The 72089-nt window shown below is 40.7% G+C and overlaps 2 protein-coding genes across 2 annotated transcripts; both read right to left on the bottom strand.

Annotated features, from left to right (window-relative positions):
* Positions 1 to 17187: 17187 nt before the first annotated feature.
* LOC148044152 (uncharacterized) lies at positions 17188 to 20701 on the bottom strand. The gene is made up of 2 exons (XM_087722477.1): positions 19439 to 20701; positions 17188 to 17196 (listed from the first exon to the last, which is right to left on the bottom strand). Exons 1-2 carry the CDS (start codon positions 20699 to 20701, stop codon positions 17188 to 17190), a joined length of 1272 nt encoding a protein of 423 aa, XP_087578603.1.
* Positions 20702 to 40644: 19943 nt separating this feature from the next.
* On the bottom strand, positions 40645 to 70714 carry TES (testin LIM domain protein). Its single transcript, XM_014051641.2, has 7 exons — positions 70317 to 70714; positions 54853 to 54938; positions 53141 to 53393; positions 51684 to 52019; positions 48567 to 48782; positions 45166 to 45324; positions 40645 to 41406 (listed from the first exon to the last, which is right to left on the bottom strand). The coding sequence occupies exons 1-7, from the start codon at positions 70341 to 70343 to the stop codon at positions 41215 to 41217; spliced, it is 1269 nt and encodes a 422-aa protein (XP_013907116.1). The 5' UTR covers positions 70344 to 70714; the 3' UTR covers positions 40645 to 41214.
* Between the last annotated feature and the right edge of the window lie 1375 nt (positions 70715 to 72089).

Below are 72089 nucleotides of genomic sequence, written 5' to 3'. Positions count from 1 at the left end.
TATCTGGACTCCCCCCACTTTGCTAAACCGGATGTGGGCATGGCCAGCGCGTGATGCATTCAGCCCGTGGGCTGGGAGTTTGACAGCCCTGTTCTATCGGGTTAGATAAAATGGCTGCTGTAATTCTGACACTCTTCCATAGCAATTTGTTCTCCTACTCTAGAGTCCAGATTTTTTCCCCCTAGAGATGGAGTTCTGTAAAGGAGAACACTGGTCTTGGCAATAATTCTGTTTGGCATTAAGTTCTTTCTATGACAAGCTCTCAAGATATTCTACTCTCCTTTGTACCCCTTTGGAAGAATCACCATTCTAAGATGTGAGAGGAGCAGCAAACAGGGAGTGCTAAAATTAAAAGCAAGCAAACCAACATGCAGATTCTTTTATGCAATTAATGTGACAAAGACACAGACTTTGTTTTTGCTTAGCGAGGGAACAATTAGATAGTGATTTTATCTTAGTTTCTCAGGCTTGGCTGAAGGGAAGACTGCCAAAGAGAACAGGGGAGGAAGCTGTGTCAGGATTTTTCTAACCTTTTTTCCACCTCGTTACACCTGCATACCCTCCCTGTTCACTCCAAACTTCCGGTTCCTTTCCTTTAGTTGGAGATGTGAAAAGTAGCAAGCAAAATAGGCATTTATACTTTCATCCACTGTTTGAGATTGAAAAGGGCACCACAGCATTGATTCATACATTTCATAATGCCTGGAATGCTGTAGATTTCCTCTAAGATAAATCAAACAGTTGTCCTGGTTCTTAAATTCTTCCACAATACTATGGTTTCCTCCCCCAAATTTCAGATTTTTAGAGGGAGTTGTGAGACTGGGGAGCAACATGGACTTGGCAATAATTCTGGCATAAGATGTTTCCATGGTCTCCAAATCTTTTTTCCCTTGTCTCTTCCATCTCTCCTAAAAATCACTTGTATAGGATGTGATGGGAGCAACATACAGGGAGTTCTAAAATTAAAAGCTAGCAAACAAATAAACATGGAAATTGACTTCATCAGATTAATGCAACAAGGAAACAGTTTTGTTTTCACTTAACAAGGGAACATTTAAATAGTGACTTTATCTTAATTTGTCAGGCCTTGCTAAAGGGAATGAAAACAAAATTCCCAACAACCTCATGTGGCTAAAGGCCAGCAGAATGCCAGAGCACTGAAGTATTAGCACCCTAATAAAATGGAATTCATTTTAATTGATTTTCCATCTGCAAAATAATAAAAGTCAGCATGCCAAGAAATGCAGAACACTCATAAAAAGCCCAGAGCTTATACAATGGAGACTGAGTAATATCTCTGGGCTTCACTTGTGTTCCTTTTAGAGTGAAACTAAGGAAGGTACGTGGATCCTCTGCCCTTCATTTAAAAAAAACCCTCCACTATAGTAGTTCAGCTGGCCTTAAAAGCTAGGCTTCCCACAGTTATACTGCCAAATATACACATTTTTTCCTGGCTAGTATTCAGGAAAGTGCAGCTATGGCTGTAGAATGGAAACTTGAGAGACTTTGCCTGGATTCATAGAAACATAGACAAACACTGTTTGATGTTTAACATTGGTTGACCCTGCTCAGGCTATCCCTTTGATACCCTAAAGGGATAAGGTTGTAAAACTCTGTGTACTAAAATCCTTAAGAGGCTTGTGAGAAACACAGTTTAACTGCTAACAAAAAGCTTTTATTCTAAGATTTAGCAATACCCAGTCGAATTTATAACACACAAGGAGAACTAGTGAAATGAAGAGATAGACTTAATAGTTAAATGGCTCAGAATTGAATCTGCTGAGCATGCAAAACAAATTAGGACAATAAACATAAGCTATCCTGAATGAGGCCTTAAAATGATCTAGGACAGACTTGAGTGTTATGTAAGGTGACCAGATTTTCAGATTGGAAAAGAGGGACGCCCTTGACCGGGGGGGGGGGGGCTTGATTAAAAAAAATTTTTTTTGTCAAAAGGTCACCCCAGGACACTGAAACCAGCATAAATATGAATCTGTTGCCAAACAAAATTTTGATCACGTGACCATGAGGATGCTGCAACGGTCGCTAAGTGTGAAAAATGGTCATCAGTCACTTTTTTCAATGCCATTGTAACTTTGGTCACTAAATGTTTTCCCCCTCCTCCTCGAGACTCCTCACTTCTTCCTTCATTCCTCTTGCTTATCTACCTTCACCTTATCTGTCTTCTGCTCTTTCCCTCTCTTCCTTCCTTTCTCCTTCCATCCTCTCTTCTTTCCTCACTCACTCCCTTCCTCCTTTTTTCTCTTCCTTCCTCCTTCCATTCTTTCAGCTTCATTTCTTTTGCCTATCTACCTTCTCTGTCTTTCTGCTCTTTCCCTGTCGTCCCCTTTCCTCCCTCCCTCCCTTCTTTCCTTTCTAGTTCCATCTTTTCTTCTTTCCTCTCTCCCTCTTTTTCTTTTTTCCTTCCTTCCTCCTTCCTCTTGCCTATCAACTTTTTTTATTTTTTTTTGTTACATAGACGACACATACCCACAACAATAAAAACAAAACAAAAAGAAAAAAACCCATCATCACATATAGCATGTCATTTAGTTACAAGTGTTTTAACATTTATCATTCTTATACATTTATTATTTCATTTAATAGGTTATAATATACAGTTTGGGTTGCTTTGTTTACCATCCCTTCCTCCTGTTATAACACCACCTTATTTTCCCTTTCTTTTCTCCCTTCCTCCCTTCTCTACTTTCTTCCTTCCTGCTCTCCTTTCCCTTCCTTCTTCCCTTACCTTTTTCCTACTCCTGCTCTTCCTCTTCCCCTTTCTACCCTCTCTCCCCCTCTTTCTCTCCTTTCCATCCTCCTCTCCTTACCTCTTTCTTCTTTCCATCTTCCTTTCATTATCTCCTCCTTTCTCCCTTTCTCCCAACTCCCTTTCTGGGAGTTGAAGTCCACACACTTTCAAGTCTGCAAGGTGGAGAAAGACTGATCTATCTAATTAATATAATTATTTCTCCCTCTCTTTTTCACTCTCTCTCCAGCGCACACACGCAAATGCATAGGGCAGCCCACCTCACACACAGGTAACTCCGGGTGGCTTACGGGAAGAGGACAGCCGACCACTCAACCACGCGGGGGGGGGCAGGATTTCGCCAAGAAAAGTTAACTTTCCTGCGAAAGGGGCTGGCAGCCTCTCAGCTGTTCCCGGCCGGGGAGACCTCCCCCCACTTCCACTCCTGCGACCCTCCTCCCGCCTCCTCGGAGCTTCAAGCAAGCTAACTGGGAAGGCCGGGGAAGAAGAAAAAGCGGCAGTGCGGGGGCGTGGCGGAAGCCCGGCTGCCGTTTCTCTTGCTGAGGGCGGAAGGGGAGGAGAAGGAGGAGAAAATTAAAGTGGCGGCCCGATCCCTTCAGCAGCCGAGGCGGGAAACGTGCGTTTTGACAGGGCTTCCACAGCGCTGTGGAAGCCCTGCCAAAGTGTCCGTTCCCCGGGCGGGCTGCCGTTTCTCTTGCTGAGGGCGGAAGGGGAGGAGGAGGAGGAGAAAGTTAAAGTGGCGGCCCGATCCCTTCAGCAACCGAGGCGGGAAACGTGCGTTTTGACAGGGCTTCCACAGCGCTGTGGAAGCCCTGCCAAAGTGTCCGTTCCCCGGGCGGGCTGCTGTTTCTCTTGCTGAGGGCGGAAGGGGTGGAGGAGGAGGAGAAAGTTAAAGTGGCGGCCCGATCCCTTCAGCAGCCGAGGCTAATTCTCTGCACGAACGAGAGCGTGGGGGCAGCGGCAACCGCCCGCACAGAACTTCCACGCGCTTCAGGGGCTTCTGCCAGGCGGCGGGAGCCCCGGAAGCGAGAGGAAGTTCTCTGCGGGCGGCTGCCGCTGCCCCCACGCTCTCAGAGGCGGCAATCCCATTCACGAAGAGGCAGGAGGAGAGGTGGGGCCAGCGGCAGCCGCCCGCACAGAACTTCCACGCGCTTCAGGGGCTTCTGCCGGGCAGCGGGAGCCCCGGAAGCAAGAGGAAGTTCTGTGCGGACGGCTGCCGCTGCCCCCACCCTCTCCTCCTGCCGCGGCGAGCGGAAAATTCTCTGATTAGAATTAGATTAGATTACTCACCAACAAGCGCAGCTGCAACCCCAAAAGACGAAAGGAAAATGGAGACTTGCGCAGGCGTCCTCAGGCTAAGGAGTCTGGCCAATCAGTGAGCTGGTTGGGATGGAAAATTTTCCATCCCAGCCAGCTCACTGATTGGCTGGAGTCCTGGCCAATTAAATCAGTGAGCGGCAGGCTGGGCTGGCTTAAATTTGTAGGTAGCAGATAGAACAGAACGATGAGCCAGCCCAGCAAGCTAGCAGCTGATGGGCGGGAGCTGCGAGCGCCAAAAAAAGCGTGCTTTTTAAAAAAGCGTGCGGGACGTGGGAAAATGCATTAAAAAGCGGGGGTGTCCCACCAAAAGCGGGACGTCTGGTCACCTTAGTGCAGTGATGGCGAACCTATGACACGCGTGTCAGTGCTGACACGCGTAGCCATTTGGGGTGACAGGCACAGGATTTCATGCGATTCATCCTCGGCTCCTGCACTGTCGCCGAGGATGAAAGAATCTGTGTGTTCTCCCCCGCCCACACTCACTTACTGTATCGCCGCCACCCCTTTCTGAGTGCAGGGGATGCTGGTAAGGCGTGCGTGCCGTGCGCACACACGTCATCAGTGCGGCGAGGGAGGACCCGCAGGAGAGGAGCGCGGGAACAGTGCGCACCTCTCTCCAGTCAGGCCGGCACAGAGAGTCTACTCCTGGGACTGTCGGTTACGACCGCACCACACTTATCTCAGTTCACGGCAGGACTGTGGAGTCTGCTGCTTCCAGCTCCACGTCCTCATCAACATGCCGCTCCGGCCCGCCCCCGCTATGAATATTCATATTCTTCGCCCTCGCGTCACTAGGAATATTCATAGCGGGGGCGGGCTGGAGCAGCATGTTGATGAGGACGTGGAGCTGGAAGCAGCCGACTCCACAGCCCTGGTTCACGGCACCCCAAACAAGTTCAATAATATCAAGGGCAACATACGAAATTGACTGATGAACAAAGAAGTTACTAAGCAGGTATGTTAAATAATTTGTTTTTGGTTTATTAAATACAATTATATATTGCAATTATACATTTTTGTAGTTTAAACTATAAATTGCGCAAAATTATGTTTTTGTCGAAGTGACACACAACGCGAGTTATGCTCGATTTTTTGCCGATTTTTGACACACCACGCCAAAAAGGTTGCCCATCACTGCCTTAGTGTTATGAAGCAGTGGAAAATGCACTGTTCAAAAGACTTGACAGATTTCCCAAAATACCTGACAGAGTCTATCAGAAACTTGGGAAACTTAGTGGCTTACTAATGGAACTGCAAGTAGCTAAATCTGAAGTGGTGGGATTCAAATTTTTTTTACTACTGGTTCTATGGGTGTGGTTGATAAGCATGGCATGGCATGGTGGGCATGGCAGGGGAAGGATACTGCAAAATCTCCATTTCCTTCTGATCAGGTGGGACTCAGGAGGCAGAGAATAGATGAGGGCGGGGCCAGTCAGAGGTGGTATTTGCCGGTTCTCTGAACTACTCAAAATTTCTGCTACCAGTTCTCCAGAACTGGTCAGAACCTGCTGAATGCCACCTCTGATGTCAGGGAGGAAGAACACACTGCTACACGCACAACAAAAAATCAATTCAAAATGCGCAGAAGTCTGCAAAGAGACTGTAGGTAGGCAGCAGGTCCTGTTTCAAAATCTGCTTAGTCAAGAGTCTACCCAGCAGGTCAAAGGGACAAAGCCATTAAGCGTTATGCTACTCTAGATCAGTGGTCTCCAACCTTGGCAACTTTAAGACTTGTGGACTTCAACTTCCAGAGTTGCCCAGCCAGCAAAGCTAGCTGAAGAACTCTGGGAGTTGAAGTCCACAGGTTTTAAAGTTGCCAAGCTTGGAGACCACTGCTCTAGATGACCGTAGGTCTTTAGCCAGCTCCGCCTTCCTTGACGCCTTTGGCATTAAAGGTCCCAGCACTCCCTATTTCTTAAAAAACTTGTGCTGAAATAGTGGAGACAGTGAGGAGAAGGACATCTGGTTACCAAGTCGATAGATGGGAAAACATGCCTGACTTTACCAACTCTTATTGAATGCAACCAGATCCCTGACCACAGATCTGACATCCCTGTACCAGATGCAATGATTCATCAGCTACATTTCAACCACATAGTGCGTTTGATAAAGATGCTTGAGCCTCAGGCTCAGATAGTCTTGCTCCTAGGCAGAGATCTCTTACAAGTCCATAGTGAGAGTTTAAATCAGTGGTCCTCACAATGCTCCATACACTCAGAAATTAGACCTGGGATGAGTCATTATAGGAGATGTCTGTCTTGGCAGCTTGCACAAACCAACCTCTATTAACATGTAGGAAGTGATCACCCAGCCCTCTCCCAGAAAAATGAAATATCCTAGGAAATATTGAAAAGGCAGAATATTTCCCTGGATGTGAAAAAGGAAGAAACATGTTTTAAAAGACAGAATAGCTGCCTGCAGCTTCCTGCCCATCCCCACTTTGTCAATGGGCCATTAAGAAGGCCAAGCTAGTCCACTTTACATAATAAAGACTTCTCCACTTCAGCTCCAGGGGGATGGGATTAAAGCATGATAATATTGGCCCCAACTCACCACATGGCATCTGAGAACTCAACCAAACCTGGATTCAAAACGCAGCCTAGAGAGTTGCCCCTGCATGGCTCCATGGGAGTCTGACAACCAATCAGAATACAAGCTCAAGATCAAAGGCCAGAGAGGGCATCAAACCAGGGACTCAGCTTCTCTTCCTCCCTTCCCTTCTCTTCTCCATCAACATTGAAACATGTGATCACTTTTCTGTTCAGGGCTCAAGCCATGTGGTCTGACTATTTGAGAGACCGCCTTCTGCCAATTACCTCCCTGCGTCCCATCAGATCGCATAGAGTAGGCCTCCTCCGAATTCCATCCGCCAGTCAGTGCCGACTGGTGACTACGCGGAGGAGAGCCTTCTCAGTTGCAGCTCCGACGCTTTGGAACGATCTCCCCATGGAGATTCGCACCCTCACCACCGTCCAGACCTTCCGCACAGCCCTCAAGATCTGGCTATCCCGTCAGGCCTGGGGATAAGACCCTAATTTCGCCCCACCCGAATGCTGAATGAATGTTGTGTTTTACTGGTTTATTTTTTATTCACATTTTTCTTTTTTTCTTGTGTTCTGTCTTGCACTCCCTCCCTATTAATTGTAAGCCGCCCTGAGTCCCCTTAGGGAAAAGGGCGGCCTATAAATGTCAAATAAATGACTAAAATAAATGGTCCTGTCCACCATTAAAACCATCTTTCCAAGCAGCCTCCATGTCTCCAGTGTCTTTTTCCCCACTTGGAGCTGAACCCAGAAGGACATTTCTTCCAACAAACAGTATGCTTACAATCACATTAGAGAATGCACATCCTATTTTCCAGCCATGCACAACCAATTCCTCTTTAAGGACTTGACACCCATTACTCATTTGCCTTGCCCCTTCATAGGCTCCAGTAGTGACAACTTCTCCTACAGCCAAGGTCATTTAGGGCAGTGGTCTCCAACCTTGGCAACTTTAAGACTTGTGGATTTCAAAGCTGGCTGAGGAACTCTGGGAGTTGAAGTCCACAGGTCTTAAAGTTGCCAAGGTTGGAGACCACTGATTTAGGGCATACAGTCTTTCAAAAGACAGAAGATGACAATTGGATGGCAATGAGAATAAAATTTAATATTAGATAAAATGTGATATGGCATAATATTTTCTACCTCATAGGACTTGACAGATCTGGCTGACAACAGACAATTACAGAGCTTTTCAAAATGCTATTCTTAGCTTTCTTGATCTTTATTACCCTTGTGATCTATAGTCATTGTCAGAATTTTTCAAGTAGTTGCTTGAGTGAGGAAATGAAGTTCATCCATCTGAAGGCTTTAAAGGCTGGGGTAAGCATGTTTATGCTTTTTTTTAAAATAGTGAAACAGAAAATTACAACACCAACAAGGGGAAAAAAGATAAACAGTGGTCATAGAGTCAAGGAAAAACAATCTCTCTAGAGATTTTATCTAAAGATAAAAAAACTTAACAGAATAACTAATTAACCACACACAAACACAAACACACACATATACACACAAACACAAAGGAAGCAGGGAAAGCCATCTATGATCCATTGGCATCAATATAAAACTAATTTGATTGTAATTGTTTATAGTATATTGTAAAGTTTATTTGAAACAGAAGTGAAAACCATTTGAACTTCTCATTCTAAATTAAAATGACACATTTATCATGTTCATATATTGCTTCAAGCTGTATCTTTCATCTCTTTGCAATTGATTTCACCTAGAAATTTGATATAGTGTCATTAATTTGTATGTTGCTTATCTACTATACATGGAGCAACAGGACAATTATCCCTTTTAAGGAATACATATGAAAGGAGGCAGTATTATTAATATGCACATGAATTATCCTGAGTAATTCAGTAAAACTAAACAGAATTCTGAGACGTAATTAGATCCATATTTCCACCAGAAAATGTTTCTTATTCTTATTATTTAATTCTTATTAAATAAGGTATAATTTAAATTCAGAATTATAATTGCACAAGATTATTTGTGCAGCAAATTACTTCGTGAATAATACTGTTCATTTCATATTAAAATATCTCTCTTCCTCCACCCACACACTACCAACAGTTAGGAGAACTAAAAAAACTGAATACAAACTATAATCTTACTTCTCCCTCTTCAAAATATTACCCTGCACACAATGTAATTCCATTGTAAAATGAAATTCCTGTCATCCACAGCCCTCCCCATATATCTGGAAGGTACCAGATGAGGAAAGCCACAAAATTATGAGACAGATGGTCAATGCTCAGATTCTGAAATATAATTACATGTTACAGGTAGAAGGAAGAATAGGATATTTTGGGCTAAGGGTCCCATTTCCCAGTTTTACTGATATTGGGAAGTATCTCAGCTGCTATGCATATTTATTTTGGATAAATATTTTTATTTAGTTTTTACTGGTTTTATTGCTTTAAAATGTTTTATTGTAGTATATTTTTAATTGTAAGTCATCCAGAGCAGTGGTGGGGTTCAAATTTTTTTTACTAACAGTTCTGTGGGCATGGCTTTGTGGGTGTGGCTTTGTGGGCGTGGCAGGGGAAGGATACTGCAAAATCCTCATTCTTCCCCACCCCACTAACCTGCTTTCCAGCTCCATTCTCCTGTTCAGGGCAACAAAAGAAGATCAGCTGGGAGGCAGCAGGGACGGAGCCAGCCTATTTGCCGGTTCTTTGAACTACTCAAAATTTCTGCTACCAGTTCTCCAGAACCTGTCAGAACTGACTGAATACCACCTCTGATCCAGAGTCATTGATTGAAATGGGTGGCTTTAGAAATTGAATAAATAATTAAATAAATAATTTGAATAGATATTCGTGTTTAAAATCTCTACTTTGAAAACAGTAGTCAGAGCACAAAATACAAGCTGGGTGGACACGATCTTATAGATGACCCCCACTCTGTCAAGGAACTTGGAGTACTCATATCTAATGATCTAAGTTTCAGAGCCTACTGTAATAACATTGCCAAAAAGGCATTAAGAGTTGTTAACATAATCTTGCGTAGCTTCTTCTCTGGTAATATTGTACTGCGAACCAGAGCATACAAAACATTTGCTAAACCAATTCTCTAATACAGCTCATCTGTCTGGAACCCACACTGCATATTGGACATTAATACAATCCAGTGAGTCCAGAGATATTTCACGAGAAGAGTCCTCCACTCCTCTGCTCGCAACAGAATACCTTATGCCACCAGACTTGAAATTTTGGGCTTCGACAACTTAGAACTACGCCGCCTTCGATCTGACCTAAGTATAGTACATAAAATTATCCACTACAATGTCCTATCTGTCAATGACTACTTCAGTTTCAACCACAACAATACATGAGCACACAATAGATACAAACTCAAAGTAAACCGCTCCAAACTCAATTCAAAAACAGAGTGGTTAATGCCTGGAATGTGCTACCTGACTCTTCCCCAAATCCCCAAAATTCAAAAATTACAAGAACCTAGAACATTGAAAAGAGAACAGAGAATACTGAACAAAGAACAGGAAAAACAGATGAAAAAATTGAGAATACCCATCAAACAATGATGAAATATGAGGACAGATTTCAAAAAAATTGAAGAAAAAGATGAACAAAGAGATAAGAAAATTGGAGATATTGACAGTAGATTGAGCGTGGTTGAAAAAGACAAGAGTGGAATATTGGAATGGGCGATCGACAGATCAGAATTTTACCTCAGATTCCAGAATATAGAAGAAGAAAAGGGAGAAAATTTCGCAGAAGTAATGATAGAAATTCTGTCAGAAGCATTGGTGATAACGAAAGGGAAAATGATGGAAGGAACAGACGAGGGGTTTGAGTCTTTACAAGATATGCAGTGAAAAACAAGTTGCCAAGAGAAGTCCATATAAGATCTACCAAGAAAGCAATTAGAACACAAGTACTACAAATGGCAAGAGATAAAAGATTGTACTACTATTGGATGGATACTGGATGATGTAATGAAATGTTTTCATTTTTTTTCATTTTCACTTTATTTGTATGCCGCCCTTTTCCCTGGGGGGACTCAGGGCGGCTCACAGTTCAAAAGGGGGGGGGGAGGACAAAACAATTTACAACATGGAGACACTACATCATTTAAGAACACAACAGTCATACAATTCGAGTGGGGTTAGAATCGTTAACCCCAGGCCAGCCGGGACAGCCAGATTTTAAGGGCGGCGCGGAAGGACTGGAGGGTGGTGAGGGTCCGAATCTCCACGGGGAGTTCGTTCCAGAGGGTTGGAGCAGCCACCGAGAAGGCTCTCCTCCTGGTAGTTGCCAGTCTACACTGGCTGGCTGATGGAATTCGGAGGAGGCCTAATCTATGCGATCTTATCGGTCTAGTGGAGGTAATTGGCAGTAGGCGGTCTCTCAAGTACCCAGATCCAATACCATGAAGGGCTTTGTAGGTGACAAGTAGCACCTTGAATCGCACCCGGAGATCAACAGGTAGCCAGTGCAGCTCGCGGAGGATAGGTGTTACGTGGGTGAAACGTGGCGCACCCACGATCGCTCGCGCGGCCGCATTCTGGACTAGCTGAAGTCGCCGAATACTTTTCAAGGGCAGCCCCATGTAGAGCACATTGCAGTACTCCAGCCTAGAGGTCACAAGGGCACGAGTGACTGTTGTGAGGGCCTCCCGGTTCAGGTAGGGATGCAACTGGTGCACCAGGCGAACCTGGGCAAATGCCCCCCTGGTCACAGCTGACAAATGATGTTCGAAAGTCAGCTGTGGATCCAGGAGGACTCCCAAGTTGCGAACCCTATCTGAGGGACGTACAATTTGACCCCCCAGCCTGAGAGATGGAACACTTGGCCAATTCGTGGGAGGGAAGCACAGCAGCCACTCGGTCTTTTCTGGATTGAGCACAAGCTTGTTAGCCCCCATCCAGTCTCTAACAGCCTCAAGACCCTGGCTCATCACATCCATCGCTTCGTTGAGTTGGCACGGGGCGGACAGATACAACTGTGTATCGTCCGCATACTGGTGGTATTTTATCCCGTGCCGTCGGATGATCTCCCCCAGCGGCTTCATGTAGATATTGAAAAGAAGGGGGGACAGGACCGAACTCTGCGGCACCCCATACGTTAGGGGCCTAGGGGTCAATCTCTGCCCTCCGACTAACACCGACTGCGACCTGTCCGAGAGGTAAGAGGAGAACCACCGTAGGACAGTGCCTCCCACCCCCACCTCCCGCAGTCGTCGCAGAAGGATACCATGGTCGATGGTATCGAAAGCCGCCGAGAGGTCAAGGAGCACCAGGATGGAGGTATGGCCTCCATCCCTGGCTCTCCAGAGATCATCGGTCAACGCGACCAAAGCGGTTTCTGTGCTGTAGCCAGGTCTGAAGCCTGACTGGAATGGATCGAGATAACTGGCTTCCTCCAAGGACCGCTGGAGCTGAAAGGCCACCACATTCTCAACAACCTTCCCCACAAAGGGGAGGTTGGAGACTGGACGATAGTTGTTTAAAACGGCTGGATCCAAAGATGGTTTCTTCAGGAGGGGTCTCACCACCGCCGCCTTTAAAGTGGGGGGAAAGACCCCCTCGTGTCACCTCTCTGCTGTTTACAACCAGCCAGGAGGGGCACGGGTCCAGCACACATGTGGAGGCACCTACAGCTCTCATCGCCTTGTCCACATCCTCGGGGGTAACAGCTTGAAAATCAATCCAGCGATGGCTTACCAGATTATCCCTTAGTGCCTCAGCTGGTTCTGCAGAATTGGAGTCCAGGTCCGCCCGGAACCGAGCAACCTTGTCCGCAAGGAATTGGACGTAATCCTCAGCCCTGCCCTGCAGCGGATCGCCCGTATCCCTCCTGTTTAGGAGGGAACGGGTTATCCTAAACAGGGCGGCTGGGCGCGACTCAGCGGACGCAACCAGAGAGGCAATATGTGTTCTCTTAGACGTCCTGATTGCTCGAATGTACTCTCTGGTGCAGGTTGTTAAAAGTGCTCGGCTCGATTCAGATTTACTGGACCTCCATAAGTGCTCTAGGCGTCTCCTTCGGCGCTTCATCTCCCGGAGTTCCTCAGTAAACCAAGGAGCCCTCCGGGATCCACTGCCTCGGAGCGGCCATAGAGGCGCAATCTGGTTAAGAGACTCCGTCGCTGCCAAGTTCCAGGCAGCAACCAGGGTCTCCACAGGACTGCGGGCGAGAGTATCAGGAATGACCCCAAGCTCCGTCTGGAACCCCAAAGGGTCCATAAGTCGCCTGGGGCGGAACCACCTGGTCGGCTCCTCCTCCCTACAGTGGGGGTTTGGTCTCCGAAAGTCAAGCCTCAATAGGTAGTGGTCTGACCATGACAGGGGCAAGATCTTGCTACCCCTCAGACCAAGATCACAATTCCACTGCTCCGAGAGGAATACGAGGTCAAGCGTGTGACCCGCTGAGTGGGTTGGTCCCCGGATTACTTGGGTCAAGCCCATGGTTGTCATGGAAGCCATGAACTCCTGCGCTCCATCAGAGTGTTCACCGAGTGAAGGCAAATTGAAATCCCCCAGAACCATAAGTCTGGGGAACTCAACTGCCAGCTCGGCTATCGACTCGAGGAGCGAGGGGAGGGCTGTTGCAACGCAGTTGGGAGGCAGGTACGTTAGCAGCAAACCCACTTGACCCTTGAGGTCCAACTTCACCAGCAGGGACTCACACCCGACAAGCTCCGGAGCAGGGATCCTATGAGGTGCTAGAGACTCTCGAATAACAATGGCCAAACCCCCACCCCTTCTCTGAGCTCTCGGCTGATGGAGCACCTGAAAACCCTCTGGGCACATCTCTACGAGGGGGACTCCTCCCTCCGGGCCCAGCCAGGTTTCAGTAATACATGCCAGGTCTGCCCTCTCATCTAAAATTAAGTCCCGAACGAGAGGAGCTTTATGAACTACAGACCTGGCATTTAATGCTATAATAAAAATTAATTTACATTTATTTAAATTTAGAATGTTTCACATAAAATGAAGTAATAATAGTTATAGTCAAATGATTAACAATGATAATAATGTATACATATATACTAGATTGATAATATGAGATTTTATATATATTGTAAGTGAGGACTATGGAGAGGATGCACAAAAGTTTTGTAACCAAAGATAAACAATTTTATACAGAATATAATATAAAGATGTACTACTACTGGATGGTTTTAGGATGATGTAATAAAATCTCATAATATAAATTTATTCCAAATTTAGAATATCTCACATAAAGGGAAGTAATAATAGTTATAGTCAAATAAATGTTTAACAATGATAATAATTGTATACATACTGTATATATCAGATTTATAATGTGAGATTCTATATAAATTGTAAGTGAAGACTATGGTGAGGAAGCACAAAAGTTTTGTAACGAATCAACACACTCTATGTAACTGGGAGATGGTTTTATATTTTATGTTTGTGTTTGTTTGTTTAAAAATAAAAATAAAATTCAAAAAAGAGAGGAAATTTCTCCTTATTTCTTGTTTGGTCTTCTCCTTGATTAGTTCTCATCTATTACTTCTTGCTCTTCTTTGTGGCAGCCCCTTAAGTATTGCACCAGGTCACCTTCTTTTAATTAAAGTAGACATCTACAATTCCTGCAAACAATCTTCATAAATTTTAGCCCACAGCCCCCTCATTAACTTTGTTGATCTTCTCTGTACTCTTCCTAGACCCTCAACCTCATTTTACATCATGGAGATCAAAACTGTACTGAATGCAATATTCCAAGTCTGGTCTTACCAAGGAATTTATAAAGTGGTACTAACACTTTACGTGATTTTGATTCTATCCCTCTGTTAATGCAGCCTAGGACTGCTTAGTTTTTTTGGTGACTGCAGCATACTACTGGATCATATTAAAGTGGCTGTCAGCTAGGACTCTAAGATCCCTCTCACAGTTGCTACTTTTGAGCCAGTACCATCTATTCTATACCTGTACATTTGGTATTTCTTGTCTAAGTGTGGAACCTTATTTTTTTCTCCCCTGAATTTCATTTTGCTAGATAGGGCCCAGTTTATAAGTCTGTCAAGATTATTCTGCATCTTGAGTCTATCTTCTGGTGTGTGGACTATTCCTGCCATTTTGGTGTTGTGGGCATGGCATGATGGCTGAAGGTCAGCAGTCTTGTTTTCAGTCTTTTAAAGGTGGAAAATGCTGGAAATCTGGGAAAAATGATCTTCATATGAATTTAGCAAAGAAAGAAGTTGACCTGGAGGTGCCAACAAATGTGATACAATCACACCCACTGTGTCCCCCATGGACACCTTTCCAACCGAATGAAAGCCCATAGGATTCTGCTGCTTGTGAATCCCTAGAAGTAAGTGTGTAGGCCTGACTCTATGGCTCCCCAAATCCTTCTGAACCAGCTATTGAAAAAAAACAAAACCTGATTGTTCAATTTCTGTTTCTCAATGATGCTACTCAACATATTGAATAGGCTGCCAAAAGTGCCATATTTCATTTCTGCTGTCCTTCACTCTAAAGTTAAAAATTTCAGCATCCGTTCCAATCATTACAAGTATACTTATACTGTTCAGATGTATTTAATGTATTACAGGACTGGAGTAGAATTGTTATTCAGAGTTAATTCTTTACTGGCTCCCTGTATGCACAATTGTAAGAGAGTGAGATCAGAACTATACCCCTTCCATTGTCTTTTTTTTAAAGCAGGGCTGCTCTTAATCATTACCACAGTGATCCACCCATCTGCAGCTGGAAAAAGGGAAACAGAGTTGCCCTTTTTCTTTGAGCTTGACAGCTGGCAAGTAATTGTTTCCCCTCTTTTGAATTGGATTTTTTTTTAAAAAAATATTCAAGTAATCAGTAAGGAACTCTCTGTCTTGTGACCTTTTTGGCTGGTAAAAGGGAACAACTGACTTGGGTTGGCATACAAAAAACAAAAAACAAATGTAAGGATGTAAAGTTGAAGACAAGAGTCCAGGATAATCCATTTGACAACCTGAACTAGACAAATTGCAAACTGTGTATTCCACTGAGTTTGTAAAGATTGTTCTTAGAATAATCGTCTGTTCATGTAGTGGCTTTATCTCAGTTTTCCCAATCTAGTGACTCATAGATATGATGGGTGGGTGACAATACCCAGAATTCCAAACCAGAAAAAACCAAAGCATGAAGGATGGGAATTTTGGAAGCTGGATGGTGCCAGGGAGGTGGTGGTGCTTAGCTGATCTTAGATAGATAGGCTATATTTTTGCTATAGGAAATCTGGATAGACTCTCAACAAATGGGACACTGTTTCCTTCAAGTAACAGCCCCAAAATCCATGTTCAAAAAATGAATAATCAGAGGAATCTATTTAATAGTTTTTACAATCTTTCTCAAGCAATTGGGCTGAGAAATAGAAGGGGAAAGTGATAGGCCTGTTGAAATCATTCAAGGGCACTGACCAACTAGGGCCAAGAAGCAAATGTGAATGACAGAACTAAGAGGACCTCCAAGTACCTCCAGGGATTACAGCCTGATTGCTTAATGAGAAAGCTGCCAAAGGAATTCAGCAGTAACTAAGAATAAACTGTTTAAAAAACTCCTCTGTGCTTTTCAGGGGATGAGAAAAATGAATGGTAGATGCAAATCTCTCTTTAATTAATGTATGAAGTTCAATATGGCATCGTCTTAATTTTTATGAGGTTGTAAAATTAAAGGGATTTTCCAAGGATGCACACATTCAAGAATAAACCTTCCCTCCCATGTTGGTTGATGTTGTTAGGGCAAACAAATCAGTTAGTAAAATAATTTATAAATAGAATCCAAATATATATCTCTCAAAATAATTCAAAGGTTCTACACTTTGGGGTACTCACTACCACACATTCTTTGATCAGAAGGAAATCTTTTAAGTAGATGTCCTGGACATTTTCAATGCAAAATGTCCAGATTAGCTTGTTTGGTTCAGTGAGGCTCCTAAGGATTTTTTTTCTTCTTCATGCCATATGCTAATATTACAAATACAGACTTTCCGCAGCATCAGACTGTATTATCTGTGAATCACTTGCTTGGTATTTAGCAGATGCAGGCTGGGATTGCTCTCAGTGATGGTTCCAACTGTTGCATGGACTAAGCCATACTTTTCCCCAACCGCCAATCTTTCTCACTTTAGATCTTAAACTCTCAAGAATTGGGTTTCTTTAAAACAAGCTAACATTTCCTATAATGGGTCTCTTGTTTAGGGTAATGTAGACAAGTTTGTGAATATAGCTATCGATGAGATGTGTCTGTTTGTAAAATCTCATTAGGCATTGAATGACAGACACATTTTGAATATATTGTAATTCCTTTGAGTTTTGTTGTCTTGGCTTTGCCATTCCGGGCATGCCAGTTCCACTAAGAGATAGTCTACATTAAAAACAAACAAATAAAGGAACTATGTGACTCATTCTTTGTGACTGAGTGTTTTCATACATTTACAGATGTAACTTATTTCTATTTAATCTTACAAACTGAAGATAAAATTCCAGGGCTGGAATTAGATGCCAAATTAGGAGTGGTGGTGGAAAATAAAGGTTTTGTTGTTGAGCCAGCCTAACAAATAAAAAGCCCTATGCTCAATCAGCCTACACAAAAAACAATCCAAAGCAAAACATTGCTCACAAGCATTCTTTTGGAGTGCAATCCCAGGGCAATAACTACATTGAATTCTATGGTATAGTACAATATTGGATTTTTAATTTCAATTATATAGAATGTAAAGAATGTATGTGTGTATTTTTATTTTTATAATTATAATGTACCCTCAAGACAGCATTTTATTTCGTTGTACCATATGCAATGACAATAAACTAAACTAAAACTAAACAAAACAAAGAGGGATTAAATTAAACAGTCTGCCCTCCCCAGTAGTTCACTTGGCAGAAAATCTACAGAGGGTATGTACATGTCCTATTGGAGATATGCTGAATGAGGAAGCAATCATTTGCCAAAAAGGACAAAGGAAGGAAGTAAAAGATGGGGAATCTGTGATGTTGTAGATAGTGCTGAACTACAAGAACCCTTATTTTAATGATTTTTTCCTGAGACGGTGGGAGTTTTAGTCAGCCATGGGTAAGAAGACCACTTCAAAATGGTTCTGAAATAAAGGAAGCCAATCATAGTCAACCATTTTCTAATAGTTCACTGAGCAAAACAAAGAGTTGAGAAGGAAGAATTCAACTTCCACCAGAAACATATTGGGAAAGAGGTACAATATTTCATCAATTTTCTACATTTATATCAATGCTAAACATAAAAGGGAAGAAGTGTTTCAAGTTCAAGTTTCAAGTTTAATTTTATTTATAGGCTGCCCAATCCCAGAGGACTCCGGGCGGCTTACAGAGAGGGGAAAGAAAAGAAAAAAAATAAAATAAAAATAAAATAGACAAGTTAAAAAAACAACAAAGATACATTCATTTCAGTCAGGGCTGGACCTCAAGGATGAAGTCAACAGCCCCAGGCCTGCCAGAATAGCCAGGTCTTGACAGCTTTTCTGAAGGCCATGAGAGTGGGTGAGGTCCGGATTTCTGGGGGTAGTTTGTTCCAAAGAGTCAGAGCAGCCACAGAGAAGGCCCTCCTCTGGGGAGCCGCCAGCCGACATTGTCTGGCTGATGGCATCTGAAGAAGGCCCACCCTGTGGGATCTTACCGGCCACTTGGAGGAATGTGGCAGTAGGCGGTCTCGCAGGTATGCTGGTCCTAAGCCATGCAGGGCTTTAAAGGTAATAACCAACACCTTGAATTGCGTCCAGAGACCAATAGGTAGCCAGTGCAGCTCGCGGAGGTTAGGTGTGACATGGGTGTACCTAGGTACACCCAATATCGCTCACGCAGCTGCATTCTGGACTAGTTGCAGTCTCCAAACGCTTTTCAAGGGTAGCCCCATGTAGAGCGTGTTGCAGTAATCCAGCCTTGAGGTGACTAGGGCATGAGTGATGGTCTGGAGTGCCTCCCGATCCAAGTAGGGCCGCAATTGATGCACCAGGTGATTCTGGGCAAAGGCTCCCCTGTTCACAGCCGACATATGGTGTTTCAGTGTCAGCTGTGAATCCAGGAGGACCCCCAAATTGCATGACCTCTCTGAGGGGCGTAGGTTTTTGCCCCCCAGGATCAAGGATGGACTATCTGGACTGTTCTTCGGGGGGAACATCCATAGCCACTCGGTCTTGTCGGGATCGAGCAAAAGTTCGTTTACCCCCATCCAGATCCTAACAGCCTCCAGGCACCGGCACATCACGTCCGCCGCTATACTGAGCTGGCATGGGGCAGAGAGATATAATTGTGTATCATCAGCATACTGATGATACTTAACCCCATGCTGTCGAATGATCTCGCCCAGCGGTTTCATGTAGATATTAAATAGGAGGGGGGACAAGACCGAACCCTGCGGCACCCCATATTTAAGGGGCCTAGGGGTCGACCTCTGTCGCCCGACCAACACCAACTGCGACCTGTCAGAGAGGTAAGAGGAGAACCACCGTAGAACTGTGCCTCCCACTCCCACCTCCTCTAATTGTCGCAGAAGGATACCATGGTCGATGGTATCGAAAGCCACTGAGAGGTCAAGAAGCACCAGGATAGAGGAATGTCCTCTATCCCTGGCCGGCCAGAAATCATCGGTCAGTGCGACCAAAGCGGTTTCTGTGCTGTAACCAGTTCTGAAGCCAGACTGAAAGGAGTATAGATAATCTGCTTCATTCAAGGTCTGTCAGAGTTGAAGCACCACCACCTTCTCAACAACCTTTCCCAGAAAGGGAAGGTTGGAGACAGGATGATAGTTCTTAAGAATAGCTGAGTCCAGAGAAGGCTTCTTAAGGAGGGGCCTTACCACCACTTCCTTAAGTGGCTGCGGGAAAGACCCCTCCTGTAAAGATGTGTTCGTAATCATCTGGAGCCAGCCTCGTGTTACCTCCCTGCTGGTCAGGACCAGCCAGGAGGGGCACAGGTCCAATAAACAGCTGGAGGCACTCATCGCTCCCATGGCCTTGTCCACTTCCTCAGGGGTGACAAACTCGAACTCATCCCAGCAAATCTGACCAAGACCCTCCCTCAGCATCTCAGCTGGTGCTGCCCAAGTAGAGTCCAGGTCCACCCGAATCTGAGTGATTTTATCTGACAGAAACTGAACAAACTCCTCAGCTCTTCCCTGCAGGGGTTCCCCCGCCTCCTTACCTTTTAGGAGGGAGCGGGTCACCCTGAACAGGGTGGCTGGGCGGGATTCTGCGGATGCAATAAGAGTGGGAAAATATGTACATTTTGCCGCCCGTATCGCCACTAAATAAGTCTTAATAAAGGCTCTAAATAGTGTTCGGTCAGATTCGGAGGTACTGGCCCTCCAGCGTTGCTCTAGGTGTCTCTTTTGGTGCTTCATCTCCCGGAGTTCCTCGGTGAACCAAGATGCCCTCCTGGATCCACTGCCGCGGAGAGGCTGCAAAGACGCAATCCAATCCAGTGCCTCAGCCGCTGCAACATTCCAGGCCGTGACTAAGGCCTCTGTTGGGTTGTGGGCAAGGGAGTCAGGTATCTCTCCAAGCTCCTTCTGAAATCCTTTCGGATCCATCAGGCGCCTGGGGTGGAACCACTTAATCGGCTCCACCTCCCTGCAGTGGGGGAGTAGCATCCCAAAGTCAAGCCTCAGCAGGAAGTGATCTGACCATGACAAGGGTGAGATCTCTATTTCCCTTAATTCAAGATCACATCTCCACTGCCCCGAGAGAAATGCAAGGTCGAGTGTGTGTCCCGCTCTATGAGTTGGACCCTGGATTACTTGGGTCAAGTCCATGGTTGTCATGGAAGCCATGAACTCCTGTGCTCCATCAGAATGTTCACCCAGGGATGGCAGGTTAAAGTCCCCCAGTACCATCAGTCTGGGGAACTCCACCACCAACCCAGCTACCGCCTCTAGTAGCGCAGGCAGGGCCGTTGTGATGCAGCTGGGAGGTAGGTACGTCAAAAACAAGCCCAATTGAACCCCTAGGTCCAACTTCAGGAGAAGAGACTCACACCCCACTATCTCTGGGGCAGGTATCCTGCGAGGAGCTAATGACCTTCGGATAATAACTGCCACTCCCCCACCCCTTCCTGGTGTCATGGTTGGTGTAGCACCTGGAACCCATCCGGGCACATTTCCGAGAGGGGGACTCCTCCCTCTTGGCCCAGCCAGGTTTCAGTTATACATGCCAGGTCTGCCTCCCCATCTAAAATTAAGTCCTGGACGAGGAGAGCTTTATTGTCTACAGACCTGGCATTTAGCAACAGCAACCTGAGACCAGGGCCCTGATCTCCTCTGCCACCAGGCCCTTGAGTTGAGCCAGTAGGGCCGGAACAAGGAATCACTGTAAGGTAGCGAGTCCTTCTTCCCTGGTAATGGCCAGCCCTACAGCTCCTGTCATATCTGCCCCACCCAGTTGTAACCAAAATGCTCCGACCCTCCCCTGTCTCTGTAGACCCCCACCCACCTCCCATGGCCCCCATTCTTCCCGACAGGCTGCGCTCAACATACATACCAGGACGGGGGGCGAGTCTGGGCCCCCGTCCACTTCTGCATTTGCATTCAGTGGGGGGCTTCAGGTCGCCCACCCAATCATATCATACACAACACACAGCCACTCTCCTCATACACCCCCACAACAATAGTTAAAATACAGAGTAATAATATAAAAGGTTAATCAAATATAAAAGTTAAAAGTGGGAACACACTCTCACCCATTCATACAACATTCCCTCAACAAGCAAGATAGGCGCAGTTCTTGACCCGCAAAGCGGTTGGCGCAATTTTAAAATAGGTGAAGTTGATAAGAATGCGAGAGGGGGGGGGGTCTCCACGCTATTGATCTTCTCCCTGCAGAGTCCAGAAAAGTACATGAAATCTGAGAGTCTAAAGTGGCTGATGCCAATGGGGGGGGGGGAGCAGGCTTCCTGTCCACGTTCTCATCATCCCCCGTCCTCTCCTTCTACGGAGGTTGTATAACATGGGATCAAACATAGAACTATCAGCGTGGCCAGAGGTCTCCATGGCCGCAGCAACAGTTAGAATGATAAGCAGAAAAATCCCTGAGGACGAAGGCGTGGGCGGTCAGAGGGCGAGGGCGACTGGAGAACATGCTGCCCAAAAGGCAAGCCCACGTCACCCAAAAAGGCAAGCCCAAGATGATAGCGGGTGGCAGCGGCAGACAGCAGCGGGAAGCCGGCTTTGATCTTTAAAGAAGTCAGGATCATAGCAGCCAGAGTATGGACAAAGGAAGCAAAAAATCCGCAGCAGTGATGGTAAAGAGGCAGAAGGGCCGCAATGGAGAAAGAGGGGGGGGCATCAGCAGCGGCGGTAAAGAAGCCAGCTGCCCAGTCCCAACTCACCACCCGCTCTAAGGCTGTGAAACCCGATAGCTGAATCCGCGTCCCAATGCAGCTCAGCGATGCCCCATATTAATAAACCGAGGCCGCGGCGATTTGGGTTTGGCGCTGGAGTTGCCATATAGCAATAGCAATAGCAATAGCAGTAGACTTATATACCGCTTCATAGGCCTTTCAGGCCTCTCTAAGCGGTTTACAGAGAGTCAGCATATTGCCCCCAACAATCCGGGTCCTCATTTTACCCACCTCGGAAGGATGGAAGGCTGAGTCAACCCTGAGCCGGTGAGATTTGAACCGCTGACCTGCTGATCTAGCAGTAGCCTGCAGTGCTGCATTTAACCACTGCGCCACCTTGGCTCTTATCAGCCATCAGCTGGAATGTCACCTGCAGGAAACCGTGTCACCTGAGGGCCCTTCGGAGCCATTCGGAGGCGTTCAGAGCCGCTCGGAGCTGTTCAGAGCAGCGTTCTTCTAAGTAAACGGCTTTCCGGGATCCTCTTGGCTCCCTCTCATACAGCCTTCATTTTCAGTAAGTCTGGCTTCAGCAGAGGATAAACATTTTGATTGTTCTTCCCTCTCCGAGCCTGAGCAGCAAACTCAGGCAGCCATCTTCCCCAGCGCATGCACACATAGCATAGTGGCACTTAACTACAATACAAAGTAGAGACAGATGGAGTTTCTAGTTAGCAGTTCCGTTCATATATGGAGAGCAGAAGTCTAAACTGGTAAAATAGCTTAGATCTTACTGTCAGACCTGTCCCAATCTGATCCCTTCGGAAAGAAAGACCCTTGAATCCGTTTGGTTAAAGCAAAGTGTTCTTTTACTAAAGGTATTGGTTGCAGTAAAGTCAAGCCAGCTCTGAATATTCCCATGCTCAAAACATACAAAAAGGTTCACCCACAGCCCATCCCTTCCCCCATCACCAGTCCGTTTCCAGTCAACTGAAGCTTGCCAAAATGTTTTGAGAACACTGAAATGTTTAGGGAGGTAGTCTGCATATTTTCTCAGAGTGCCTGGCATTGGCATGCTGGTGCAAATGGATCTGGCTACTCTGGTCTTTATCACCTGTCATTCCCTCCTCCCAATTTCCCATCATTTATCCAAATAGCTTTATTGTCCTTACATCCTTCCCCTACCCCTTCCCCTTTGATGGCAGGATACCTGTGAGGTGCCAAGCTGAAGCAGGCAGAGCTGATACTTACTTGCAGGAGGTCCCAGATTTGAATCCAGGATTTAGCTGACCATAGATAGGGCAGAAGGACTTTTCACTTCTGGCACATTTGAACTACTAAGAAGGAGCAGGAGCTTCTATCCTAAAATACCTCATATGCTATGCAAGCATGGTCACTCCGAATGTCTTGCCTCCTATTTCTTTCCAGGGCTGGAATAAGCAGTGATGCTGGCTCTGACCACTATCAAGCTTCATAATAGGGTTCCATCTCAAAGCTAAATCATAGTAGTGTGATAGGGAAGGATATTTCCTCCTGACAAAGACACACAAGGAAAGTTTTCACCCTACATAGCTACATAGCTAACAGAAATAGAATTGATCCTGAAAAGTAAGAAAACCAGACGTCTATCCTTCTTGAGCAGTCATCCCAACAGTTTCTTGCCTTGGCTGCATGTGTCCTTCACCCCATACTTTTGTCATCATATATAATAGTCATGTTTCTAGCCCATGGTTCATGGAGAACAGTTTGTGGATTATAGCTATTATTCTCCATCAAGAAGCTGATCGCTCAACTCCTGTCACAACTAATGGATCAACAATTGATCTAAAAAAAAGTGGACCTTGCGTTTGTGCAAAAAATGCTAGGAAGAAAAAAATTACTCACTGCCACGGAGCTTTTACCAGTATTTTACCAGCATTGTATGTCACAATTTTCAGTGTTAATCTGCAAGCCAGAAGCTAATAGATTTTAATCAATTTTTCTCCTTATAAATGCCGCATCAATAAAAGTATTGACCTTCTTCATATAAACTGTGGAACAGTGCCAATTATTACACTAAAGGGGATTTGCATTAAGAAAGTAAAAATATTGCAAATTATGTAATAGATATTCCAATGTTTTTCCTAATTAATTAGCTTTGCACACTCATGTTACAAATTTACCTCCTCTTGTGACATCATATGCATGCAGGAAAGTGATAGACTTTATGTCACAATGTATAACATTACTTTAATCACTCGTGATGAATGCTGGGTTCCTGGAGATGGATCTTACTTAATATAGTTGGAGAATTTGACTTTTATACCCATTTACTGAAGTGAAACCTATAATGACAATATTTTGCTATTTTGTAAATCAAAATGACTGGGGGGTTTAGGAAAAAAGCCTTCTCTGCCACTGTCTCCGTCCTATGGAATATCCTTCTCCCACAGGTGGGGAGAGTCCCCACTCTCCTGGCCTTTTGAAAAGGAGTCAAAGCATGGCTTTGCATCCTTGCAGGGGGACGACAACAGAGGATGATGCATTCATAGAGTTGGTTGCTGCCATGAGCAACCCCCCCCCCCTTGCCTTTATTAACTGATTTAGTCTTGGCTAAATTGCCTTCTTGAAGATCTTTTGTTTTTTCAAATTTTAATCCTAAATGTAACTTTCACATTTTAACTTTAATTTTATACACGGTTTATTTGCCGATATTGTATTGTACCCTGGTCAGAGTCCCTCTTTGAGAAAGATGGACATTCTAGAAGCTCAGTTATCTGGAAAATGAAACACACAAGCTTTTTATGAAACATTATCTGTGACTTCTCAGTATGTCATGGTAAGATTCATGCTTATTTTTTAATTTATTTGATTTTTATGTCACCTTTATTAATTAATAAGCAACTCAAAGTGGTAATCATACATAATACTCCCTCCTCATATTTTGCCCGCAACCATATCCTGTCAGGCTATAAAGGAGCATACAGGCCCTCTATAAGAAAAAAAAGGCAATTGCAGAAAACCAAGTTTTAAATCCTTCCAAGAATTGAGGAATTGCACATGTAAGGTTTAAATCATACAAGCCAATGATAAACAGAGAAGGAAATATTCTGTTTATTTTAGAGCTTACCCAAAAATCCTGTTAACTATACCTCATTTGTTGACCCTGCCAATAGGTCCTGTTACCTGTACTTCATGTGTTGACACTGTCATATTCATCTAATCCAACATTAGAATAGAATAGAATTCTTTTATTGGCCAAGGGTGATTGGACACACAAGGAATTTGTCTCTAGTGCATAAGTTCTCAGTGTACATACAAACAATGAGTGATAAATCATGATCATAATCATTGTAAACATACATTCATCATAAATCATAAGATATAATACTTAATGATAGTCATAGAATACTAAATAAGCAATCAACATAAATCATACTAGAATACCAAGTAAACAATATAAATCATAAGAAATAAATAACAAAGGTATAGTCAAAAGACGATAAGGAGATGGGTAATAGGAAAGATGAGAAGAATAATGCAATACAGCCTTACTAGATAGTTTGACAGTGTTGTGAGAATTAGTTGTTTAACAGAATAATAGCATTGTGTCTAGATACAATGCCCTATAGTTCCTTGGGCAGTCTGAGCTTTCTGAGTTGGCACAGGAGGAACATTCTTTGTTGTGCTTTTTAAATGACTTTTGGATGTTAGGTATCCATTTTAAGTCCTGAGATATTATAGAGCCTAGAAACTTGAAAGTCTCTATTGTTGATACTGTTTTATCTACTGTATGATACTGTATTGTGAGAGTTGGTAGTATAGGAGGGTTTCTTCTAAAATCTACTATCATTTTTACAGTTTTTAGTGTGTTCAGTTCAAGATTTTTCAGGCTGCTAGTTGTTCAACCTCCCATCTTCATGCAGATTCGTCATTGTCTCAAATGAGATCAATCATTGTTGCATCATCTGCAAATGTCAGTACTTTAACAGGGGGATCATTTGGGATGCAGTTGTTGGTTTAGAGAGAGAAGAGAAGTAGAGAGAGCACACAGGCCGGGTGAGGTGGGATGTGCTAATTGTACAGGTATCTCGTGTGATTTTTGCCTAGCTTGACCTGCTGCTTCCTCTCTGTTAAAAAGCTTATGATCCATTTACAAATGTGGTCAGATACAGCTAGTTGGTTTCGTTTAGTTAGAAGAATATCTGGAATGATGGTAGTGAATGCTGAGCTAAAGTCTACATAAAGGACCCTTGCATTAGATTATTGGAGATTCAAGATGTTGTAGGATGTAGTGCAGAGCCATATTAACAGCATCATCTGCCAATCTATTTGCTCGGTAGGCAAATTACAAATAGTGGATCCATGATGGTTTTCAGGTCGGCCAGCACTAACCTTTCAAAGATTTTCATAACTATTGAAGTGAGAGCAATTGGTCTGTAGTCATTCAGTTCCTTGATGGAGGGTTTCTTTGGCACTGGGATGATAATAGAGAGTTTAAAGCAAGAAGGATCACAGCACATCTCTAGTGATTTATTAAAGATGCAGGTGAAGATAGAGACCAGTTGGTCAGCACATGCTTGAGAATGAGTTATCTTGTCTGGGCCTGGTGCTTTTCCTGGCTTTTATCTATGAAGTAGACCTTGCACATTTTTTTTTCTGTGATCACCAGAGGTGAGAGGCCCAAAGGGATGGGGTCAGTTGTAGGAGGCTTGGCTGTTGTTGGTGTATCTGAGTTGGAGATGGTGGAGATAGGGGACACTGATTTCCTCTCAAACCTACAGTAAAACACATTCTGTCAGTTGCTGATTTCCTTCAGCATGGAAAGGTTGTTTGCTGTAACCAGTGATATTTTTAAGAGTTTCCCACATATTTGCTGGTTCATTAATATGAGATTTTCCAACTGTTGCTGTATGCAGAACTTCTGGCTCTTTTCAGTGGCCATGGTGATGATATGGTTAAGGGTGGAATCTACCAAACTCCTGTTGGCCATTTTCAGCTGCAGGGTACACATCCACACATTCATTAAAAGAGAACCATTTATAGGCTGTATATATGAATCTGGAGAAATGTAATCCATCCTTTGTTCTAGAAGGGGAATAGTGCTGGAACTTCTGATTGTTATTTGTTGTTCCAACAGCAGCGAGAGTGGTGGAAAGGATTATTTCCAATGTTAGGGCTCGAGAAGGGTGGGTGGGCAGGCTAGAGAAATGAAGGACATACTTATCAATAGCTTCCAATCAATTCTTTATAGACTAAGAAGAGACAGTGTGTGAGAGAGCCAGAGAATGAGTGGGGGAGGGAGGGAAGGAGGAATGGAATGGAATGAGTGTGTGAGAGAGCAAAAGAAAAATAGAGAAAGGGCAAGAGAAAGAAGAATAAATGAGAAATTCAACATAGAAAGATAGATAGACAGACAAACGGACAAAGGGAACAAGTAAAATCAAGCACAAGAGACAGATAATTCACACATTGTTCATGAGTAGGCTAGATGGCCCAATCTATACAATGACTGGAACTTTCCAGCAAAGCAGGAGACATTGTCAGCCTCTAGTTACGCTATGGATCATCCTCTGGGAAAGGTTTAAATCCTTTGTTCTAGCCAATCTATAAAATCTCACCTTATCCTCCAGCCCACATAAGATTGCAATTAATGGATATTTCTCTTACAAGCTTTTTGCAGCACTTTGGTAATTTATTAGGATATTCAATTAACTGAGTCAATTGGAGTTGGGAAGCTAATGAATTCAAATAAAAAAGATAAATCTTTCTATTGTTTCTTCAGGTGTTTGTAAAAATTGAAATTTCAGTTGTTGCTTGAATATCTGGCAATTCCACTTCTGCATTTGTGGATGCATATTTATTTCTTGTAAACAAATACCCCTTCTTCCCATAACCAGTCCTTTATCTATATACAAATCCATAAATAATTAACTTACAACACAAAGTTCTGTTGTCAGCCAAAAACATATAAAGGGTTGCCAGAGCTTTTATAGAAACATGTCTTATTTTAATCTTGGTCAAACAAACCAACTTTTTATTACTTTCTTTTACTTCTAACAATCTTGATTTTTTACTTCATTCACATGTTGTCATAGGATGTGGTCTCTCTTCAATTTTCTCCATCCCAAATACTTATTCTAGGCTTTAATAAACCTTTTTTTAATAAATCCAATTAAAAGTGCTTATCCAGATCATACACTTGGTTTTTCATTTGTATTTTCAATTTAATTTTCAAAATGTTAATCAATTTTTTTTATATGGCCAGTAGAAAGTCCTTATCCAGGTCATTTTCTTGGCTTGTCATTTATGCTTCTACTTTAGCAGCCTTGTCTGTAGTATAATTCATCATGCTTCTATGGATATAATAGTTTGTGTCATTTTATAAATCCTTGCACTAAGCAAAAAGTCTTCATTTTCTCTTTTTCATTTTCTGCCTAGAATCTTTAGTCCCCTCTAGTGTTCAATTTCTAAAATCATAAAGTCTCAAATCTCTGTTATGACTTAACATAGACAATCTTCTTCCTGTGAAAAGCTGTTGATATAATTTTTTTCCAAATCCTTTTGATAAGTCTCAATATTCCAAATTTGTCCAAATACCCTTTCATTTATATTTGTTTATAACTTTCTTAATATCTTATTTAGCCTTTTGCTGCTTATTTCCAATTCTTTAAATTTTTAAACTTATGGTTAATTTTTCTTTTGTTTAAGAATGAAAGTAAACTCACCAGGTGACTTTTTAGGTTTGTCACTCTGAAGATCTCTAATAGCCTTAAGATAGTTAGATAGGCAATTTCTGAAAGTGATTAGAAATTGAGGTTAGTGAAACCAGAGTATAATGGCTAATCCCTTGGTCTCTGGCATTCAGACCCATGGGAAACCTCTGTTCTGTGTTCTTGTGAGGAGCAGCTGTTCGGAGCAAATATGGGTAATGTACCATTATCTCCTTATCCAGAGAAGGTCCATAGAAGCAGTCTGTCTGTTGCAGTCTTTGCTGTGATTGTCTTTTTCACTCCTTCACCATATCTCAGTTCACCATATTCCTCCTGGAAATCTTCCATAACTCAGATGAAAATCAAAAAGATTTAAATTGTTTAAAATGCCAGTTGAAAAGTCAAATATTGTCAATAAATATTAGTTCAAAACTGAATATTTATCTAGATCTATCTATGCTGATACATATAACTTGTTGAACTGAATTAAAAGAAGACTAAGATTTTTTTTGGAAAAGGCAAAACCCTAAGGTATTAGAAGAAAAAATGGCAGAATCTGGAGAAGAGTCAAAAAGAGGATGAGCCTATAATCATTGCATAGCCACAAGCTATCTAAATGAAACTGTCAACCGCTCGTGAAATCAAAAGATTCAGGCAGTTCAAATGAGGATAGATTTGTTGTAAGCTTAAGCTTTCTACAACAATCAGACCAACTAACGGACAAGGGAAATGAGTGGGAGAGAAGAAGGGCATTCAAAGTGGACTGGACTTAGATCCCTTGTGGATGCATAGGGCTTGTGATTTATGATACATTTGACCCCTCCTTCAGACTCAGCTTGGTCATCTCCTACCCTTGCGTTCATTATCTAATCAGGTGTCATTCATTAATTGAGAGGATTTCTGTGCATAAGCCCTTAGCAATAAATCAGTTTAACTGAATCTTCACATGTGGATCTGGGTCTTTTGTGCCTGACAAATGTCCTATTAATTATTACCATTAATTAATTGATTATTTCATTATGACAGGTCCTTTAATTCTTATGTCAGGATATTGCAAAAAAGAGGGAAAGAAAAAGCCACTGAGTTGTAGCACACCAAAATGCTCTTTTCTAAAGAATGCCACTGCCCAGCTGGAACTAACTTTGCAGTGTGAAAAAGGAGTCTGCTTTCAGTTTTCGTTTCTCTTTTTTGCAGCACTGTCATCCATGGATCCACCTCTGGACCCATATCCAGATGCATGTTCAAAGGAGGAGGGTGAGTTTGAGTCAGAGGAAGGAAGCATGGAGCTAAGTGTTGGTTAGAATTGGGGCTCGGAGAGTGGAGAAGCTTCAGCTGGGTTGAGGAGGAGGTGCCAGATGAGGACCTGGAGCAGCTGCTGGCCAAATAAGAAGGAGGTGGAGCCTTGTTCTGAACCAAGGACATTTAAAGCAGAGAGGAGGCAGGCACTATGTCAGTCAGCTAGAGTACTTGCGAGAAGGCAACCTTGCCTCTCATGAAGCATCCTTCATGTGCACACATTGGATTCTTGCTCTACTGAGCTTGGAATTTGGATCTGCGCAACAGGGGAACTTTCTGAGGACCTATTGGGGAGGAGGTGTTAAATAAGCACCTGTAAAAACCTCATCAGTTCGAACTGCTTCGACCGAACCAGTAGTGGTTTGGTGGCCTGGGTCACTGGAACCAGCAGTGACCCAGGCCAGCCATGGTCTTCAGTTCTCTGGACAGCTCCGTAGGTACTGCCATCTTGTTTTTCAGTTCTGCGCATGCACAGAACAATTTTAATTGCACTGTGCATGCATGTGCGTGCACACATGAGCAAACTGGCAGTAGTGCCTGCCAGAACCCACCCCTGCATATGTGTCTGGAGGTGGGGGGGGGGCAGCACAAGCACAACGATAGTCTCAGCCGGCCTTGCAGCCAGGCGTGGCACACTTCATCAGCAAAAGACAACAACATTGAATTAGGCCAGTGGATGACTAAAAGGGCATATACATTGAGGGTGGGGTGGGGTTGTAGCAGGGGTGGGTTCCTGCCAGTTCTAACCTCTTCTATAGAAGAGGTTCCACAAATCTACAGTGCCATTTAGAACTGGTTCCAGCTCCCTCCCCCCGCCCATCCGCACATCATCAAGATGAAGAGCGAGAGGAGGAATTCTGGGAGTTGAAGTCCACAAGTCTTAAAGCTGTCAAGTTTGAACACCCCTGGGTTTTCTTTTCTAAAGGGTTATGGGGTGGAAGAGTCTTGTAACTTGACAGCTTTAAGACTTGCCTGCTTCAATGCCAGAGTTTCTGAGTGTTTTGGTTGCTAAGCAAGATCGTTGTTAAGTGAGTTTCACATTTTACAAGTTGGCCACACCCACCCAGTCACATGGCTGGAAAGCCACTCCCACTTGGTTACATGGCTGGCAAGCCACTCCCACAAAGCAGGCCACATCTACAGAACAGGTTCTAAAAAAATTGAAACCCACCACTGGATTGTAGATTGGAGGGGGGAGGTGAGGGAAGCTGCAGGAGTTGCACTTTTGTTCATAAGTGCAGGTGGACTGCCAAGCATGTGAATTTTGACCATGTGACTGCAGGGTTATTGCAATGTCCATAATGTCAGGCAGGGTCATAAATCACTTCATTCAGCACTATTATAACTTTGAATGGTCACTGAATGAATATTTGTAAGTCAAGGACTACCTATAAAATAGAATTAAAGTAGCAACACTACTAAAAAAAATCTAGTGGCTTTTTTTTTTAGTGTGTGAGTGATTGTGAACAGGGGGAACAAACTGGAATCCTCTCTTTGAAAGTTCATATCTTGCTTTATAATCTTTTGTATGTACTCAGAAACAAGAACCATTATGTTCAAAAGTTCTTATTTCCAGGAAATGTATGCTGTAACATACAGTACACTGAAGCAAGTTCAAAAGTCCATTTATTCTTTTAGGCTTCACTGCTTCCCTTTGTGACTTTTTGATATTAAAAGAATATTTACACTCTGGTTCCTTCCAAAGCAGGAGAACTATACAACTGAGGCCCAACCCAGAATACAAGAGGCACTCCGTCATTCAAATATGCAGTAGAGATCACTATTACCATACAAGGCTGCTTACATTCTTACTTGTAATCTTTTATTACCTCCTAAGTTTTTTAGAACGATGCAAACATCTTGAATTTCACAGAATGATTACAAAGCTTTGTAAATACAAATTTCAGATTCTGCTTTGCTATTGGCTTCGGCTATTTAATGGTTTTGTTAGTCTTTCAACTATGGTAACAATACTTAAGTTACATATTTTTTTAAAAAATGCCTTTGATTGTTGTTCACAGCCTGTTAACATCTGTACACATTCTTTCCCACAACTGTTTAATAAAGTTGAAAAAAAAACCTTCTTACTTTAGATTCCTAGCTTATACTTTTCTTTCATGTCCTTTTCTTTCAATGCTGTTCTTTTACACTATAAATCCAAACATGGGGGCTAATGCTTTTTAATGCAACTGGTACGAAATGCTTCATTTTGGAGATGCATATGGTAGTTTTGAAATGGTAGGGCCAGCATCATCAGCAGGATGGAGGGTGGAGGTGGCATGGGAACTAGGAAATTCAGAGTGATAAAAGCAGTATTTCTTTATAATTTCAAAATAAGCCCTCCCCTCTTTCTATATATTTTCAAACATTGCACATGTTCCCCAAAGGGACAAAATGTGTGCTATATTATTTTCTTCAATCTGATACAAACAGGAAAATCTGATGCCACTAAGCAGAGCTTCCAAATTTGGGCTGCAAGAGTCTTGAGACTATGGGAAAGATGCACAGAAAATCGTAACTCTGCTGCCATCCTATGGTCATCTAGATGTTTAGGGCCCAGATACGGTATTATTGTTATATACACTGATGGCTTGACTGACAGCCACGGATAGAAAGACATTACAGAGAGTGGTGAGCACAGCACAAAACATTGTGGACTGTGCCCTGATACCACTAGATGATATCGCGAGGGCTCACTGCCTTAGGAGAGTGAGGAAAATCCTCAGGGATGACTCACACCCTGGTCAGCCTTCTTTATTTGCCTACCATCTGGAACGAGATATAGAAGCTTAGGCAGCAGCACTAACAGGCTGAAGAACAGTTTTTATCCCTGGGCTGCAGTGGTGGGTTGCAGGCAGTACGCCCTGGTATGGGCGTACCGGAGCCTGCCTGGAACACTGGATACTGTTCCTGTACGGGGTTCCAGAGGGCCCATCCGCCTGCCCGAGCTCCTTAACGTTCTTTTAAGTCTTCGGTGCTTCCGCGCATGGCACATACAACACCTGTGTGATGCTCCACTGAGCAGCTGGAGTGTCGCGGAGGCGCATGGAGGCGCTATGTGGATGCTGCCAGGCCCGTTCCAACCATACTGGTTGGAAAGGAATCCGGAACCCACCACTGCTGTGCTGTCAGACTCCTGAATGAAAAATAACTCTATAACACCATAATACAATTGACTTGCGGGGCTGGCATGAGATGCAATAAGTTCACATGGTGCAATAGGACTGGGTGTTTGTTAGAAGGATTCACTGGGCTAGGGATTTTCTGTCTTTCACTGTGAGTTGTATTGTGTTGGGGTGTGTGTGCATGAAGGCTCAGCCAGTCTCATTGTACACATGTTGTACTCTTGACAATAAAGGTTTGAACTGAATTATACAATATACGAAATCACAACTGTCAGTTCTTTAGCTAGCATTGCTCTTTATATGCACTGAGTTCTTCCCAAGAATCTGGGATGTCATGGTAGTGTAGTATGTGTGTGGATCCAAGCACTGTAGCCTTTTGTAATTGACACACAGGAATTTTGTCAATGCGCAGATGTTCTATGTACTATCAATTTGAGACTTATTTATTGCTAGGATAAGGCACACCAATTTCTTATCCCACACTGAACTCTTAAGACAGTTTTCTACATTTCTTCCAAATGTTTAAAAATTAAAGAATAAATTCTTATTCTTAGCTTTTAATTAGACAGGTTTGCATAGGAATCTTCTGAAAACATAAAGCAATGCAACATTTTCTTCTAGTACCCTCCTCTAACTTTTGGATGGCAAAGTTGTCAGCTAAGTTGGTTTGGAATCTGTTTGATTTGCCCGTTGATCTCCCAGTTGCTGCAGAGTTTTCCTCCCAGTTGATGTCAGGGTAGTTAAAGTCTCCCATTATGACTGTGGTATGTTTCCCACATACATGTGTTAATTGATTAGCAAAGAGTTCATCTATTTCTTCTGCTTGGTTGGACAGTCTGTAGTATAGACCTAGAGCAATGTCATTTCCCCCTTTTTTATTGACCCATATAGGTTCTAGGTTGTTTTCATCTTAAGTTTTGTGTATTTCTGTAGATATGTAGTATCTTTTATATATAATGCAACTCCACCGCTCTTTTGTTAGGTCTGTTTCTTTTGAATAGTTTGTATTCTTCCATCAATACCTTCCAATCATGAGTTTCATCCCACCAAGTTTCAGTAATGGCAACTATATCATATCTGCATTCATGTACTAATACTTCAAATTCACCCTGTTTGTTCTCTAAACTTTGAGTGTTAGTTTATAGGCATTTAAGTTTTTTATGTGTCTTGAGAATGTTTCTTACCTGCCCTACTTTGTAATTGGGATTTCCATCCTTCCCATCCCTCTCTACTACATTATATTTTTATTTTTATTTTATTTCTTCTTTCTCTTTACTCTCTACCTCCTTATGAGGTTGGTTATCTAATGGTTTTTGTTTGGAATTAGGTTTTAAAGGTCATGCAGATTGCCCCCTCCCAATTTTAGTTTAAAGCCCTTTTGATATTAACTATAACATTAATAATAATAATAATAATAATCCATGTCCAAGAATTTTCAAGATACATCAACAAATTGCAGCTTCCTGCAATAACACCAGCAGAAATGCAAAAAACTGTGCTACTCGGAACATCTTATATTTTAAGAAAGTACTTGGTTGATACCTAGGACGCTGGCAGCAAACCGTATCAACCATTAGCACCAGTCACTGGTATTTGTAATGCATTTTTGAATGTTCAGTTGACTGAGTTTCATGTTTAATGAAATAATAATAATAATAATAATAATAATAATAATAATGAAATTGCAGTTTCAATTAGTCTCAACCACAGTTTGGTGGTAAGGAACAACACCAACCCTACCATGAGTAAGAGTGAGGTAATTGCTAAAGCAGATTTTAGATATAATAAAAGGCAGGCAATTGCTTATTTACTTTAACTGCCAGGCATGGAAGAAAAATATATTTATATGTCATATGCTGAAGTAATTTTGGGTGCTACTGATCTTGATTTATTGGCTGTGCAAAATTTGCTTTACCTCAGCCAGTGAAGTGGCTTGAACCAGTCAAGCTTAATAATTCTCTAAGCCATTTATAAATCATGTATTAAACAGCCTTCTGAAAAACAACTAATATGTCAAAAAAAGCAAATCATTTAAGCAGGAATTGTATAATATATTGCCCCCATCCCGCCTCTTTATGGTAAGAGAAAGCATGAAACAAATAAATGCAAACACATACATTGCATAATATAAATCATAACTCAGATATTCACAATACTCAGAACATCTATATTCATATTATGACAAATGAAGAAATGAATAAAGTGGAGAATTTTCCTGAAAAGATTGAAAGTAAGAAAGGGATTCAGAAAGCTTTTTAAATATAATGTAATATAATCAGAAAACTTTGAAAAAAATGAAGCTCTGTGAAAAACACATCGAGGGGTAGTTAGAAAGTTTTTGTCAAAAGAATATTTCAGTATTTTTTTTTAAAATTAAGCAGAGAAAATTCTTGAGGACTAGATAGCCTAATTATCCCAAACAAATATTAGCAGCAGGAAAACTTAGAAAAGTTGGTAGCAAATTCCAAATAAGGGCTGGGGAGGAAAAGAAGAGAAGCTAGATATGGGTGGATTTCTTCTGGCTTAATTAATTAACAAGTTTCTTTTCTATGTAGGTTAGCATTTGTTGTGTAGGCTTTTGATCATAGCCAAGGCTTTGGCAGGCATTAAGGGAAGTAATCCTGAGTTATAAAGGATAGTTAGAATTTCAGATGCAGATTAGGGGAGGTCTGGTTTAAATCATACGCAAGTTCATAACTCATGAGAAATTCTGGCAAATTACTTCTCATATGATTACTTTATTAGTTACAGCACTAAACAAGTGATGAGTGGGACAAAACTCTTAAGATATTTTGAGTAGTGGAATGTAATATGAATGAAAATTCAGTAAAGGATTGGATTTAAATTGCAACACAATTTGTACAAATACAATTAAGTAGCATCATGCAGGATACAGCTTGCTTTATCCCTTTTGCAATACTCAATTTGTATTAAGGAAGATAGAAATGTCTTGTCAGACAGGCTGGAGAGGAGGTCACAGATTATTAAAGCAAGCAGGGGCATTTTGGCAGGGCAGGATGGGTTGGGGAGAGAAGATGTCAAAAAAATTTGAAGATGGCAACTGAGACTGCTTGAGTGAAACTTTATCCATTTTTAAAATAAGAGTCACATGCATTACTTTTTGACCAAGATGCAACTAAGAAACAAGTTAGTTAACTACTGAGCCTAAGATTTGGTATTTATTTTTTGAAACCTAGAAATGAAAGATGAGAAGCTGCTGATTTCTACGCAAACCAATTTCATTTAAGTACAATGACAATAAAGATTATACTTATAAAAACCTGACGTGCTAAATTCTGACTTTTTTTTAACCTATGCATATATCCACCAATGACCAGAAATATAAAAGACCAATCGGGAGAGATACATTGGTTGATCGTTCATTTCAAGATGTTGGTCACTTCTTAGAAAACCCTGAAAGGTTTGTGTAGCTACACCAATTGACCACCTTTCTCAGGTGGATTTTTTCAGGCCAATTGGGACAGCCACAGAACACTTGCTGAAGGTTTTCTCCTTTCACAATACCTGGAGTTTCTGATTTTCTTTAGGACACTTTCTCCCCATGTTCCAAAGGTGAGGATGGCTCCCACTCATAGCTTTCCTGAAGCTCATGGCTTTCTAGAAGCTTCCAAATACAGGACCTGGCTGTGTTGGAGGGTGTTCAGTGCATGCACTCATCAGCACTGGAGTGTACTTTTCAAATTTTGCATTATTATGATTAGCAGTCATTTTAATTTTAGCATCTGAGTCTTCTGGGTTTCAGTCAGAAAATAAATGAAGTAAAATAAATGCATATAGACCAGGAATACATCTATTTTAAGAGTAGGACTCAAATTTGACCTTTGGGGGGCTAGATTCTAAAAAATGCATTCAGGACAAAGGCAAGGATAAAATTAGGTTGAAGTCAATAGGCTTACTTTCAATCAATTCATTAATCACTGTTTAAGTATATTACAAATCACAATTGGGGGCAGCTAGAGAGCCCCCAATTGAGCTTTGGCACTACATTAGGAGATTCCCAGTGATTCTGGTTCTGCAGCCTTGATTTAGACTACTGTTTCTCAACCTTGGCAGGGGAGCATTGCTGGCTGGAAAATTCTGAGAGTTGAAGTTCATGCACCTTAAAATAGCCAAGGTTGAGAAACACTGATTTAGACACATTCTGATTATCCGTATTTGCAAAAAAAAATCTAGGCTTGTACATAGATTTATTTATTGCAGAGTAAATACAACATTAAGAAATTAGCATTCATTTTTGTTATCTGCTATACCTTGAGGAATGAGAGACATTTAGTGTTTTTTTAGCTAATATGCAAAATCACCTTAACATTAAAAGATGCAAGGCAGGAGAAACTGTTGAAGACATCCACCTGAAACATCGCAGTGCAAATATATATAAAGAGACTGCTGTATCTGCTATTTTCTCTCCTGTTCTGTGAAAAGAAATTAGCCATAGAAATTGTGATGAATTTCTATTATAACTTATGAAGATTACTTAAACTGAATCTCAGACTGAAATCAAAGCTTGGATTATATACAGTACATACTACAATCACTGAATTTTAAACAGACATCTGATTTACAACCAAGTAACTAATATAATTAATATAGCTGTTATAAATCTTCAACAGATATGTTATAAGTCTTTGGGAGGACTTATTCAGGCAACTATTATTAAGGGTCTAGAATTATTAAAAAGGAAAGGGCTGTTTTTTAAAAACATAAAAGTAAAATTTAATTTCAACTTATTTAACAAACTCTTTTTTTAAATAAAAAAAACCTTTGAGCACATCACCCTCTGCTGGAATACCATGCTCATTACAGTGGCCAAGATAGACAATAAAACACACAATCTAAAGCTAAGAAAATTTAATTCCAGCAACTTATTTTATTTGTGAGCATTTCTTATATGCATACAGTTACTAGTCAGAAGAGCTGAGATATATAAGTTTATAAGGTTTACAAAGCCAACCCATTTCCCCACCACAGTCTTTTGTGTGTATCTTCCTACATTTAGCATGCTACTTACTACATCACATAAAGCAGTGGTCTCCAACCTTGGCAACTTTAAGACTTGTGGACTTCAACTCCTAGAGTTCCTCAGCCAGCAAAGCTGACCACTGACATAAAGGAACTGACCAGTCCCACCAGGATACTAAACCTGATTTTTTTATTTTATGGAAAAAAGGTGTTCAGCTATTATGTTCATTTTCAGTACATTCCAAGTTGTCATTAAGCTTCCACTGCTCAAAAGAATGTCAACGGAGACACTGGTTGAGCAGATATGAAGTGAGGTAACTTCTTGGTTTACTCACTTCAATTTCTGGCGAATTCATCAAAAACAAGTTCAGGATTGCTTGATTTTTTCTGTATCAGATTTGAACATCTTAGAATATATCACAGCTGTTGCCAATTCAAATTCTTGAGAAAGCATGTCCATATACAAAATAATTGCCATGATGAAATTATAATTGACTAGAATGCAAACTGGTAAAGTTATTCCTCACTCTTTCTTCTACCCCTTTAAATGCACAATAAAAACCTGGCAACCTTCCTCTCTGTGACTATATACACACATGCATTTGCTTTATTTTAAGTTAGGTTTTCCCAGCCCTGGAAGATGTAAATTGTGTGGAGTTCCATTCCAAGAATTACCCATGCTGGCTTGGGAATTCTGGGGCTGGAAATGCCTATGTTGTCAGGGTTTCAAGTAACACCCCTTGCCATGGAGGCCATCTTTTTCTTTGGATCTTTAGGGCTGCTATATGTCTTAAAAGTTTCCAAGGTTTATTCTCGGAAGACAGACACATGCAAACCCCCCCCCCAAAAAAACCCAAAACCCTGTAGTCTGTATTTGCAGACCAAGTCCAGGGGCATCTCTAGAAACAAAGTACTGTAGAACGTTTGGCAAAAGACTAGGTTCTCATTTATGCATTTTATTATTTTAATTCATGTTTGATTCGATAGATTCTAGAATATATGAGGGGACGACAGAATTATGTTTACTATATCTTATCTCTGGGACTCTTAACTGGCCAAATGTTAGCAATTGGAAACCTTCTTCACTCAAGTGGATTTGTTTAAGAATTCTAAAACAGAACCAGCTTGCATACAAGAAACATCACATTGAAAAAATATCCCTTACAATACATGAAGAGAGAAAGGATCTGGGAATTACTGGATGTCCAGCAAACATAGCCTCTATGTCAGCTTCAGAGACAATTTACACTCTACATGAATGAAGGTCCTTCAAATGGCTTTTTTAACCTAACTTGATTCAGCAACACTATATAAGGGGAAGTAACAAACCCAGAGCTATTGCAAAGCATGACAGAACAGTTTGGTTTTTTTGTACTTTCAAAAGTCCATTGAAATTGTGCAGCCCATGTCCTCATTGCTCAGGGAATTAATTAGATCTCTTGATATTTTAAGAATATCGCAGTAAAAAGCACACACACACACACACACACACACAAATAAAAAAAGAGCTGGTGCTAATGAAGATGTCAAAATCCTGGATTTGCTGATACGCTGATTATAAAAAATTAAATCATTAATCTGAGGAACAAAAGGCAACTAGGTCCCTAATATCAAAGATTTTACATTGCCCAAGGCAAACTGGCCACATTCAACAATAAATCCAACCTCCTGAAAAAACAGGATGAAAAGAGGAGTGCATATTTATATCCAGCTCCTACAGGTTCACATTCTAAGCTTAAAGAGCAAAATGTGTACTTAATCAAATATTGAAAAATGATGACAAATGTCGAGTGTTTTGACCCCAAAGCTTATTGAAAACTAAATTAAGACACTTTGGCAAAACCACAGCCAACCTTTTCCTTTTTCCAGAATATATTTTTTTCTATGTCCATGTCCTGCCTACAGTCCTGGAACTTCATCATCGTCTCTAAAATAAATATATTTGGTGCTGCTTAATATTTTTCAGCATCAGCCAGAATTAGTAAGTGCTACAATCTGTTGTGGTAATGAGAGCTAAAAGACTTTCAAAAGAATCATCTGAATTATGCTTGAAGGCTGCCGCCTGCTGATGCAAGTATCTACTATCTATCACTTTACTGCGAGCATGGAGGTTCGTTCTCCGAGCTTGTGGGTGGCTTCCGAACGTTTTGTTACCAGACGAAGTAACATCTTCATTCATTTCTCCACAATGGCTATCTGAAAAAGTTTGTATTCTAACACACAGATCCCATGCGCCACACAGTCAACCACCATGCAAAAACTATCCCCTAAAGAAGTTACCTAGCCTGGTAACAAAATATTTGGAAAACAACCCACAAGCTTGGAGAACAAATGTCCACTGTCATCCTACACATGAGCTATAGATATTTGCCACTATCACATGCCTTATTCTACTATAATGCTCTAAAGGCAAAGGGCTCAGTGGCTGGTGTTAAATATTAGTGTTCAACAGTTGGAATATTATGTCACCCTTTAAAAACTCCCTGATATAAAAATATCAAAAGTGTTAATTCCTATGCTATGCTATAATGGCACATGCAGGGACTTGCAATAAATGGAGTACTAAGTGCTCTGCTCATGAATGCATATATTCATGGAGTCTAAAACAGTACAATTCAGTATGAGACTCACACTATAGGGACACTACTGGTGTATTTTATTAACTGGCAAGTGTGGGAATTTTAACAAATCACATTTGAATGCATTAAGTTGGAAAATGTCGGTATAAGGCATAAGGTCTACAACATATCCAATCAATATTTTGTTACTGAAGAATCTGTATAATATAGAAGAAAAATCTGAGGACTATAGGACAAGATACAAAGCCAATGGTCTTCCAGATATTGTGGGATTCCACAATATCTCATCACAACTCTCATCAGGATCCATTCTCAAGTCCAACAACTATTCATAATGGAAAATGCAGTCCAATTTAATGGCCTGAGATACCGTATCCGTCTATAGGACATTTTTGAAGTGTATTAATACAGTGAAGTCCCTATCTTGAAAAACATCCTGCAACAAGAAACCAGGAGCACTGAGATGTGCCTAAGAATTTAAATCATAAGCAATCAAGTTAGTAATATAAAATCTTTGGATTCTGCCATTAATACTTTTGATTTTGTTTTTAAAAAATCCCCCAATACAGTAGACATGAAGAGGACTTTGAAATAAGGCAAAACTTGGTTCCCAGTTTGGTTTCCTTCCCATTAGGACATCATCTTTTTCTTGCATTCTACTGAGCAGAAAACCATTCCTTCCACCGGCATGAACTTCTGGCCAATCAGACACTTGCTGCAACAGGAGCACAGAAAGCACTCTGTGGTAGCATGCCAGTTGAAGTTGTTGTAACTCACACGTTGAACTTCAGGATCAATAGCATTGTGGCAGCCTTGGCAAACCTGAGGAGTAAAGAAAATCAACATTCATTTCTTTCAAAGCTTGGAAGGTAATGAAGACCAGAATATTCAACACAACACAACTGACTAGTTGAAATTAGTGATCTATGACACAAAAATGCCAATAATCTTATCACTTGTAGTGCGCTTAAATGCATATGCATTTTTAGCATATCAGTTCTTTCCCCTTGCAACGATACCCCCCTCATACCATGGGAAAGCCAAGGGAAATCATCAAAACCATAAAAAGGTGAAAGTTAGAATATTTTGGACATGTGATACAGCACCTAGAAAAATACAGCATACTTAATCCTCCGAGGAAAGATTGAAGCAAATGAGGTCCAGGCAGAAGAAGAACATTATGGCTTCAAATTCTAAGGGACTTGTTAGGACAAAACTCAACAACACTTTTTTTGTGTGGCTGTTGATAAAAATAGGATCGTCAACATGATCACCAACATCCGATAATGGATATGGCACAGGAAGAAGAGAGGTAATATCAGCTTAGAATCAAGCAAACAGATAAGAGTACCTATTAATTCAGAAGCTGGCTGCTTCCAGGATCCCTCTGAAAGGACAAGTTTGCATTAGCCTGGATTAATGGATATTACCTGTGGAACAGGCCATAGCTGAGAAATCCTTTGCTCAGTTTCAGTGGATATACCAGTTTCAGTCTTTCCTGGAATAGATCTAGTCATGGCACTCATACCCTTGTTAAAACTTGTTTCAAATAGTGCAATGGGCTCTACAGATGCTTGAAGACTCTCTGTAAGTAGAATGCAGCTGCCCACTTATCAATAACTCAAATCTAACTCTGCCACATTAGTTTGTTACTACTGTGTAGGAGTTGCACTGACAGCCAATTCAAGGTGCTGGATATAATCTTTAAAGCCCTTTATAGCTTAGCACCCAATTCTCTTTGACACTACAGTTTTTACTCCAAGCAGAACTTGTCTATAATGTATGAAAACAAAGAAGGTATGCCATAAATTTTCTGCAGGAACAGGTTTGTCCATGGAGATGAAATTGGCTCCTTCCCTGAAGATATATATATGTAGGAAACTTATTCATAACTGGCTGTTTCCAAAAGTCTTTGAGCAATGAAATAATTTTGAGGTTAGAATGGTTACTTCCCTTTTCAAATTTTCATTCCTGTAGTCTGTATTAATTTTGATCTCTTTGCCTCCAACTTATTTTATAGTACAGGAATTCTGTAAGCCACAATAGGATTGGGCTATTTCTCTATACACATGCATACCCTTTTCCATCCCTGCATATACAGGGTTTAGTTTGTGCTGTTCTTGGGATTCATTCATTGCTGGGGCTTTTAGGATGTTGCAGCATAGCTGACTCAAAGCAGTTCATTAAAGTCGAAATACAATCCACAAAATTGTAATACCATTTCTCTGAAAATAAGACCTCCTTGGATAATAAGCCCAATTGAGCTTTTGAGTGCAAGGCTAAAATAAGCCCTCCCTTAAAATATTTAACTGCATGCGCAGCTGGTCCCCGCAATTTCCTAGGGGAGGAGAAGGGGGGAACATACCCCAAACACCCTACATGCACCTGTCATCCACATGGAACGGCCTCGCAGAGGCCAATCCCACAAACCTTCGCTACTGTGCCCCTTCTCTTAGTGGCAGGGTTAACAAAGGTGTGCCAGAAAGAGACAGAACTTCTGACCCTCTCTGGATCAGCTGATTTGCGGACCGAGGATAAGGGGCCTCCTGCAAAAATAGTAAGACCTCCCCAAAAATAAGGCCAAGCGCTTATTTCGGAGGTCAAAAGAAAATAAGACCTTATCTTATTTTCATGGAAACATGAGTATGAAAATAAATTTCACAATAATTGTATACTCATCAAGCTTAGATACCAGACCAAAAAGCAAAGATCTGAAGTCATCCTGCAAATTCAAAGTTCAAACAAAGCAATTCATCAACATGTATCTATCATATATTTCTATGATCAACTATCCTTCAAACCTGAACATTTATGTGCTAGACAGTGTTATTCTCTGATCTTCGTGTTTCTTTCACATGCCCACTTATTCTTGCTCTGAATTTGCTTTAAAGCAATACTAAATGTAACAATAGTTTGATTTGTCTCACTGAGATAAATTCTATTCAAGATTACGTTGTACATAGAGCAAACCTTTTTTGCTTATGGAAATAGCTGCTTTGCTCAGTTCTTCAAAGAAACTTTTCCTTGTGCAAAAGGGCATGCAATAATGATACAAAGTGAGCAACAGTGTGTTAAGAGCATAGGGTTTTCTTGGATGGGGCTGGAGATTTGGCTTCCCACCTTCCCATTTGAAGGATTATGCTACAATTTTCTCATTTTTTATCTGGAAAAACTGTGTTGCTAATTTTCAGGAACTGTGTTCAGAGAGAGTTTTAGTGGCCACATAAGATCTTTGGAGTTCAACTTGCCTACCTTGTTTTGCATTTTTGTAGTATTTATTTACAGGTACTACCATACAGAACACAAGAGGTTCTCTTGATTTATATGTCATATTTCCTCCAGGAGCTTATGGGGTCTTACATGGGGATCTTCCTTCCTGGATTAAGAAAATAAATGCTCCAAAGTGTTTTCAAAGCTGAAAGCCACCTTAGGATTCAGTCTTCCTCATCCTAGACTAGTCCCTTAACTACTATGCAACAATTCATGCTGTGTCAGATCAATGGTCCACAATCATCAATATTTGCCAATCAGCAGCTCTCATGGATTTCAGGCAGAAGTTTTTCCAACTCTATCTAGAAATTGAAATTGGAACTATCCAAGCAGTGGCGGATTAAGGCTCACTGGTGCCCTAAGCACCGACAAATCTTTGTGCCCCCCCCCTCCTTTGGACATACTGTACAAATCTTCATTGTTTTTTCTTTCTTTCTCAACTTTGGGGTGCCACTTTGAGTCTGGTGCCTAAGCACGTACTTAGTCTGCTTAATGGTTAATACACCACTGTACCCAAGTGCAAAACACGTCCCTTACTACTGAGCCATAGCCCTCCTGATTTCAAAGTTGTGCTCAGAACATCATACAAGGACAGATATAAATTAATAATCATACTGCTGATGTTAGAACACGTACTCCATTTTATAATAGTCCAATCTTGTATGCTGCAGGAGTAAATCTTGTATTTTTCTCATCCACACCCTTACAGTCTCCGAGCACTATGCCAGCCTTTCCACTGAATTTCTACCTAACCTACAATGATAATGTCTAATTGGGTGTCATTAGAGAAGATCCTGTAAACTGAAATGAAATGTGAACTTATCCAACATCTTTGTACAGAATTGAATAGGAAGGAATTGAAATATTTTAAAAGAGTGGCTTTGAAACTGACTCTCAACAGTTGCAGGCAATCTTGGAGGATAACATGAGTGGCTATCAAGAGATCTAAAAGACCAGAAGGAGTACCCTTCTATATCAAACACCTGATATAGACAAACCACTAGTGCAATTTTTGCTTCATGCCCAGAATTCCCATTCTGAATCCCAAATGAAAAGGGCCCTGATAACTTTGACAAGCACCATCATTTTCTCAAAAATCTAAAAAGGAAGATTGGGAATCAGCTAGTAGTTGTTACATACTGTATTATCTTACTTACAGTATACCATAAAGATTTACAATGTATAAGATTGTATTCTCTCTTTTTTCTCTCTCCTGGAGAATGGCCTTTCAGGAACTACTCATGAGGTTTGTGAATGTCCATTTACACAGTAGTTGCAATATATATTCCAGGCAAAGCTAGACTTTCTTACCACAGCATGATTCTTCACATAACAGGGTTTGCAGGTGGGCTTTTCATTAACCATGACGTAGATTTCTCCAGCCAAGACACAGTCACAATCAAAGCAGCAGAAATGCTTCAGATGCCAGTTTTGACCTTCAGCTTGTGTATACTCATTGTTGAAAATAAGCTACAGGAAAGACAAAGTTACCAGGTTCACATTAATCTAGCTGCACAATTGTTTTCTCCTACCATAGCACATGAACTAAGACATGCTTCCTGCATGCCTTTGTGTGATATTAATTTGTTCTATTTAATAGATAGGATTTTTCAATTAAATTTCTCAGGTTTTTTTTAAAAAAACCAGTGAAAATGACGAACAGCCACTCCCCTCATTTTAATTTCATTTAACAACAAATTATTTTTATAGAGCTGTACAAAACTGTAACTGTGGTTAATGCTAAAGATTTATGGGAATTGTTTTTTTTTTGTTATAAAGTTTTTTTTATTTTTTCATTTTCATAACATATAATCACATGTATACTATTACATAGTCAACATCATATTGTATTATTAAGTGTTTACATCAATTCATCTTACTATCAACTTCCAAAACTAATTATTGGCTCTTCTGTTCTCCACTCACCATATTTGTACCTTATCCATCACTTTCTTCTCCCTCTCTCCTCTCCCTCCCTCCTTTCTTCCTTCTGTCATCCTTCTCTTCTCAACTTCCCCTTCTTCTCTCATTCTCCTCTCTCCCCTTTCTACTCCTCCTTTCTCTCCTCCTCTCCCTCCCCCTTGGATTTGTAGGAATTGTTATACAATAATACAATACAATAGCAGAGTTGAAAGGGACCTTGGAGGTCTTCTAGTCCAACCCCTTGCCTAGGCAGGAAACCCTATACCGTTTCAGACAAATGGCTATCCAACATCTTCTTAAAGACTTCCAGTGTTGGGGCATTCACAACTTCTGGAGGCAAGCTGTTCCACTGATTCATTGTTCTAACTGTCAGGAAATTTCTCCTCAGTTCTAAGTTGCGTCTCTCCTTGATTAGTTTCCACCCATTGCTTCTTGTTCTACCCTCAGGTGCCTTGGAGAATAGTTTGAATAGTTATGTGGCAATTGAATTGTCATGTGCAACTGATGCATTGAACTGATTTTACAGAATTTAATTCTCACTGAACTGGTACGCTAGGATAATTAATTGATGAGCCATACCATCTACATGGCAAAACAATATGTAACAGAAGAGAGAGACACACATCAGTCTGAAGTGACAAACAACTGGATTAAGTGTTATAACTAGGACAAAATCTATTTAAGAGTTTTCTGATTGTCTACAACTTCAAGTGGTTCTCAATTAAAAATAGTATTATATTGAGATAAGCTCAGAGATCCAGGGGCTTTTTAAAGGCCACTGTTCATAATGAATGCATCATAGTTGTGGAATTTATCTATGAAGTCTAATATGTCTAAGTAAACAGCCTTGGAAAACTGTTTACTTTTATTTTGGGTAAGATGATAAGAATTTATAGTTAACTTTACTTAAAATTGGTTTAAACCATTATATTGTAATAAACATCTTGACAAATTATCCATTGTTCAGTTTAAGTAAGCACAAAGGAATGCACATTAGGGCAAAATCCATAACTTCACACTCAGAACCAACAGGAAAAATATTCTTGGAGTATTTCAAGAAAAATGTCAACTCAGAATACAGCAATCTAGAGAAAAATATAATTCCATACTAGGATCCTTTAGAAAAACAGGCAAAAATAAAAATGAGACGGTTGTAGTCAATAAAGAAAGTTATTACATATTTGCATCTGAAATAGCATGCAATTTCTGGTCCTCACATTTTAAAAAGAGGACATAATAGAAATGGCAAAAATGCAGAAGAGGACTATCAACTCTATTGGGGTTTTAATACCTTCTTGTGAGAAACGGATTGACTATTTGGGAGTTTTGGGGGATGAACAGAATCTGATTGAGATGCATAAAGTAATATAAAGTACAGAGAAGTACTTCTCTTCAAATTGCATGACTAGGGTTTTCAGTTAAGCTGAATAGAAAGTTTAGATAAAAGAAAGCACATTTTTATGAAGTGCATAAATAACCTGTGGAATTCATTACCAGAGGACATGATAATGGCCATTACTTTGGATGTCTTTCAAAAGGGAGGGGATAAATTCATGGAGGTTAGATATAAGAAGGGATTTATCTGCTTATAAACACCACTCACAATGGAACAACTGGGGTAATATTTTCTGGCCACTGTGAAAGGAAAAATGCTGCAATAAAATGAACCTTGCCCTGATCCATGAGGACTATTCTATCAAGAATGTTCCTAAAGCATCTCCTAGACGATAGGTGATAGCGAACTGTTCTGATTCCCCTCCGTACGGTGAGTCACACCGACACAAGATTACTGCTAGACAATTTATTCACAGTAAATTAACACACCGACAAGACTTTGGCAGCAACCCAGACTTCACACAGATAAGAAATACACACCAGAGCTTTAGTATAATAGTTGAGTCCTGCAAAAAGCCTCCTCTCAAAGTCTCTTCTTATATACTCTCTTGGGAGGAGCCTAATCACAACCACCTGGGTCCAATTATCTCCTTTGTCTCCGTAATTGCTGCCGGCGCTTATCCACCCGTCTCTGCTGGGCATCCAGGACCAATTCCCTCTGCACTTCCTCATTGCTCAAGGGCCTGACGTTTTCACCACTGCTCCAGGGCCTGACATCAGGAACACACTCCTTTTGGCTTTCACCGCTGCTCCATGCCTCAGGCGCCTCCTGGTGGCCAACCAGCCTCTCTGGTTCCTGCTCGGAGTCTGAACCCTGTCCAGGGTCCTCCACATCTTCCAGAGCTGACTCATAGGGTCCCTTGCTATTGGAGTCTGTTGGCAGCTCCAACGGCTCCTGCTGGGCCACAACAGCGAACCTATGGCACCCATGCCACAGATGGCTTGTGAAGCCATTTGTTAGGAGATGCCAGGCATTGCCCTGTCAGCTCCCTTCAGCCTTCTTTTTTGGCTGTTTTTCGCCCTCTGAAGGCTTCCCTGAAGCCTCCGGAGGGCAAAAACGGTACTACAGGCAAACCGTAGGACCATTTTTTGCCCTCCAGTGCCTTCAGGAGGCCAACCAGTTAAATTATTTCAGGAGTTAAAGGAAATAATTTGCCACTGGAATTCAAAGTTGCATGGAGTTCTTTAACTTTTTTCTCCTTGTATAAAAAAAGACTTGACAAGGTTAAAAGCTAGAATTGCTAAGCATCACACTCAGATTCTGACCAGAGAGTATCTTTACAAGTGCTTGGCATTGGTGGCCAATCTTGGCAGATAGAAAACTGGGCAAAAGGGATTCCTGCCTCATTAGTTCTTTTAGGCACTAAAGAACAACCAGGAAGACTCTTGCTCACCTCATCACATCCAGCACAGCGAGGTTTTTCACTGTCACAGTAGTGTCGGCCACAATAGAGTTTTCCATTTTTCCAGAAATAGATCATATCTACCAGGAGTTCACTGCAGGTGCAGCAGACAAAGCAAGCAGGATGCCAGAGTTTGTCATATCCAGCCCGTTCAGCATACACAGCTGGGTCACCTTCCTTCATATTTTGATTGCACCTGAAACAGAACTGCAAAGAAACCACAAAAATCATACCGGGGAACTGAACGTGTGTGTGTGTGTACTTATGTATGATTTATTTATTTATTTTGTAGGCAACCCATTCAGAACAGTTTTGAGCGGCAAGTAGATTAAAAGCACAAAAGTACAACAAGCAAAACATGAAAGGGAAAATATGTTCAAATTGGAAGATAACAGATACAGTAAGAGCTAAATAAACTATGGAGTCCTTGGTGCTCTCTGAGCTGGGTTTTTTTTTTTTTTTTGTAAATGTTTCATTAGCTGGCAAAGTAACATCTGTGCTAGAAAAGAATGGAGTTTGGTTATATTCAATAGATTGCTCTATCCGAGTTAGTAGGGAGTTCATTTCTCCTTGGCATTTCTTTGATTAGGGTGTTGCTCACTGCTTTTTTGTCATATATTAATCCTAATGTAAATGTCCGCCCATCTGGGTGTTAATTGCTGGTCTTTTTCGTTCCCTTTTTAGCCTCTTGGGTCTCTTTTAGACTCTTTTAATCTCGTTTGAATGATGTATAAATGTGATTTATCTCTATGTGCCTGTGGCTGGCTGATTTGTCTAAGGACCAAGTTTCCAGAATTCCCTAGTGTTCTTAGATTTAGTTTGGTCTAGAATCTCACAGTTTTCCAGTTGAAACTATGCTTGAAATTGTTCATGTGTAGTGAAATCAAGGAGTTTCCATTGTGTTTTCTGACCATTACTTAGTATTCATGGATGCATTCTTCTGCTTGTCTATCTTACGTTGTAGCTGTTAGAGTCTATGTTGTAGATCAGTGGTCGCCAACCTTGGCAACTTTAAGACTTGTGGACTTCAACTCCCAGAGCTGGCTGAGGAACTCTGGGAGTTGAAGTCTTAAAGTTGCCAAGGTTGGAGACCACTGTCGTCGATGACTCCTGTTTTTCCTTCTTGAACGATTGGGTACTTTGGTTTATGTTTATGTAAGATATTTGGAAAAATTGCTAGTCTCAAAAGCCTTAAAGGTGAATGGCTGGTTATGTGATGAACCTTCAGTTACTGAATAATTCATGATTTAGCATGGGATGGACATAGCTCGTATTTTATTTGAACAGATCTTTTAAATAAATGTGTAAATCAGCCTGAGATTTACAAGTTTTGTAACAGTTTGATCTCAGACATTAGAATATAGTTACCAGTAACAGACAAGAATATTACTGAAATAAATTTCATGGTATGGTGGCAAAGAAAAATTAGAACACAACCACTTTTTCATTATATGTGACAAAAACATACTATGTATGGACTATAAACTGGTATTTTGTATGTGATGGGCACAAGTCCTGAAACATTTGAGGATGTTCCTTCCAGGAAACTTTTGTTGCCTAAAGTTGAGCACACTTTCAAACAAAGGCCCTAAGACCAGTGTTTCTCAACTTTTGCTGACTAGAGAATTCTGGGAGTTGAAGTCCACATATCTTAAAGTTGTCAAGGCTGAGAAACATTACACTAGGCTACAACCATTTAAGTTTTTAAGAAGCCTTATGACATTTACATGGGATCCTAAAGCATTCTTGGGGGGGGGGGAAAGATGCTTGGAGGCAACATACCACTGTCATTTAAAAGATGGAATAGGAAGTTTGGAAGGTATCCAAAGGTGTCAATAAATAAACTGGTGATGCATCATAGTGATAACCCCAAATTATTTAAAAGGCTAGAGTTAAATAGTTATTTCTGTCTCTGAGTGTGAGAATCATTCATGACTTTAACAACGTGAGTTTAACTAAGTAGAACACTCAGTTTGGATTTCAGAAAATGATAATATATTTAAGTTAGGAAGCAGATATTTGAACTCTGCTTTTTATGGCCACTCTGGAGAAAGAGAAAAGTGTCCAAATCTCAGGTTACCAAAGTTTCAACATATTTCTCCCCCACCTCAGCCAGAAAGTCTCCCGATGAACATCGATAAACGGAGGGGGGGGGAACGTGCATCTGTGTCTGTATAGCACACTGGCTTTCTAGTGTATCTGTTTTCCTGACTCATTGAAAGAAACAATGAGGAAGTTGTAAATTCAATTTTAAAGTGGAACCAAAGCACCTTCTTTTTAAATTAAGTGGGGAAAAAGGAAACAAGATTGGCTTTCTTTTGTTGGTTCCCATTCAATGGTCAGTTTCCCTCTCCCCCTCTAGGGAGATTTGTTTTCCTGCAGGGTTCTTAGTTTTCCTCTTGAAAAACATTTAAAAAGGAATAATACAGCACACAGGGAACTAATGGCTCTCATCTAAATATAGTTCGCTCACCAGCAAAAGACAAAATATTGATCTCTATGCAGATCTCCAGTTGGGCATGTTATATTAATATTATTGTAAGAGCTCTGCATGGTTGAACTGCTTTCTGTTACTGCCCAGAAGATATTCCAATTATGAAGTGGATATTTTGGCTCAGCTTTTGAAATATATTTTTAATTGTGGCTGTCTAATATACGGTGACTTCCCCTAAAGATATTTAAGCAAATCCTGCACTGCTACATCTCAGTTACTTGTTAAAAGAAAGATTCTTGTACTGAGCCTAGATGATCTAGATGATCTCTAGAGAAATTTTTTCACATTAAAGTCTAACCAGCAGTAAAAATTGTCAGATTCTATGGATCCCTCTCCCATCAGTAATGATCAATCCTGGTCACCATAGGCTTTTATTTTTGTTCTACCAATTCTAGTTTGCAGAAAACCCCCTTAAAGCAATAGCATTTAAAAGGATAAGATTTTATCCAAGCAAAATCTCGCATTTCTTTTTTAAAAAGAGGCAAAGTTATAATACATTAAGCTGCAAAATACAGGAAGCACATTATGAGAGAATAAACCTCCAAATAATTTATTTTCTTTGATCCGCTGTTTGGACATGCACACACTCACATACACACGCATCACCCACTTACATATTGAGTTCCCTTCTGACCGGCCTGTTTGCCTTCCATGGCTCCTACGGTAGTGGAGGTTCCCTTCTCGCCATTACTCAGGATATCCTTCTCCCCGGCTTTCCCTTCCACTTCACTGGGAAGCTTAACATCACCCACGCCCAGCGCTTCGGTCTTGTATTTCTTCACAAACTGCTCCATCTGCTTCACCTCATTAGGTGTCAGCTCGTGGCATTTGGAAGGGTCCTGATCGTGAGCAGGCAGCTGCTTGGCCAACTGTTTCTTGCGGTACTGAGCCCCTTCCGAGCCAGCCACGGGCTGTTTCTCCTTTGGAAGCATCTGCATGTAGTGCCTCGCCTAAAGAGTGAGGAGAGAGGGCTAGAATTAATGGTCCATGGGATTCCAGCTTTCTAAACAAAAAAAAGGAAAGGAGATTAGGAGTGCTCTGTAGAAATTGCTCATCTTCAGGGGAAACAGAGAACAAGGTGTACATGATGGAGCTGCTGAGTCACTTGGAACAACGAGTCAGAATTTAGATTTAAAGTTATAAAAGTGTGGCTTTCCTCCACTGCCACTCAGCGCTAGCACTGCATAATTTTAGCTGTATTGGTTAGCTTTTATCCTAACTATGATTTGCTATTGGTCTAATAACAGAAAGATTATTTTCTCCCAACAGAAAAAGGATTAGTTTTCCTAATGGCAAAATATAATAAATCTGACAAATATCTTCCCAAAGTTTCTCAAATAATCCCTAAAACCTAGTCCTTTAAGGTTTACAAGTGCTTCTGTTTTAGATCACCCAGAATGACATTGTATAAACTTAGGACTGAAGCACTAAAAGTAAAAAAAAAGAAAAATCCCAACAAGGCTATCCAACTACCTCATCTACAGGAATAGTATAATAAACCAAAGGGAGCTTTTTCTTTTGGTTGACAATACTGAATTTAGTCTGACCATATACAGTAACAGAAATGTGCATGCTTGAGTGCTATTCCACAGCCTTTAAGTGATGACATAGGTTCATGGGGTTTTTTCCCAGTGTGGTGTCCCATTTCAGGATGTCATTTTAAAATGGTTCATTTGGGGGATTCATAAATCATCTTAAGTGCCTGGGATGCCTCCAATGTAATACTTACTTCTAACTATGAACACAAACTCACGTCCCCTTCCTTCTTAGTCTCACTCAAACACCATTATTTTTCTTATGTCCATGCTGCAAAACAATTGCACTCGGCTGCTTGAAGAGAAATGTGCACAGGAAATCCAGGAAACTAAATTCCTCTTATTTGCATATTCAACCATGAATTATAGCTGAGACAATTATGTCATTTGCATATTGCATTCCTTATATATACTTGCTGCCTGCCAAAAGAGACTCTTCCTGACTTGCTTGTCTCCTCCCAACTCCACCATAAGCAGAAAGGATAATTATTCCTCACTAACATATGAATCTTTATGATCCTAAGCTGATATCTTACCAAGGTTTGATTCTGAACAGGAGGTGCCCATTCGTAAGTTACTGTATTGATGGACACATTCTTCTTGGCTGTCACAGGATTAGTCAGTATCATTACATTACGCTTATACATGGGAATACCATCTGATTTCAGCTTTGCAATTAGAGTAGTATACTTTGTATCCTCAAAGAGCTTTCCCACTTTGCGGTCATCTTCATTACTGGTGGGAATATCATGTTCTTCTTGGCCACACTTGCAATTTCGACATATTTTTCTAGGTTCAAAAGAGAAGCATAATTTAGGCAACATAGATACATGAGAATAGAACTAGTCTTGTAGAACTTATTCAGCCCAGCAGAATCCCAATTTACTTTAATTCTAGCACTGAAGATTTTATCTAGCTGGATAATGAAATGTCTACAAGAAAACAACCAAGCTCAGAGAGCACTCAGGACTCCATAGTTCACCCCTGAATTACATATTAGATGTGGGCATCTAATAATCTTGAGAAGGAGTTTTAAGTAGCATCCAAATGTCGGAACGTGCCCTTATGGGATGTAGCATGAGTTGGTTATTTGTTCTGTTGTTAATAAATAGCAAAGAGGAGGGGGGCCAGTGGGTTAAACTGGATTTTAAATTTGTGAATTGAACAGTTATATAAACCTGTTAAAGAAATAAAGTTATATATAGGCAAGAATGAAACAGCATTTGATGTTTGTTGTTCTTTAATTTAAAACTACCAATTTTATTGTATTTTCTCTATCTTTAGTTTTTATAACATACTTAACAGATTTTTGTCTCAATTTACAATTTTTAAACTATAGGTTTTCCTTCTAAATTATATTTAAATACAAAAGAGTATATACACTGTTTCCCAATTTACATCCAAACCAATAGGAAAGTAATGGTTACATTTCAGAAAAAATTAAAATGAACTGACTGTGTTGCTAATAATTTTAATTTAGGTCACTACCTTCCAAGGCAAAGACATAACAGAACTATTCAAAACTACTGATTCTAAGATTAAATTGTTATCATTCATTTGAGAACAGCATCCCTTCCAATAACGATAGGCACACAACAGTGGAATATGGATCTGCCTCTGCTTTCTGCTTGTGGTCACTCCACAATGTTTTCCTTGATCACTTTAACCAATCTGATCCGACGGTTATATTTTTATGTTTTTATTATTAACTGAAATTTGGAGTCTCTTTTACACAACATAAATCTCCCCAGATTTCTGAAAATGCTCAAGAATATAAAGATTTTATTCACATCCTACTTTCTACAATGTGAGCAGCAACCAAGATTTCAAAATCTGAAAACACTGAAGTACAGTTCCAGGCCATATATGGTCCTGGAATACTAAATTGGACACCTTATCCTAAAATAAATATAATGATCACAATTATGCAGAGTTAAGGCCTTTTACATCATTGGACACATAGCAGTAATTTAAATTCCTCAACTGGTATGTTAGGAATTTTCCTTATAACTAAATGAAGAATTCTGGTTTTTCCCCCCCTCACTTATAGAATTTATTAAAAACTGTAACAAGTGTTATACTCCCACCTAGTGGAAAAATATGAAACTGTAGGTTTTAAAGCAAATCCTCTGTGTGTGTGTGCGCGCGTGCGCGTGTGCACGTCTGTGTTGCGCGCATTCCCCCTCTCTTCTCTCCTCTTCCTCCCTTCTCCCTCTCCCTCTCTCCACGTTTCTATATATAATTTTACCTCCAGAAGTGTAGTTCAAATCCTTCACATTTATCTTTACATTTTAAACATTGGGCTCCAAATCCTTCTTCATGTCCTAAGCCCATCTAAAGTGAGAGAAGCAGAGAAGAGGAAAAACAGTATTAGCATAATAGCGGTATTATTTTAAGGCTTTTACTGGTGGGGCAAAAAGTGGCATACTTCCAAAGTAAAAAAAAAAAAACATGCCACTTTGGCATTGCAATGAAATAAATCATGCTGCAGTGCTTTATTTGGGTATCCATAAAAGATTATAATCATGATAAAGAAGTTAAAATGGAGAAAAAATATACAACACATTTTTCTGATAGCGGATGCTGGTATGTACATATGCAACTGACACTTTTCCATTAAAGGCTAGATTTCAGAAGAATGAATATCCGTTAATGTTCTGTGTGCACATTTAAGCATACCATCTTCAATATATTTAATGTACAACTAATCTGATACTCAATACCTGAAAGAGTCAATACCTGTAGTACAAACTAGATTAAAAACAGGAATTTGAGCACAACAATGTATTCTTGAAATAGTGGTAAGGGAGTTTTGAGCAATATCTTCTTACATAAATAGTCATTGTTGTCAGCCATTCAGTTGTGTCCCCCCTCGGCCAATGTATGGATCAATACTCACCATGCATGTCCCTCTGCCTCACATTATCTCTTTCAGATCCATCATCCTTTATAGCAGGAGTGTCAAACTCAAGGCCCGAGGGCTGGATTCGGCCCACAAGGTGCTTAGATCTGGCCCATGAGGCCACCATGGAAACAGTGAAGGACTGGCCCACGGTGCTTCTGCCAGTGAAAACATGCGGCCCTCCTGAGCTCTGTTTTTGCTGGCAGAGGGTTGCAGGAGGCCGTCACAGCTGAAAACGGAGCTTAGGAACCCATTTTCGCTGACAGAGTGCTCAGGCCCCCATGGGCGCCCCCCAATACAAGTGACATCACGATGGCCCCACACTGGCCATGCACCATCCCCTGAGGTCAAACACAATCCTGATTTGGTCCTCAATGAAATCTAGTTTGACACCCCTGCTTTATAATGTCCAGCCAACAGGCAGTAGGGCAGCCACTTTTCCTTTTTCTGACCACTCCCAGCATGATTGACTTTTTAAGTCAGCTCTCATGACATGATCAAAATATGACACCTTTTAGCTATTTTGATATATATATATATATATAAATATATATATATATAGTGTGTCACAACCCCTGGTATGCCCCAATTATGGGAGGAAATTCACTACTTCCATTCTCTGTCCATCGGCTCGTCACAAGAGGCCATCCAGACAGAAAGCCCAATATTTTTATTGTTGCCTTTTTACATTTGTGTTGTGTGTGTGTGTGTGTGTGTATATAGATAGATAGATAGATAGATAGATAGATAGATAGATAGATAGATAGATAGATAGATAGATAGATATAGATATAGATATAGATATAGATATAGATATAGATATAGATATAGATATAGATATTAGATTTTACTAGATTTCTCCCAGTAAGGGTATGGCTAGCTGATGAGAGCTAAATAGCTTGAAATAGATCTATACTAGTCTCCCTTTATTTATTTATCAGCACAAATACAACAAATATATATATATATATATGTATATGTATATGTATATGTATATGTATATGTATATGTATATGTATATGTATATGTATATGTATATGTATATGTATATGTATATGTATATGTATATATATAATGTATATGTATATATCTATATCTATATGTATATCTGTATCTGTATGTGTATATGTATATCTATATCTATATGTATATCTGTATCTGTATGTGTATGTGTATGTGTATGTGTATGTGTATGTGTATGTGTATATATGTATGTATGTATACATACATACATACATGCATACATACATACACATAGCTAGAAAACCAAGGAGTCTACAAAATAGCATGCAAAATTTGCCCTGCCACATACATTGGACAAACTAATAGGAGAATAAATGCATGCATCACAGAACACAAGAACACAGTCAGAAAAAAAGAAAAAAAAAACTTCCCCCCTTTTCCAGCACCTTAAAGCTACAGGACATGAAATTGATTTTGAAGGAACCAAATTAATCTCCAAACCAGAACACTTCAACAAGAGAATAATTATGGAAGCCATCAAAATAGAGAAACATCCCCACAACATGAGTAAACGTGATGATACCTCCTGCCTACCAGACATCTGGAAACTAGCCCTAGCCAACTAGCCATAACGAACCCCACCCACCACCCAGGTTGTTACAAGACAAAAGAAAAACGGACACATAGCCAGCACCTCAGCCACACAGGATGATACAAAACAGCCGACCAATCTACAAACATAAACTCCATCTACCAATCAGGATGCAACTACACAGCCAATCAACCCAGTTACAGCAACAAAGCCAGCACCCCACCCGACCCCCACCAAGATTAATAGAAAGACGACAGCTCCAACCATGCCTTACTCGCACAAGCACAAAGCCGAAAACCCCAGCCTGAAGATGGCGAGTGGGACCTCACCAAAACGTTGCCAAGACAATCTCAATCTTACATGGGAAAAGACCCCAATACAACAAGACCAGCATACCGTGAAAATCTACGAATATATATATATATAATTTTATTATAATATAATTTATAATTTTATTTTATATAAATAGTGCTTAGTATTAATTCAGCTTGGCCTTTTATGTTTGATATCTATAGATTTTTCTAAGTACAATTAAACCAAATTCTGCTTGGAATTTAAGAAGTATACAGCTAGTCATCATTTAGTAATCACAATTTGAAATGGCACCTTGGTCACTCAGTGAAATTGCAACTATGCTTATGATTTTACTTCATCTTTCCCTCGATTTACTGACTTGCAAAGCCTGTCATTTTCCATCACCATTATGAATCGTTACTAAACAGGATATTGTTAAATATAGTGCTAAAAAATGGTCTACGCTGAATAGTGCCTCTTGGAGGGCATCTTGGGAAACCCCCAAGGACCGACCAGCAGCAACAGTGGTCCCCAACAGCCAGGCAAAATGCAGCTTATGCCAAAAGAATTCACAACACACCACACAGAGGATAGGAGAGGAGGTGGGGGGAGTTAGAAATGGAAAAATTCAACATGCAACCAATCTTACAGAGCCAAGCAAAAACAGTCCCTTACAGACCGAGACTGAGATTCAACTGGAGCCATGCAGAGGAAGTAGAGGGGAGTGGCCTCAACTTTAACTCTGGGCAGATTGGACGTGAGAATAACCCATCCGTGACTCATCCCACAGGCTACTTCGGAGAAATGGTCAGTTATTAGTAGTTGTCAGAAACCAGTACCAGTACTTATGAACAGTCAATTGGGCTGTTTATTCAGAGATGGAGCAGGAAGAGAATGTTTCAGATATTAGCCTCCTGGGATAAAGCAGACAACCAGATAAGCCAACTCCTTTTTTGTTGTAATGATACATTGACAGACACACTGAAAGTACAATTCTCCTGCTCCTTTATTGCTTGAAAAACTAGGGAGGGTCTCTTGCTTCACTCACCATCCAGCCGTGGGCTATGCTATATCTTATCTGACAGTTCCGTGGTAGTATCTTTTTCCTCAGTCTGCCAAGATCTTCCTCACATATTCTACAATTTACATCAAGCCACCATAGTCCTTTTAACTGTGAATTGTAAAAGGGCCTTCTGAATGGTTTGCAGATCAAAAGGCATTATAAAGTAATTATCATAGCTAATTCTAAATTGTGTCGATAAATAATTAACAAAATCAGCCAGGACTCAAAAAAGATTCCCCACTCCGTCCCAGGATGGAGCTATAATTTTGGTCACTATCCCTCTATCATCTTTTCAGGAACACAAATCATCACAAGTGAAATAAAGAAAATTCTTTCTTTCTTTGGAACATCTGGTCTATAAGGTGCTGAACCACACAACTCTCGAACCAGCACACTGTGTTTCAAACAACCGGAGTTATTTATTTAGCAGTATATTTATTGCATAATAATGTGAACTGAATGTATATTAAACAGCTTATAGCACAAACTGTTATTAAAATGTATAGCATAATAATATAAAATGAACTGTTTAGAGGCTACGTTGTTTTAAATTGATTTATTGTAATAATTGCTATATTTATATTGTTACTGTTTTTAGTCAATAGATTTTAACTAATACAGAAAAGCAACAGTGATTACAGTCTATTTTCCTTAATTAAACCAATTTCCTTTTGCAGTGGCAATGATTAATCCATCCTTGGCATAAAATGTGTGTAAGTGCTTGAGTAAAATCTTTTTACACACTAATATAACTTAAAACCTAAATACAATTCATGTCCTATAACAATGTTTGAGCAAGCAGATTTTTGGGGGGAGGGAGGGGGAAAGAAAAATTGACTTTTTTTCTGGAAACAAACAATATATGCTACTGCAGTCAGAAAGTGGTTTTATTCCAATTTAACTGCACTGAACTTTGAATGCCTTTTAAAAAGCTTCAGGAAAAGCAGATCTCAAGCATGGCTACATTTGTCATCAATGTGATTATTTACCTCAGAAGATGTGTTACAATTGTTATAAACTACATTGGACTGCATGGAATTATTTCTGAACACTAAAACTAACTTTCCAACATATCCAAAATTATAACAAACTGGCAAGGGCCTAACAGGATGGAATCAATTTCTCCATAAATGGAATCATGGAAGAGACTAAGATACATAGGTCAGTTGAACTGTTGCCAGAAGAGATTTCTGTATGTCAGTTGCTAAAAATTCTAAAAACATCTGGAATTTTAAACATGTCTATTCCGATTTTAAACCTGTCGGCATATGAAAGGCATTATAAGCACACTGATTGAAATCATCTGCTTCGCAGTGTCTTCATGACTAAAATATTACTTCAGAGCCAAGTGTTGTAAATGGTTACAGGCAGCCTAATGTTTGAAGAAACAAAGGGCTTTGCTTTAATCAGTTTGGAATGCTCTTGGGGGGTTCAGCTGACTTCTACATTAAACTGCATTGTCTCCAGTCTGGGCTCATTCAAATGACTCTCACCTTGACTTTTTTTAAAATATATTTTTATTCTTTTTTAAACAAAACAACACATACAAAACAAAGCAAGAGCAGAACAAAAAATAACTTTCCTCCATTTCATCAAGCATGTCATTTGGTTACAAGTTTTTGTGCACCAATTCTTAAGCTCAGGGTTAACACCACTGGTTTACATTAAACATAACTGAATATTTCACTGTCATTGAGCATTATGTATTCAAATTACCATTAATATTCTTTCATTTGTAACAATCCTTATTTCCTTAAATTCATAATTATCTATTAAATAATAAGGAGTATTTAAAGTATTATAGTGTCACCTATCTCTAAGGAGAAAGCGAAGAATAGAACAAAGGATTCCCATTAATTTATAATATACATTCATATTTTCAATGTCACCAATCATCCCATTATTAATTATTAATCCATATAGTGGTTATATTTCAATTCATGTATATATCAATTGTTCCTTACATCATCATTGATCCGTTTAATATACAAAGATCTTTCTAATATAAAATGGTCACTGCATACAATTATACCAAAGTATTCAAATCATCCCATTCTTATACATTAAAATCATTATTGTACTTTATATATTATGTGAATAGTACTCTATATCATAACAGGAAAAGAAAAAACAAAAAACTATTACAACATAAGTAAACAATTTCATTCCCAGGTTTTTTTATCTAACCATTGGTAAATCAAGTCCCATACTTTATAATATGATTTTTTTGCATGGGAGATATGCTGCCATGTTAAGCTAGGCATTCCTAGCTCAATATGGCTAGTATTACCTCAGCCCCAAAATCGGCCCTCCCAACAGATTGCCCTCCATGTTGCTTCCTTGGAGCCTCAAGGAAATTAGAGTAACATCCTGAAAGCACGGTCTCGCCAGGAAGCAACCCTTGACTTCTGTGAAGATACAACTTGGGGGGTCCCAGTTACTCTAGACTTGGCTGGTTTTGATAGGAAGTGTCTGTTTAAGAGGAAAAGTATTGTAACCAGCATCCTGTCCTCAGTGGGATGGCTGTAACTTGCACTAGCCCAGACTACACATCTGCTTTGCAGTCTACATACTAACAAGAAATTGAATCCATCCACTCCTTTATTTTCCTATCCTTATAGCTTCAATCTTCAATCAGCCTTTCCACAAGGGAAGGCAGGGTTGTCAATTTGTTGCAAAACCCAGATCACAGCCACAGACACTGAAACAGTCACATGTCCAGCCATGAAAGACTACAAAAATGATAGTGACACCAAAGCGCCACGCATCCTATTCGAACATCTTAGAGCAAACCATCTGTTACTGCAGGACTATCACAACTTCAGAGAGTTAGGAATATATAGGCTGAGGCCCCTTACGAAGTAGTCCTTGAGTTATGAATGGAATGGAGCCTGCCCATTCCATTCGTAACCCAAGGATTCGTGGGAGTGAATCTTGTCCCTTTAACAAGAGCTCTCCCTGCTTTTGCCCACACATGCGGCTCATTTAAGTGCACAGGAGGTATCTCGGGTGGGAAAGGCCATGGGAGGGATAGTGATGGAACAGGCCACCTACTTCAAACCACCCAAAGCCTCCCCTGACTCACAGATACCTCATTCTCCCTCCTCTGCGGACCCCACAATTGATTCCCCCCATCCTGCTGCACTGGGTAACTTACCTTATGAAGACCTGTCTCTTCTTCAGACTGTTTCTTTGCCTGCTTCCTCCTTTCTCATCAGCAAAGGGCTTGATGAGGCCTTCGGTGATGAAAAAGGAGACTCGGTGACTACACACAGTCTTCCAGAGGCCTCGTGAAGCGGATCTCTGGCAAGAAAGGAGGTTTGGAAGGCTTTGTGCGGCACTCCGGACTCCTTTCTCATAAGCAAAGCACTTGAGGATTGCATCCCTTTAGGCGTCGGCAGCCCTTTTTGAAAAGCCAGAAGAGCAGAGCTTTGGAGGGATGCGACCTCCCCTCCCAAGCTTCGCTGTTGCTGACAAAGGCTTTTTGCAAAGGGCTGCCAAAGCATACAGGGGCACAATCTCCCTGCAGGCTTCAGCAAGGAAATGGCAAACGGAGAGAGGGCTTGAAGGACTGGAGCTTTCCCTCTGTTTGCAAACCTCCAAGCTTCAATTCATAGAGAATAGAGGCCTAAAGTGCGAGATCATAGCTCGAGATCTCGCCCTACTGACTTCATATAATCTCATGGTACGTTAGGCCTCTATTCTCTGTGAATTCACCAAAAGCCTGAAGCAAGATGTAGGCAAAGAAACTGTGAAGAGAGGAGTTATTCGCAAAGTGAGTCTTCACAAGCAAAGTACCTGTGAAGACCCAGCTGGGGGCGGGGGGAATAGGCAGGGGCAAATGTTGCAGAGCCTCCATGGTCATCTGTAAGAGTGAACAACTGTTGTAGTGCTGCAATATTCATAATTTTGGGACTTATTCATAAATGCTAGTGGGCGCTTATCACGTAACTTCGAACGTTCGCTAAGGGGATGCTCGTAACCCAAGAATTACCTGCATTTCCTTCTGCCCTGCAGAATAAGAAAATACTACCGTGTTTCCCTGAAAATAAGAGCCTATCTTGTATTTTTTTTTTGCTACCAAAAAAGACACCAGGTCTTATTTTTTTTGTCATCCACTGACTCACCTCACTTGCATACATTGCCTTCAGCCTCTTCTGGATTGATGGAGCCCTGTTATCGTCTAGAGAGGCCTTCAGAAAAACCTTGCCAGAGGCAGAAGAAATGGACCAAGGTGCGCGAGGCCTGGCTGCAACTGTCCAAAGGTAAGTAGTAGGGCAGTTCCACCCCCCATCCCCAACCTAGCTTAATTTTTACCTGTGCACCCTGGAGTGGGCAGAGTGGCCTCCTGAAACTGGAGAACAATCAGTTTCCAATGGCCAGGCCAATCTCTATGGAGAGAGATAGCTATGTAGGTAGCTTGGTTTGAAGCCATGAAAGATTTTACAAGTTGCCAGTAGCACTTCTGATCGCACCGAGAAGCTAACAGGGAATCAGTGCATGGCTCAAAGTATAGAGGGGTCGCAAAGTCACAGTACAACTGCCAGTGAGCATCCAGGTGACTGTATTCTGTATCCCCTGAAGCTTCTTGGGGGAACATGGGGTAGTGGCTTAAGGATGCTGGAACTGTCGGCCAGAGATGATCTGCACTCCGGCAGTTCAAGCCTGGCTCAGTGAGCTCCCCTCACTTGATTCGTACTCCTGCCCTCCCAGCAGTTTGAAAGCATGCAACATAGCGAGTAGATAAATGGGTACCATTGTGGTGGGAAAAATCTAGTTGCGTTCACATGTATGGACAGAGGAAACCACCGCTGGACTTGGCCGGATACAAGGCATTGCAACAGGAGGTGAAGGTGAGGGAAGATTGGCAGAGGAACCTGAAAGAGCCAGCAACCCAAACGGTGCTAGCTAATTGGTATGAAGCTAGTTTGCCCCTCGGGATGCACCAAGGATTGGCAAGCAAATGCTGAACAGAATGAACTAATAATCTAGGCTCTTAGACTGCATTGTGTCTAATGATCTGCATGTGTAGATTTCCCTGACCACCTATGCCAAAATAAATAAGAAGCTTCTCAATGGTTTTTAAAGATAGACTAATATGCCGTATTTTTGGGAGCATGAGATGCACCAAGGGTTTTGAAGAGGCAAATAAAAAAAAAAATTTTTTTTTGCACTCTGCAAACTTCCCAAAAATGGCCCGGTTTTTTTTGCAAAAACGGGCCCATTCCTTTTTTCAGAAAAAGGGCATGAATAGCCCTTAGGAGGCTTGTAGAGTGCTCCGGGGGGGGGGGCAAAAATGAGCAAAAAAAGGCCCATTTTTTACAAACACAGGTCTTTTTTTGTCAAAAAAAGGGTATGGATAGCCTTTAGGAAGCTTATAGACTGCTCCTGGGGGCTGGGGGCAAAATTGAGCAAAAATGGCTTGTTTTTTGCTCATTTCTGCCCTCCCCAGTCCCCAGAAGCTCTCTGAAAGCTTCCTACAAGCTATGCTTGTAGGCCATTTTGGTGAAGAGGTGGCGTTTCGGGAGGCAAAAATATGCTGTATTCAGTGTCGCACCCAGATTTTCAGCCTCTTTTTTGAGCGAAAAAGGTGTGTCTTATACTCCGAAAAATATGGTAGGCTACATTGCACTAATCTAGATGTGTGTTGATGAGGGTAGGAATCACTATCACAAAGACCTCTTATCTCAGGAAAATCTGCAACTGAAACTTCAATGAGTCCGGCCCACAGTTCCTATCTACTGCTTTAGTGTGAATCCAAAGAGCCTCCCAAGTCATGGATATTTCTCCCTGTCCAAACTAATCACTAGGCCTAAAAGAGAACCCCAATTGCACAAAGAGCAATTCTGTCTTGCTTGGGTTCAGTTCCAACTTGGTCTGCTTAACGATGATTGAACTTCAGCAGCATCCTCAGTATTGCCTGGGGTGGTGATATAAAGCTGGGCATCATCGGCAAACATGAGGCTAAAACCACAAACTGCCAGATGACGTTTCCCAACAGCTTCATGTAGAAAGCAGAGGGGAGAGGATGGACCTCTGCATTAGTCCATAGGGAAGCACATCTCTCTTCTACTATCATTGACTGATGCAATCTGCTAAGTCATTTACTAGAGTGAACAATGCAATCTTGATCTCATCCCAGGCCTGAACCCTGATTTATGGATCCTAACAATGTATTCAGTTTATGAAGCTCAGTATGGATCCTGAGTCACTGTCCAAACAAAAGGAGGAGGTTAGATTGAATGATGTTGTCTAACATGGATGGAACTAGGAGGCCTCTTAAGGAGGGGGTGCACCATTGCATCATGGCCTCTTTCAAAACTATAGGCATTTTCCTCTCTCATAAGCAAGTGTTAATAATTTCTTGGTTGCAGGAAATCCAGCCACCCAAAGGAACCAGGGCTGAGGAACCAGCTTACAAATAGCCTACAGATAGCCAAGGTCAGCCTGCAGATGACACTATTCACTTCTTCAGATAATATGCCTAGAGAATTCTCCATGCACCAAGCTATACCCTGCCCATGTGGAGTCCAGAGTGAGTTAAGTCTTCAAATTTTGTATTTTTGAAACAAGGTTATAGTTTTTAAAAATCAAGAATTTGCAGTTTAACATGCAATTTGCAAACTAGATATATCATATACATATATACACATGCCCACACACATACATACACACAACATATACACACATGCATATATATTGTGTGTTTGTGTCTGTGCGCCCATTGTTTGTAAAAATAATGCACATATGGAATATATTCCTTTTTCCTTATTGGAATATATGCAAGAAAAGTTATTGCCTTCTTCACATTTTTGAAAACTTGAGAGTGAACCAAGAGGAATGTAGCCTGGATAAATGTAGGCTAATTTCTAAAGCAAGGCAAAGGAAATAATTTGGTTGTCCAGCTGAGGATGTGCAGTGCTCTCTGGAAAGTATATTTCTATATTCAAACTCTATCCTATCCTGGCATCTTTTTCACCAGTGTTATTACTGAGCCATTATTTAGAATTCAAAGACTTGGAGCTCACACAGCTAAATGTGGCCAAGGTCCAGAAGTGAAAGAACATAGTGAACATATATAAAGACACTGAAAAAGATATTGCTATTAAATACTGTCTGAATATAAACACTATAGAGCCCTTCTTTGGTTCAATAAGGTTTTAAATGGATGAAAACAATTTATAACCTTGGTTTTGGGGATGAACATTTGGTTTCTTTTAGAACTTACCCTTTCATGCTATTATTTTATGCTGTTAAGTTACTTTATTAGACAGATTCCTTGCCTGTAAGTATCACCACATAGTTCTTGCTTAGTTCTGCTGATAGAAATCCATGAATAGAAATAAATTTAGGTTTTTCTTGTGACAATGCCGCTTCTATAAAATTGCCTGTAAAAGTACTAAAGCAATTGTAAGTCTGTTCGGAAGAAGAGGTTTCCATTTGGCTTCACTTCAGACAATTCAACTTCAACCCAATGATGGCACTGAACCCAACTTCAGAGTAATTAAAATAGTGATTTTCATGTTTCCTTGTTTCCATGGTAGCAGCCACAAAGCAAGAAGAATCAAGAATAGCTCTGTGAAAACAATGAACAACTAGCACTTTGCAGTAAATGGGTGTCAAAACTTTATTCTTATATGTTAAATAGCACTTGTACTATAAGATTAAGCTAGCTCATATTTTTGACTCTGTTTATTTAATTTTTCATACGTCCAAGAATATACCTCAAGTCAAAGATTTATCATCCGAATAGAAATATTTATTTCCCAAAAAGAAGGGGACACGCATCACTGTGCCAGTTTCTTCTTTCCTGAGATAAATTATGAAAGCTTCCCATGCAAAGTGACCCCTGTCTGTGACCTGATGATGTATATTATGGAGGTCACCAATGTTACAGATGGCAACATAGACGTCAGCCTGGAACAAAAGCTGATCCAGGAAGCACTTAATAAAGGATGAACTAGATGGATTTTGGCTGATTTATGGTGAATGTGATGCCTATGTACACACACACAACACACAAATTCACATATTTGTACAAACATACATATGCAAACACAGACACAGCTTTTTAATGGTGTACTGTATAATGGAAATAACTTTTTATTTGTGGAATAGATCTGACTAATTTTAAAGACATTCCTGGCATCATAAAACATCCATAGAAATGGGTCTATTACTGGGTTTATTAATTACTGACCTTTAAAACTTATTAATATTTAGGCTCTATCCTTCTAAACCATCTATTGCTCGAGACCCACCCGTTTTTTCCCTGAAGGCACGATTCAAGTTTATTGTTGAAAATGAACAATCTCCCTGAGATTACATCAGTAAATTGATGTCATGCTTATGATCTTATCTTTGTCAAACTCTCCATACCTGTAAGATGACTTCACTGCATTACATACTATTAGATGAAATAAGACAATGTGAGAGACTCTATGGATTTTTCCCCCACAGGTAATTAGGCAAGGCATAGATTCTGCACTTGAACTCTTATGACATTTACTGCTGAAAGGTTAAGAAGTCTGTTGAAGATGACAAGGACTTCAGGATTTGAGATCACATTGTGGCTCCTCTTGTAAAATGGCTGCCATGGGGAAATAACTCTATGAAAAGTACAGATTTCTACCAGCCCCTTTTTTCTGCACTGCCCTTTGCAGTCCTTCAGCTAACTTTCATCCCTTTTCTGGGTAGATGATAAATAAAGGCAAGTCTCTTTAAGCCCGACCTTGATGTCTTTACAGACCTATTCATGTAGGCATTTCAATAACAAAACAGAAGCAGTTTATCATTTTCTTAGTGCAGTATGTATTTTTGACTTTGCAGTCTAGTCTACAACTTTGGAATCTTCTTGAGGTTTTCCACCAAAGTATTAACTAGGTGTAATTATGTTTATTTTTCTGACATAGCAGGGGTCAGTATAGTTACAAACCTACCAGTACATTATAGCTATCTAAAATAAAATGTTATACACTTTGCATGTTCTCGCCCATTATTTGAAATATATTTGATTACTACTTGGAAGAAGACTGCTTTTAAAAGAGCAAAAGACTGCTTTTAAAATAGCAAATAATCCTCATTATTTTACAATAATTTGAAAAAAATATTTTCCACTGTATCATTGTATTGCTAAAACGTACCATAATTGATACATTTAATAACAAAATATGTTCTTGAAAGCATTATGCATACAAACTATGTGGTTTCTAAATGGATGGGACTCACTCTCATAGAAGATTGGTGAAATTTAACATAGGGAAGATTGGGAAACACTCCAGAAAAAAAGGGAAATCTAATTTCTGGATACTTGGACAGAGGAAAGGCAAAACAGAATGACCTGACCAAAAATAAAAACATTCAAAGGAATATAGAAATCCAGCCAAAATAGATTAAAATACTCCTCCAGAAAGCACATTTTAAAGCAATTAAATCTACTGCCTCAAGATGAAACAATGGTAAACAACTTGGATAGTTTTAAATTCATGGAGAATTAGACCATAGATGTTTTTAAATATGATGGCTAAGCATTGGAGAAAAGTGGTGAGGTTCACAGGTAACATTACATCATAATGTAGCTAGTTTGATGTCTGTTGAATTAAATGCAAGCCTACCTTGCTGCTTAGTCTTACATTTAAAAAAGTTATTCAACAAACTCTGATTTTAAAAATAATGTCTTAGCGTAATATCTGAATCTCAGTCAGTTGCTGAGCACCATTTTATGGTGGGGGAGAATATTACTGCATAGTATCCAGCTCTTGGGCTAAAACTTTTCTATATGGGAACAGGCTACATAATTAATGCAAGTTATCTATAAACGACCAAAGGTTTTGGAACTACAACTCCCAACATCGTTCACTGTAGTGGGGCTGGTAGGATTACTAACATGTATAGCTCAACAGCATTAGAGCTGTTCTTAACCTCTGAGACAAGCTTTTGGTCCTATATAGGTTTTCAATACATTATTTTTTTAAACTCTCTTTTAGGAAAAACAAGTGGGGGGGAATAAAGATCCAATCATCCTAGGACTTAATTTTCTACATTCAATTTAACTTCTGCATTATTTTCAAGAGTGATAAGGAATTGTATTCCTCATCTTTTCTTTAGTTATTATAACCAGAAACAGTTGAAAAAAAATGGAAGTCTGGCGAGTCATAATAATAAACAGCTTTCTCACCAAATTTTTAACATTTAGTGTGTTCTATAAAGAAAATTCTCTTTAATTTTTAAAAAAAGCCTATTTCACAAGTACATAATAAAATTTTATTGAAACAAAGCTTATGCAGCAAACCGATGTAGCAAAGTCTACTGTTCAGATGCTTTTCCAGATGTCTAATCATATAATAGATCTAATGTTTATTCTGTTTGCGTGCCTGAGATTTATATATATCAGCTTTTCATATCCTGGTTTCATATTCTTTTCTGTTGAAGGGCCCAAGTACTGAGGCCTTTCAAAAGATTTTGTATTGTGGGCCATTGACAATTTCAACCAATACAGAAACAATAGCAGTAAACAATACTCAGTAAAAAAAAATGCTGCAGGACATATGATCTGTTCTTCTCACCCCGCCTACCTAAATAGAGCAAAGCTTTTATCTGCCATCAGAGGAAGAAATTTCACTCAACTGTAATATTCTCCAAGATCTTGGCTTTGGGAAGATTCACCTCCAAGTAACAGTCTGATACAGCCAAAATTAAAGTCATCAATTGGAATAAGGGATGACAAGTTTTAACAATGTCAGTGTTTTTAATCTCATGTCTTGAAACTACAATAGCTATGCAAGAACAGCTCATCTAAAGTCACCAAAGCCAGAATCAAATGCAAAAGTTACAGAAAATGTTGATATAAGTTAATCTGTTTATTAAAGAAACATATGTCTTGATGTCTTTGCACCCAAAGAACTTCCAAAATCTTCCTGGGTAGATGGGCAGAAGAAGTGAAGATAGGTTTCTTTTTATATTGGGGGTTTGCCTGAGCAACTTTGTTCAGGTAACATTTTGGATAATATATAAGTATGCAATTTTATGCCAAATACAGGCAGTCCTCGACTTATAACAGTTCATTTAGTGACTGCTCAAAGTTTGGCACTGAAAAATGTGACTTATGATCGTTTTTCACACTTATGACTGTTACAGCATCTCCTTGGTCATGTGATCAAAATTCAGATGCTTGGCATATGAATGCTTGGCTTAACTCATATTTATGACAGGTGCAATGTCCCAGGGGTCATGTGATCCCCTTTTGTGATCTTCCCAGGAGCAAAGTTAATGGGGAAGCCAGATTCACTTAACCGTGTTACTAAATTGACAGCTGCAGTGAGTCACTTAACAACTCTGCCAAGAAATGTCGTAAAATGGGACAAAACTCGGTTTAAAAAATGTCTCACTTTGCAACATAAATTTTGGGCTCCATTGTGGTTGTAAGTGGAAGATGACCTGTACTTAATTTCAACATTACTAATTGAAGTCACTGTACGTTATTAAGGGTCCCCTCCTATAACCGTTTATATTTTATATTCAACTGGAAGAAGTAGATAATTCTATGTAACTTTTTATTTACAGAAGTAAACACGATTTACTTCTGAGTAAATTTAATCATGATAGTATGGTATTATGCATACATTTATGTATCACAAATGTAAGGGTGTAGTCTCTCACCCTTAACCCAATCAACAGACAGACAGACAACCAAATAATTATTCGCTACAATGAAGAAAATACCCCATTTCCCTTTCCACTAGTCTCTGACTTCGGTGAAGGACTGAAATGGTGGGTTGCGATATTTGAGACCGCATCAAAGGGCAAGATAAGATTCCGAGGGATTCCCACATTGCCCAGCGCGGACAGGTAACTTCTGACCAACTATCCCAGTTCCCTGACTCACGATTCTCTTCTTACCTTCTTGATTTTGCTCTCCAAATCCATGTCGGGATCCTCAGCACAGACAACACGAGATTCCGGGACCAACGGCAACAGAGACGCCTCTTCCCTTCCTACTCCACCCTTACTGACAGAAGGATGTGGTTAGAAAGGAAATGGGCTTCGCGAGATTGCTCCACACCGCTCGCTCCTGGGCTCTTTTTTGCATTTCTCCAGCTGCTGCGGAGCAGAGTCAAACTTCCGTCTTCTGCGGCAGCGGGGAAAGGAACAAAGGAAGCCCCGCAGCCAATCAAAGCCCAGGAGCTTGCAAGTCTGGTAGCCAATGGCGGGCCTTCCGAATACCTTTGCTCTGCAGGCGGCTTGGCTTTCGCTCGGGGGGAAATTCGCCTTTAATTGCGGGCGTTGAGTGAGCGCAAGTCATGAACCTTGGCAGCGGTTTCAGCCGACCCAAGGGGACGTCTAGGCTTCAAGCGGGGCTTTTGCAGGGTTTCTGAGTCAGTCAATGAATGGGGTGTCGGAGAAGGTCATGGCAAAGGTATTTGCTGACGCAGCCGCCCAGCTCAGCCAATTGTTGCTGGTGCATTTGCCCGTATTTGCTTTCTCATCTGGGACGAAGGAAAAGACAAGAAGAGTTTATTACTGGATTGGATTGAGCGGCTGGCTGCTCTTAACGAGATTATCCTTTTTTTCAAAAACTACTTCCCTGCGTTTGGGTAATTCATGAATCTTTCTGCCCTCCCTCCTGAGTTTTGGACTTAGCTAGATGGCATCGCTTGCCAGATCTACAAAAGTTAAGCAACCATGGTGATACATTCTTAGTAGAGGACTAGACTTCTGAAGGCTGTAAGAAATGAGAAATATCAAAAGAAGTGAATGGAAGAAATGTACGGATATACTGTATTCAGTGATGTGCGGTGAGGTTTATGGCTGGTGAGGCAATGACACAGGGGTTTCAAATTTGTTTAGACTTGTGGACTTCAACTCCCAGAATTCCACAGCCAGGCATGTTCAATTCTGATTTAAAGCGACAGCATTTGTTTTTCTCCTTTGTGAAAAAGTTTTCCTTCATTCTTTTTCTTCTCCCTCCCCTCCTTTCTCCCTCTCTCCCTCCCTCCCCCCTCTCTCAAACAGACACATGCACACAGAGAAGTTAGATCCCTCTCTCACTCACTCACTCTCAAACAAACATAAACACAGAAGTTGGATTGGATATATTTTCCAATGGCTTGAAAGCAGCTCTTCTACCATATTCCTCCCCATTCCCCTGTTGCCTTCCGATCCGAACCTTTGATTGCAAGTGGAGCCACGTTGCCTTTTCAAACTTGTAATCAGTGAAGCTGGGCTTATATACTTTTATCCAGCTGTGTGTGTGTGTGTGTGTGTGTGTGTGTGTGTGTGTGTGTGTGTGTTTGTGTTTGTGTGTGTTTGAAAAGGCAATGTGGCTCTGCATGCAATCAAACTTTTTGAATTCCTCCCCCCTCCCCACACATGCACCTTTTCCAGCTGTTTCAGAGGGGATTTCAACTCTGCTCTTGCCTACCATCATGAAAAGAAAAAAAAAAATGTAAAAAGAAAAAGGCATGAGCTGAGGTCAGGCTGAGCTAGCTGCTCCCAAAGCCTCTAAAAAGCCTCTAAAATGCCCTCTACAGGAGGCAAGAGAACCACGTGCCTCATCTACATAAGGAATTTTTCGGCTTTTAACCCTTGCTTAGGGTTAAAAGTGATCAAGTGATCATAAAGTCAGACTAAATGAGGCACCTCGTTCTCCTGCCGCCCCCTGTAGAGAGCACT

The sequence above is a fragment of the Thamnophis sirtalis genome, unplaced genomic scaffold, assembly GCF_051295495.1.
Source record: "Thamnophis sirtalis isolate CommonGarterSnake01/CBP01778 unplaced genomic scaffold, rThaSir2_p1.2 scaffold_9, whole genome shotgun sequence".
NCBI classification, from domain to species: Eukaryota; Metazoa; Chordata; class Lepidosauria; order Squamata; family Natricidae; genus Thamnophis; species Thamnophis sirtalis.
This window is presented reverse-complemented; position numbering and strand designations above follow the sequence as displayed.

Excerpts from the sequence above, each read along its gene's own strand:
- LOC148044152 (XM_087722477.1), bottom strand. The coding sequence starts at position 20,701 with ATGACACCAGGAAGGGGTGGGGGAGTGGCAGTTATTATCCGAAGGTCA.
- TES (XM_014051641.2), bottom strand. The coding sequence starts at position 70,343 with ATGGATTTGGAGAGCAAAATCAAGAAG. Across the intron at positions 54,939-70,316 it reads TGGAGAGCAAAATCAAGAAG|ATGGGCTTAGGACATGAAGA; the intron begins GTAAGAAGAGAA and ends CTCTCACTTTAG. Across the intron at positions 53,394-54,852 it reads TTTGAACTACACTTCTGGAG|AAAAATATGTCGAAATTGCA; the intron begins GTAAAATTATAT and ends TTTTGAACCTAG.